Here is a 69332-nt window from a genome sequence, read left to right as displayed (position 1 = left end):
GCCAGGACTCCCTAGGGGAACTGTCCCAATAACTCCTGACATTAATATTACAATTATAGCTTTAAATTAATTATTAATAATTTACATTTACATTTCTTCAGAGTGATGTACAAAAGGTTATATGTAATAAATAAAATATAAATATATATACATATATATATATATATATATATATATATATATAATTCCAAAATAACCTTTATATTAATATAAAGGTTATTTTGGAACAGAATGATTTTGATTTAAGATGATATATATTTAGTACTGCCCCAGTGACTGCCTTTGATATCATACCATTCTTACTGCATTTCATTGGCTCTGTACATGTACTCTGCACAATGACAATAAAGTTGAATCTAAGCTAATCTAATCTTAGCCTCTGCTTAGTTACCACCTGAAATTCCACAGCAGCTGCCTAGTAACAATATGCCAAAGTCAACAGAAACCACTGAAACCACCTACAGACAACCAGATAACACCCTAGTGTCCTAGCAGTTTTATTTACTGTCCATTTGATTACACTCTATTTCAGATTTAAAAATGTTTCATATTGATATTTCAGTAATACAAAAATATTAAATTACTGTTTGATTAACTCTCAAAAACAGATTTGAATTACACATTTTACTAAAGACTCCTATACTAAAAGCATTTTAGTGGAACTTTAGTGTGTTATGTATGTTTGTGTGCGTTAGAATGAGACATTTTCAACAAATAAATAAATGCAATTTTACCTCAGATGAACGCAATTACCATCACCAACTACTGCTGAAAACTGGAATACAAAGTAACAGCTACACAACAGGAAAGACGCCAGAAAACAGTTGTGAATATTGTATGAAGAGCTGCAAGTATCTTATCTTGTGCTTCCAGCATGGGTGACAGCTCAGATGGAAATAACTGGGAAATAGAAACATATCAGTAATATGAAACTTAAGGAATTAAAAGGATTTGAAAGTAGGAAGTGGCACACATGACTGTAAAAATCAGGGAAGTAAGAAAAGTGTGTCAGCAAAATAATATTAAAGAACACAGAAATGCGTGCCGTAAGAAATAAAAATAATATTAGAGTTCGAGGAACGTTTAGGAAAACACTTACATGCATTAGGTCTGTCATATGCAATTAAACACCAGAAAAGGTAGCTAGATTTCATAACATAGAGACTGTGTCTGTTCCCTGAGCCAAACAAAAATGTTTTAACAATCAGAAAATTTGTTTTAGTAACCTGATTAACATAAAACTAAATCATAGTGAATTCACAGCCAGTGCACTTGATCTGAAGTCAAGCTTTATTGTCATCTCAACCATATACAGTGAAACCTTGACTTATGAGTGACTCAACTCACGAGTTTTCCGAGATACGAGCCGTCGCTCGGTCGATTTTTTGCTTTAAGATACGAGCCGAGATCTGAGTTACGAGCGCGCGAGCTTAACTCCACCCACCACTCGGTCACCCAGCAAGCAGTCAGTCCACGTGGTGATCTCTCCAGGTCGTGCGTTGGTGCTGTGTAAAGACACTTCATCACTCATTTTCCAAACATTTTGAAAGGGAGGAAGAAACAAACCTCCTTGGACAGGTTTTTATTGAAACGCTCTGCAAGTGAAAGCGAGGAAAGTGTGGAGAAAAAGGCAAAAGTCAGAGAAGAAGAAGATTAAGTGAAGTGAAATTTTTTTTTTAAAAAGTAGCAATTAAGTTTAGCGATAAAGTGTAGCATAGTGTGTAAGTTAAATTTAGCAATTAATTGTAGCATTAAGTGTGTAGCGAGTAAGTTAGGTTAAGCGATAGAGCACGAAATGAAAAACTCCGCCCCCCTCCTCCTCCAATCTCCTCCCCCTCCGCCAGCATCTTCGTCTGATCTTCAACATAAATACACTTAATAAAACCAGTTTATTTCTTTACATTCTCTTTTATTATGTATTATTATTATTTTATACATTATTTGTTATTTATAAAGTACATTTTTCTTATTTAAAAACATGTAACATAAAAAGATTGTTGTGGTTTTTGGGGGGCTGGAACGGATTAATAGCATTTCAGTTCATTTTAATGCAGAAATTTGATTTGATATACGAGCAAATTGATTTACGAGCTCGGACACAGAACCAATTACACTCGTAAGTCAAGGTATTACTGTATACCGTAGCTGATGCAGTACACAGTGAAGTGAAACAACGTTCCTCCTGGACCAGAGGTGCTACACAGAACACAGACAAAGTACAGAGACGCAGACAAACATAGAGCTATAACATAGAGATAAAAAAAAAATTAAACTATAATTTAAAAATTAAAATTAAACTAAAAAATTAAACTATACTTCAGGTGAAATTATTAAGAACTAGACAAAACAAGACAAACAACATATAGGCCGACTTTGTGCAATGAACAAGACATGAATGAAAGAATGGAAGAACAGTGTATACAGTGATTGCAGATATTAAACCGACACGTAAACAGGATTAATATAAATATATATAAATAAATGTAAAGTGACATGTGCGTGCAAACAGGACAATTTAGTGTGGGTGTGTGTGTGTTTGGGTGTGTGTCTGACTATGTCCAGCACAGTTCAGTTCTTTTTTTGTGCATGTGTGTTATGTATGTGTGTGTGAGTATGTGTCCAGCACATTTCAGTTCTCCTTTGAGATCAGATCTTGGTTGTACATGTGTGCATGTGTGTGTGTGTGTGTGTGATCAGTTCAGCTCAGTTCTCTGTTGAGATTCTTGATTGCCTGAAGGAAGAAACTGTTTAACAGTCTGGTTGTGTGGGTCTGAATGCTTCGGTACCTCTTTCTGGATGGTAGAAGGGTGAAGAGTGTGTGTGAGGTGTGTGGGGTCTGTAAGAGTGTGTGTGATGGGTGTGAGGGGTGTGTGGGGTGTGTAAGAGTGTGTGTGAGGGGTGTGTGGGGTGTGTAAGAGTGTGTGTGAGGGGTGTGTGGGGTGTGTAAGAGTGTGTGTGAGGGGTGTGTGGGGTGTGTAAGAGAGTGTGTGAGGGGTGTGTGGAGTGTGTAAGAGTGTGTGTGAGGGGTGTGTGGGGTGTGTAAGAGTGTGTGTGAGGGGTGTGTGGGGTGTGTAAGAGTGTGTGTGGGGGGTGTGTAAGACTGTGTGTGTGGGGTGTGTAAGAGTGTGTGTGAGGGGTGTGTGGTGTGTGTAAGAGTGTGTGTGAGGGGTGTGTAAGAGTGTGTGTGAGGGGTGTGTGTGGGGTGTGTAAGAGTGTGTGTGAGGGGTGTGTGGGGTGTGTAAGAGTGTGTGTGAGGGGTGTGTGGGGTGTGTAAGAGAGTGTGTGAGGGGTGTGTGGGGTGTGTAAGAGTGTGTGTGAGGGGTGTGTGGGGTGTGTGTGAGGGGTGTGTGGGGTGTGTAAGAGTGTGTGTGAGGGGTGTGTGGGGTGTGTAAGAGTGTGTGTGAGGGGTGTGTGGGGTGTGTGTGAGGGGTGTGTGGGGTGTGTAAGAGAGTGTGTGAGGGGTGTGTGGGGTGTGTAAGAGTGTGTGTGAGGGGTGTGTGGGGTGTGTGTGAGGGGTGTGTGGGGTGTGTAAGAGTGTGTGTGAGGGGTGTGTGGGGTGTGTAAGAGTGTGTGTGAGGGGTGTGTGGGGTGTGTGTGAGGGGTGTGTGGGGTGTGTAAGAGTGTGTGTGAGGGGTGTGTGGGGTGTGTAAGAGAGTGTGTGAGGGGTGTGTGGGGTGTGTAAGAGTGTGTGTGAGGGGTGTGTGGGGTGTGTGTGAGGGGTGTGTGGGGTGTGTAAGAGTGTGTGTGAGGGGTGTGTGGGGTGTGTAAGAGTGTGTGTGAGGGGTGTGTGGGGTGTGTAAGAGAGTGTGTGAGGGGTGTGTGGGGTGTGTAAGAGAGTGTGTGAGGGGTGTGTGGGGTGTGTAAGAGTGTGTGTGAGGGGTGTGTGGGGTGTGTAAGAGTGTGTGTGAGGGGTGTGTAAGAGTGTGTGTGAGGGGTGTGTGGTGTGTGTAAGGGTGTGTGTGAGGGGTGTGTAAGAGTGTGTGTGAGGGGTGTGTGTGGGGTGTGTAAGAGAGTGTGTGAGGGGTGTGTGGGGTGTGTAAGAGTGTGTGTGAGGGGTGTGTGGGGTGTGTAAGAGTGTGTGTGAGGGGTGTGTGGGGTGTGTAAGAGTGTGTGTGAGGGGTGTGTAAGAGTGTGTGTGAGGGGTGTGTGGTGTGTGTAAGGGTGTGTGTGAGGGGTGTGTAAGAGTGTGTGTGAGGGGTGTGTGTGGGGTGTGTAAGAGAGTGTGTGAGGGGTGTGTGGGGTGTGTAAGAGTGTGTGTGAGGGGTGTGTGGGGTGTGTAAGAGTGTGTGTGAGGGGTGTGTGGGGTGTGTAAGAGTGTGTGTGGGGGGTGTGTAAGACTGTGTGTGTGGGGTGTGTAAGAGTGTGTGTGAGGGGTGTGTGGTGTGTGTAAGAGTGTGTGTGAGGGGTGTGTGTGGGGTGTGTAAGAGTGTGTGTGAGGGGTGTGTGGGGTGTGTAAGAATGTGTGTGAGGGGTGTGCGGGGTGTGTAAGAGTGTGTGTGAGGGGTGTGCGGGGTGTGTAAGAGTGTGTGTGAGGGGTGTGTGGGGGATGTAGGAGTGTGTCTGAGGGGTGTGCGGGGTGTGTGTGAGGGGTGTGTGGAGTGTGTGTGAGGGGTGTGTGGGGTGTGTAAGAGTGTGTGTGAGGGGTGTGTGGGGTGTGTGTGAGGGGTGTGTGGGGTGTGTAAGAGTGTGTGTGAGGGGTGTGTGGGGTGTGTAAGAGTGTGTGTGAGGGTTGTGTGGGGTGTGTGTGAGGGGTGTGTGGGGTGTGTAAGAGTGTGTGTGAGGGGTGTGTGGGGTGTGTAAGAGAGTGTGTGAGGGGTGTGTGGGGTGTGTAAGAGTGTGTGTGAGGGGTGTGTGGGGTGTGTAAGAGTGTGTGTGAGGGGTGTGTAAGAGTGTGTGTGAGGGGTGTGTGGGGTGTGTAAGAGTGTGTGTGAGGGGTGTGTAAGAGTGTGTGTGAGGGGTGTGTGTGGGGTGTGTAAGAGAGTGTGTGAGGGGTGTGTGGGGTGTGTAAGAGAGTGTGTGAGGGGTGTGTGGGGTGTGTAAGAGTGTGTGTGAGGGGTGTGTGGGGTGTGTAAGAGTGTGTGTGAGGGGTGTGTAAGAGTGTGTGTGAGGGGTGTGTGGTGTGTGTAAGGGTGTGTGTGAGGGGTGTGTAAGAGTGTGTGTGAGGGGTGTGTGTGGGGTGTGTAAGAGAGTGTGTGAGGGGTGTGTGGGGTGTGTAAGAGTGTGTGTGAGGCGTGTGTGGGGTGTGTAAGAGTGTGTGTGAGGGGTGTGTGGGGTGGGTAAGAGAGTGTGTGAGGGGTCTGTGGGGAGTGTAAGAGTGTGTGTGAGGGGTGTGGGGTGTGTAAGAGTGTGTGTGATGGGTGTGAGGGGTGTGTGGGGTGTGTAGGGGGGTGTGGGGGGGGTGTGTGGGGTGTGTAAGGGTGTGTGTGAGGGGTGTGTGGGGTGTGTAAGAGTGTGTGTGAGGGGTGTGTGGGGTGTGTAAGAGTGTGTGTGAGGGGTGTGTGGGGTGTGTAAGAGTGTGTGTGAGGGGTGTGTGGGGTGTGTAAGAGTGTGTGTGAGGGGTGTGTGGGGTGTGTAAGAGTGTGTGTGAGGGGTGTGTGGGGTGTGTAAGACTGTGTGTGAGGGGTGTGTAAGAGTGTTTGTGAGGGATGTGTGGGGTGTGTAAGGGTGTGTGGGGTGTGTGTGTGGGGTGTGTAAGGGTGTGTGTGAGGGGTGTGTGGGGTGTGTAAGAGTGTGTGTGAGGGGTGTGTGGGGTGTGTAAGAGTGTGTGTGAGGGGTGTGTGGGGTGTGTAAGAGTGTGTGTGAGGGGTGTGTGGGGTGTGTGTGAGGGGTGTGTGGGGTGTGTAAGAGTGTGTGTGAGGGGTGTGTGGGGTGTGTAAGAGTGTGTGTAAGGGGTGTGTGGGGTGTGTGTGAGGGGTGTGTGGGGTGTGTAAGAGAGTGTGTGAGGGGTGTGTGGGGTGTGTAAGAGTGTGTGTGAGGGGTGTGTGGGGTGTGTGTGAGGGGTGTGTGGGGTGTGTAAGAGTGTGTGTGAGGGGTGTGTGGGGTGTGTAAGAGAGTGTGTGAGGGGTGTGTGGGGTGTGTAAGAGTGTGTGTGAGGGGTGTGTGGGGTGTGTAAGAGTGTGTGTGTGGGGTGTGTAAGAGTGTGTGTGAGGGGTGTGTGGGGTGTGTAAGAGTGTGTGTGAGGGGTGTGTGGGGTGTGTAAGAGAGTGTGTGAGGGGTGTGTGGGGTGTGTGAGAGTGTGTGTGTGGGGTGTGTGTGGTGTGTTGGGTGTGTGAGAGTGTGCGTGAGGGGTGTGTGGGGTGTGTGAGTGTGTGTGAGGGGTGTGTGAGTGTGTGTGAGGGGTGTGTGGTGTGTGTAAGGGTGTGTGTGAGGTGGGTGAGAGTGTGTGTAAGGGTGTGTGTGAGGTGGGTGAGAGTGTGTGGGGTGTGTGGGGTGTGTGAGTGTGTGTGAGGGGTGTGTGGGGTGTGTGTGAAGGGTGTGAAGGGTGTGTGGGGTGTGTGAGTGTGTGTGAGGGGTGTGTGGGGTGTGTAAGAGTGTGTGTGAGGGGTGTGTGGGGTGTGTAATATTGTGTGTGAGGGGTGTGTAAGAGTGTGTGTGAGGGGTGTGTGGTGTGTGTAAGGGTGTGTGTGAGGGGTGTGTAAGAGTGTGTGTGAGGGGTGTGTGTGGGGTGTGTAAGAGTGTGTGTGAGGGGTGTGTGGGGTGTGTAAGAGTGTGTGTGAGGGGTGTGTGGGGTGTGTAAGAGAGTGTGTGAGGGGTGTGTGGGGTGTGTAAGAGTGTGTGTGAGGGGTGTGTGGGGTGTGTAAGAGTGTGTGTGAGGGGTGTGTGGGGTGTGTAAGAGTGTGTGTGGGGGGTGTGTAAGAGTGTGTGTGGGGTATGTAAGAGTGTGTGTGAGGGGTGTGTGGTGTGTGTAAGAGTGTGTGTGAGGGGTGTGTAAGAGTGTGTGTGAGGGGTGTGTGTGGGGTGTGTAAGAGTGTGTGTGAGGGGTGTGTGGGGTGTGTAAGAGTGTGTGTGAGGGGTGTGTGGGGTGTGTAAGAGAGTGTGTGAGGGGTGTGTGGGGTGTGTAAGAGTGTGTGTGAGGGGTGTGTGGGGTGTGTGTGAGGGGTGTGTGGGGTGTGTAAGAGTGTGTGTGAGGGGTGTGTGGGGTGTGTAAGAGTGTGTGTGAGGGGTGTGTGGGGTGTGTGTGAGGGGTGTGTGGGGTGTGTAAGAGTGTGTGTGAGGGGTGTGTGGGGTGTGTGTGAGGGGTGTGTGGGGTGTGTAAGAGTGTGTGTGAGGGGTGTGTGGGGTGTGTGAGAGAGTGTGTGAGGGGTGTGTGGGGTGTGTAAGAGTGTGTGTGAGGAGTGTGTGGGGTGTGTAAGAGTGTGTGTGAGGGGTGTGTGGGGTGTGTGTGAGGGGTGTGTGGGGTGTGTAAGAGTGTGTGTGAGGGGTGTGTGGGGTGTGTAAGAGAGTGTGTGAGGGGTGTGTGGGGTGTGTAAGAGTGTGTGTGAGGGTGTGTGGGGTGTGTGTGAGGGGTGTGTGGGGTGTGTAAGAGTGTGTGTGAGGGGTGTGTGGGGTGTGTAAGAGTGTGTGTGAGGGGTGTGTGGGGTGTGTAAGAGTGTGTGTGAGGGGTGTGTGGGGTGTGTAAGAGAGTGTGTGAGGGGTGTGTGGGGTGTGTAAGAGAGTGTGTGAGGGGTGTGTGGGGTGTGTAAGAGTGTGTGTGAGGGGTGTGTGGGGTGTGTAAGAGTGTGTGTGAGGGGTGTGTAAGAGTGTGTGTGAGGGGTGTGTGGTGTGTGTAAGGGTGTGTGTGAGGGGTGTGTAAGAGTGTGTGTGAGGGGTGTGTGTGGGGTGTGTAAGAGAGTGTGTGAGGGGTGTGTGGGGTGTGTAAGAGTGTGTGTGAGGGGTGTGTGGGGTGTGTAAGAGTGTGTGTGAGGGGTGTGTGGGGTGTGTAAGAGAGTGTGTGAGGGGTGTGTGGGGTGTGTAAGAGTGTGTGTGAGGGGTGTGTGGGGTGTGTAAGAGTGTGTGTGAGGGGTGTGTAAGAGTGTGTGTGAGGGGTGTGTGGTGTGTGTAAGGGTGTGTGTGAGGGGTGTGTAAGAGTGTGTGTGAGGGGTGTGTGTGGGGTGTGTAAGAGTGTGTGTGAGGGGTGTGTGGGGTGTGTAAGAGTGTGTGTGAGGGGTGTGTGGGGTGTGTAAGAGTGTGTGTGAGGGGTGTGTGGGGTGTGTAAGAGTGTGTGTGAGGGGTGTGTGGGGTGTGTAAGAGTGTGTGTGAGGGGTGTGTGGGGTGTGTAAGAGTGTGTGTGAGGGGTGTGTAAGAGTGTGTGTGAGGGGTGTGTGGGGTGTGTAAGAGTGTGTGTGAGGGGTGTGTAAGAGTGTGTGAGAGGGGTGTGTGGGGTGTGTAAGAGTGTGTGTGAGGGGTGTGTGGGGTGTGTAAGAGTGTGTGTGAGGGGTGTGTAAGAGTGTGTGTGAGGGGTGTGTAAGAGTGTGTGTGTGGGGTGTGTAAGAGTGTGTGTGAGGGGTGTGTAAGAGTGTGTGTGAGGGGTGTGTGGGGTGTGTAAGAGTGTGTGAGGGGTGTGTGGGGTGTGTAAGAGTGTGTGTAAGGGGTGTGTGGGGTGTGTAAGAGTGTGTGTGAGGGGTGTGTAAGAGTGTGTGTGAGGGGTGTGAGGGGTGTGTAAGAGTGTGTGTGAGGGGTGTGTGGGGTGTGTAAGAGTGTGTGTGTGGGGTGTGTAAGAGTGTGTGTGTGGGGTGTGTAAGAGTGTGTGTGAGGGGTGTGTAAGAGTGTGTGTGAGGGGTGTGTGGGGTGTGTAAGAGTGTGTGTGTGGGGTGTGTAAGAGTGTGTGTGAGGGGTGTGTAAGAGTGTGTGTGAGGGGTGTGTAAGAGTGTGTGTGAGGGGTGTGTAAGAGTGTGTGTGAGGGGTGTGTGGGGTGTGTAAGAGTGTGTGTGTGGGGTGTGTAAGAGTGTGTGTGAGGGGTGTGTAAGAGTGTGTGTGAGGGGTGTGTAAGAGTGTGTGTGAGGGGTGTGTAAGAGTGTGTGTGTGGGGTGTGTAAGAGTGTGTGTGAGGGGTGTGTGGGGTGTGTAAGAGTGTGTGTGAGGGGTGTGTAAGAGTGTGTGTGAGGGGTGTGTAAGAGTGTGTGTGAGGGGTGTGTAAGAGTGTGTGTGTGGGGTGTGTAAGAGTGTGTGTGTGGGGTGTGTAAGAGTGTGTGTGAGGGGTGTGTGGGGTGTGTAAGAGTGTGTGTGAGGGGTGTGTGGGGTGTGTAAGAGTGTGTGTGAGGGGTGTGTAAGAGTGTCTGTGAGGGGTGTGTGGGGTGTGTAAGAGTGTGTGTGAGGGGTGTGTGGGTTGTGTAAGAGTGTGTGAGGGGTGCGTGGGGTGTGTAAGAGTGTGTGTGAGGGGTGTGTGGGGTCTGTAAGAGTGTGTGTGAGGGGTGTGTAAGAGTGTGTGTGAGGGGTGCGTGGGGTGTGTAAGAGTGTGTGTGAGGGGTGTGTGGGGTGTGTGAGGGGTGTGTAAGAGTGTGTGTGAGGGGTGTGTAAGAGTGTGTGTGTGGGGTGTGTGTGGGGTGTGTAAGAGTGTGTGTGAGGGGTGTGTGGGGTGTGTAAGAGTGTGTGTGAGGGGTGTGTGGGGTGTGTAAGAGTGTGTGTGAGGGGTGTGTGGGGTGTGTAAGAGTGTGTGTGAGGGGTGTGTGGGGTGTGTAAGAGTGTGTGTGAGGGGTGTGTTTGGTGTGTAAGAGTGTGTGTGAGGGGTGTGTAAGAGTGTGTGTGAGGGGTGTGTGGGGTGTGTAAGACTGTGTGTGAGGGGTGTGTGGGGTGTGTAAGAGTGTGTGTGAGGGGTGTGTAAGAGTGTGTGAGAGGGGTGTGTGGGGTGTGTAAGAGTGTGTGTGAGGGGTGTGTGGGGTGTGTAAGAGTGTGTGTGAGGGGTGTGTAGGAGGGTGGGTGGGGGGTGTGTAAGAGTGTGTGTGTGGGGTGTTTAAGAGTGTGTGTGAGGGGTGTGTAAGAGTGTGTGTGAGGGGTGTGTGGGGTGTGTAAGAGTGTGTGAGGGGTGTGTGGGGTGTGTAAGAGTGTGTGGAAGGGGTGTGTGGGGTGTGTGAGGGGTGTGTAAGGGTGTGTGTGAGGGGTGTGTGGGGTGTGTAAGAGTGTGTGTGAGGGGTGTGTGGGGTGTGTAAGAGTGTGTGTGTGGGGTGTGTAAGAGTGTGTGTGTGGGGTGTGTAAGAGTGTGTGTGAGGGGTGTGTAAGAGTGTGTGAGGGGTGTGTGGGGTGTGTAAGAGTGTGTGTGTGGGGTGTGTAAGAGTGTGTGTGTGGGGTGTGTAAGAGTGTGTGTGAGGGGTGTGTAAGAGTGTGTGTGAGGGGTGTGTAAGAGTGTGTGTGAGGGGTGTGTGGGGTGTGTAAGAGTGTGTGTGTGGGGTGTGTAAGAGTGTGTGTGAGGGGTGTGTAAGAGTGTGTGTGAGGGGTGTGTAAGAGTGTGTGTGAGGGGTGTGTAAGAGTGTGTGTGTGGGGTGTGTAAGAGTGTGTGTGAGGGGTGTGTGGGGTGTGTAAGAGTGTGTGTGTGGGGTGTGTAAGAGTGTGTGTGAGGGGTGTGTAAGAGTGTGTGTGAGGGGTGTGTAAGAGTGTGTGTGTGGGGTGTGTAAGAGTGTGTGTGTGGGGTGTGTAAGAGTGTGTGTGAGGGGTGTGTGGGGTGTGTAAGAGTGTGTGTGAGGGGTGTGTGGGGTGTGTAAGAGTGTGTGTGAGGGGTGTGTAAGAGTGTGTGTGAGGGGTGTGTGGGGTGTGTAAGAGTGTGTGTGAGGGGTGTGTGGGGTGTGTAAGAGTGTGTGAGGGGTGCGTGGGGTGTGTAAGAGTGTGTGTGAGGGGTGTGTGGGGTCTGTAAGAGTGTGTGTGAGGGCTGTGTAAGAGTGTGTGTGAGGGGTGTGTAAGAGTGTGTGTGAGGGGTGCGTGGGGTGTGTAAGAGTGTGTGTGAGGGGTGTGTGGGGTCTGTAAGAGTGTGTGTGAGGGGTGTGTAAGAGTGTGTGTGAGGGGTGTGTAAGAGTGTGTGTGAGGGGTGTGAGGGGTGTGTAAGAGTGTGTGTGAGGGGTGTGTAAGAGTGTGTGTGAGGGGTGTGTGGGGTGTGTAAGAGTGTGTGTGAGGGGTGTGTGGGGTGTGTAAGAGTGTGTGTGAGGGGTGTGTGGGGTGTGTAAGAGTGTGTGTGAGGGGTGTGTAAGAGTGTGTGTGAGGGGTGTGTGGGGTGTGTAAGAGTGTGTGTGAGGGGTTTGTGGGGTGTGTAAGAGTGTGTGTGAGGGGTGTGTGAGGTGTGTAAGTGTGTGTGTGAGGGGTGTGTAAGAGTGTGTGTGAGGGGTGTGTGGGGTGTGTAAGAGTGTGTGTGAGGGGTGTTTAAGAGTGTGTGTGAGGGGTGTGTAAGAGTGTGTGTGAGGGGTGTGTGGGGTGTGTAAGAGTGTGTGTGAGGGGTGTGTGGGGTGTGTAAGGGTGTGTATGAGGGGTGTGTAAGAGTGTGTAAGAGTGTGTGTGAGGGGTGTGTAAGAGTGTGTGTGAGGGGTGTGTAAGAGTGTGTGTGAGGGGTGTGTGGGGTGTGTAAGAGTGTGTGTGAGGGGTGTGTGGGGTGTGTAAGAGTGTGTGAGGGGTGTGTGGGGTGTGTAAGAGTGTGTGTGAGGGGTGTGTGGGGTGTGTAAGAGTGTGTGTGAGGGGTGTGTGGGGTCTGTAAGAGTGTGTGTGAGGGGTGTGTAAGAGTGTGTGTGAGGGGTGTGTAAGAGTGTGTGTGAGGGGTGTGTGGGTTGTGTAAGAGTGTGTGTGAGGGGTGTGTAAGGTGTGTAAGTGTGTGTGTGAGGGGTGTGTAAGAGTGTGTGTGAGGGGTGTGTGGGTTGTGTAAGAGTGTGTGTGAGGGGTGTTTAAGAGTGTGTGTGAGGGGTGTGTAAGAGTGTGTGTGAGGGGTGTGTGGGGTGTGTAAGAGTGTGTGTGAGGGGTGTGTGGGGTGTGTAAGAGTGTGTGTGAGGGGTGTGTAAGAGTGTGTGTGAGGGGTGTGTGGGGTGTGTAAGAGTGTGTGAGGGGTGTGTGGGGTGTGTAAGAGTGTGTGTGAGGGGTGTGTGGGGTGTGTAAGAGTGTGTGTGAGGGGTGTGTAAGAGTGTGTGTGAGGGGTGTGTAAGAGTGTGTGTGAGGGGTGTGTAAGAGTGTGTGTGAGGGGTGTGAGGGGTGTGTAAGAGTGTGTGTGAGGGGTGTGTAAGAGTGTGTGTGAGGGGTGTGTGGGGTGTGTAAGAGTGTGTGTGAGGGGTGTGTAAGAGTGTGTGTGAGGGGTGTGTAAGAGTGTGTGTGAGGGGTGTGAGGGGTGTGTAAGAGTGTGTGTGAGGGGTGTGTAAGAGTGTGTGTGAGGGGTGTGTAAGAGTGTGTGTGAGGGGTGTGTAAGAGTGTGTGTGAGGGGTGTGAGGGGTGTGTAAGAGTGTGTGTGAGGGGTGTGTAAGAGTGTGTGTGAGGGGTGTGTGGGGTGTGTAAGAGTGTGTGTGAGGGGTGTGTAAGAGTGTGTGTGAGGGGTGTGTAAGAGTGTGTGTGAGGGGTGTGTAAGAGTGTGTGTGAGGGGTGTGTGGGGTGTGTAAGAGTGTGTGTGAGGGGTGTGTAAGAGTGTGTGTGAGGGGTGTGTGGGGTGTGTAAGAGTGTGTGAGGGGTGTGTGGGGTGTGTAAGAGTGTGTGTGAGGGGTGTGTGGGGTGTGTAAGAGTGTGTGTGAGGGGTGTGTAAGAGTGTGTGTGAGGGGTGTGTGGGGTGTGTAAGAGTGTGTGTGAGGGGTGTGTGGGGTGTGTAAGAGTGTGTGTGAGGGGTGTGTGGGGTGTGTAAGAGTGTGTGTGAGGGGTGTGTAAGAGTGTGTGTGAGGGGTGTGTGGGGTGTGTAAGAGTGTGTGAGGGGTGTGTGGGGTGTGTAAGAGTGTGTGTGAGGGGTGTGTGGGGTGTGTAAGAGTGTGTGTGAGGGGTGTGTAAGAGTGTGTGTGAGGGGTGTGTAAGAGTGTGTGTGAGGGGTGTGTAAGAGTGTGTGTGAGGGGTGTGTAAGAGTGTGTGTGAGGGGTGTGAGGGGTGTGTAAGAGTGTGTGTGAGGGGTGTGTAAGAGTGTGTGTGAGGGGTGTGTGGGGTGTGTAAGAGTGTGTGTGAGGGGTGTGTAAGAGTGTGTGTGAGGGGTGTGTAAGAGTGTGTGTGAGGGGTGTGAGGGGTGTGTAAGAGTGTGTGTGAGGGGTGTGTAAGAGTGTGTGTGAGGGGTGTGTAAGAGTGTGTGTGAGGGGTGTGTAAGAGTGTGTGTGAGGGGTGTGTAAGAGTGTGTGTGAGGGGTGTGTGGGGTGTGTAAGAGTGTGTGTGAGGGGTGTGTAAGAGTGTGTGTGAGGGGTGTGAGGGGTTTGTAAGAGTGTGTGTGAGGGGTGTGTGGGGTGTGTAAGAGTGTGTGTGAGGGGTGTGTAAGAGTGTGTGTGAGGGGTCCTCCACCAGATGGACACCAAGGAATTTGGTGCTCTTGATGATCTCCACCGAGGATCCGTCGATGGACAGTGGAGAATGGTCACTCTGTGCTCTCCTGAAGTCAACAACCATCTCTTTGGTCTTGTCGACGTTCAGGGAGAGGTTGTTGGCTCTGCACCAGGCTGTTAGATGTTGCACCTCCTCTCTGTATGCTGACTCGTCGTTCTTGCTGATGAGACCCACCACGGTCGTGTCATCGGAGAACTTGATGTGGTTGGAGCTGTGCATTGCTGCACAGTCGTGAGTCAGCAGAGTGACCAGCAGTGGATTGAGCACACAGCCCTGAGGAGCTCCACACTGTAAAAAAAACTTGCAAAAAGTTTTAATAACTATTATCTATTAGTTAACTGGACAATAAACTTAAAAAAGTTGACTTAATAAATGGAAATACGTTGGTTGAAAAATTGTCTGACCAACTCAATTTGAACTGTTGACTGGATATGCACAGGCAAGTTTACAAGCACACATGGTGGTTTGGTGGTTGGAGCATGTGCGCTGTAACATGGAGCTCACATGAAAGGATAGCGCCATTTTGAACGTCAGTCAAACGTGCAGCATGAGATCACGACACACTTCATCGTTTAAAGTAAGTATCTTTATTCATTTTATTATATTTATTAGATTGTTAAAATGTTTGTAAAACATAAATGTGATCATTAAGCATTATTTGTGACATGCAAATATATCTAAGTTTTTAATGCTAGTAAAATGTATAATTGTGTGTGTTGACCTGGTTTTGAAACTAAAGTCATAATTAAGTAATGTAGTGTCACTGGGCAAGCTTATTATTTTAAAGCAAGTTTGCATGAACATTCACATCAAGGAGAAAATATGTCGCAATCCCGGTTTTATATCTTGCAAAGCAAGCTTCATGTTTTGCAATCCTGGCTATATTTATCACAGTTATCGGAAATAACGTGCAATTTAGGCATGCTCCTGACAGCACTTAACAGGGCGTTTTGCATTTTCATGTTGACAAAGATCATTTTTAACACGTAGGTCGTGTGGACGGAATTTTAAAAAAAAATCTCCGATTTTAAAAATACCCGGCTACGTGTGGACATGTCCTCAGATTACTGTCAAGAGCTGTTGCTGTTACACAGAATGGCCTGATGGTGGAAAACGAACTTCACTAGTGGCCATGTTTTTGTGTTTCAGGTTTCAGAGCTAAAATTTGCCCACTCTTCTCAAGATGTCCTTCTAAAACACACAAGACTGCGACATGGAGGAGGAGTAAATTGGAATTGTTTTTATGACAACTGTGTTTGCACCTTTAAAACCCAAAGTTCACTCAAATCACATTTTACAAGAATACACAACAGAAGCAGAAAACATCAAGAAAACTTGACATTTTTTTGTGACTTGTGTGATTTTAACGAGATTTGTACTGAAACCCAAGTCTTTGCTCACCTTGGAAGACATTTACAAAATAAAGAAACTGTCCTGTGCCCCTTCCAGAGATGCACATTTAAAACCAACAATCGTTCTACCTTTAGCAGTCACAGAACAAGAAAACATAAAAATCACACCATACAAGATTTCAGATTAGTAAATAAGGACTCAGGAGAACACTCGGATGACACAGAGACAGGGTTAAACAATGATCTGCTAGTTTCCTGATGAATCCCACAACCGCTTCCGTAAACATGTTGACATCATCAGAGCTGCGCCGGAACATATCCCAGTCTGGGTCCTCCAGAGCGTCCTGTTGTTAAAGTGGTTGAGACAGGTTCATGAGATACAACACTGAGGGCAGCAGTCAAAAAAAGTATCCTCAACAGAAAACAGTTTCTTTAAGCTCTGAAATGTGCTTACAAGGTGTCCGATATGTCAAGGACATGGTCATTTCTGCTGGGCAGTGCAGTGGTTTGCCAGAATTTTATAGGATTGTTAGCATTATGGTTGTTGATAACAATGTATCATTTATCTCTGACAAACTTTCATCTTGGTATTTGGAACATTACAGGTCCTTCGAGCTTGTTGAAAACATACATGCAGACATAGGGATTCTGGATCCTGAATCTTTGAATAATCTCAGTCCACTGCAAGCATATAAAGTAGCAGGAAAGCTCCTGGTATCTCTGAAAGTCTTTCTTCTACACTAAAAGTTAAGCACGTTTTGTAAAGAATTCAAAAATTACTTGGATGTGGTAATTTTTTGTTGTTGTTTTGGCATAGCTTGCAAAGTGTGGCATGTAAAGTTATTATTATGCCATGCACACATAGGAAAAACTTGTTTACAGTTTCTTGTCCCCTCAGATAATGTGGCTTCAGGTCTTCATCTCATCCCAAAACATTCGGAAGGTCCAACTTCCACAACTGCCTGACTCAGTGGATAATTTAATGCAGAACTTAAATCAAAGTTGGAGATTCAGGAAGACTTTCTGATCCAATATGAGGATCTTGACTTTGGAAATCAACTGTGCAATTTAACAGACATTTCTGAGCTGCCTGCTGAAAGGGCTGTGTTGAAAATTGTGTGGGTCAAAGATTTATCTGTGCTTGAACAGTCTGATACACAATCTGTTTCCTCTCTTGATACTGCCAGTGTGTCAACGTCTTCCTCCCAGAGCCCTTCATCCAGCGTTCAGAGCTATATGAGAAGTACATTGCAGTGGCCATCACCTTTTCCAATTCCTACTTTCTCATATGATGTTGAGTTGAGGGTTCACAAAGTAAGTGAGGTTTATGAACAAACAAACAAGACTTTAGGTTTACCAAGAGAAATGAAGTCACACATCTTGGAGAAAATAGCAGAGGCAATATTTGCTCTTAAAGCATACCCACACCAAAAGGAAATTGAAGCTGTTGCTTCTGCACTTGTTTTGAAGCATCCCTGCCTTACAGAGAAAGGAACGGGCAAAGGATTTGATGGTTGGAAAATGAGCATAAAATACAAACTTGGCAATTACAGGTCAAAATTGTGATCAACTGGTTGCCATGAAGTTCAACAGGAAAAGAGGAGGGGGAGATGGTGAAGACAAGAGAAATTCTCTGAAAAGGGCCAAATGAGGAGAGGTTAATTACTTACCAGATCATCCTGTAGGCCAGTCTGATGATACTCTGGAGAAGGAAAGGCTCATATTGGTAGAGGAACTAAAAAAGAGGACTAAAAATGAGATCCTCATCAGTCAGAAAATGAACCTGACATTTTCACTTAGACGAAAAGAGATTGTGGAAATGGTGCTGATGGTGTCTGAGGTGCTGGAACGATGGCCTGCCCTGTTTCTTCCCAATGAGGTAAAAGTAATAGCCTTAACAGGAAGTATTTAGCTGTAGTAGTCTTTATAATTGAGGTTAATTTTGTGATGTTTTATGTTTGTTAAACAATTTTATAGCTGAAACCTGTGTTTTCTCTCGTCAGATAGGTAATGAGTTCAAATGCATTACCAATGTGGACCTCCTCAATACATTCAGATCATCGTTACACCAACATACACCACAACTTCTGAAGTTGTACAGAGGAAGACAGGGGGCTTTTGGAAAAGAGCTGGAAGATATTCTTAACAAGCTTGATCAACAGGTAACATGTTACTGACAACCATGTGTAACCTCTAAACTATATGATTTATCAGAGCCCTTTTGTGTTTTATTTGCAGAAAATAGCATTGTTTACTGTTTTCAGGAGGAAACTCATTGTGTATTTCTCAATTGAACATGGGATGAAACTAAATGCTGAATTTAGTATAACACATTGCTATAACAGGGTTTCCACGGGGTCTTAAATAGACTGAAATTTGGCTTGGTGAAACCTGCAGAAACCCTGTACAAAAATAGAAAGAATTTACTAAATGCCTTTTTAAAGGAGTCAGTTCATTTGCTCATTAGTAGATGTTCTATTATTTTACAAATTAAGCATACATGTAAACTCATATGGTCCTGTGCTTTGGAACACAATGTGACACTACATGACATCCCTTAATCAATAGTTTTTATTTGGTACCCATTTTTCAGACCTCAAATATTGTGACTCACAGAAAGCAAGCTGTTCTGGAAGGTCTCCCTTTGTTTCTCCATGAAGATCATTCTGCACTGTTCAGAAAATGTCTGGTGAGTATGTTTCATTAATTCTTCTGCAGATATAAAGTCTTGACAACGTCTTGCCACATAACCTTAGGAGAAATAAAGGGTAGTAAATCCTTGCATTGTGAGCATATTGATTCTGATTTGATTTGATTTTTGATTTTAGGATGATTGAATTTAGCATTAATCAGTATAATACAATACACAGTTCATGATCATTATGATTAATGACAGCCTCACTGACAGTCATCATTCACTTGCATTCTGTAAATGATAAATTATGCAATTAAATGTAAATTAGCATTATTAAAAGAATATGCAACCTTTTATCATATATATTATCTCAAACTCATGTTACAGTCCAACCACTATAGAATACAAAGATATGACGTATGTTTTAGGTGTTTTGTTCATACAGTGTAGGTCAATAGGATTCAAAACTTTTATTAACAGACAAAAGAACAGTTGAGTATGTACAGTACATTGAATTTGAATCCACATCTTATCCACATGCAGGATAAGCAAAATGTTTTCCATGAAATTATAAAAAGAAAACTTCATAAACCATCCACACTAAAACCATTATATTTGGTTGTTTCATATAATTAGTTGTGTTTTTCAGGAAAAAAAAAAGATACAAAACTGAAATCAGCTGATAATGATGTATTTGTTGTTTCATTAGGACACATCTCCAGCAGACAGTTGTTTTGGAGGAGGCAGTTGTTCTGAAAGACATTTCAGACCCACAGTCTGCTGTTTCTTACCTGTTTGGCCTTATCTTCACCTTGGATTTTGAATAACCCAAAAGAACTCAGATATACTTTTGAGGTAATTGAGAAGGTGTTTATGTAAATGGGCACTCACTGCTCTGCAAGAGTACAGTCCCTGTGAACGCTGAAATATTGTGCGAGCATCTTTGAAGTTAAACAGATTAGCATCTTAATGTTAAAAGTTAATTTAATCAAAAGAATTTTTCAACTAAGTTGTTGAAAATTTGTTTTGTTGTTGATTGTGTGTTTATTTTTCATCTTTTCACATTCTTTATTGTTCCATTTTATTTGTTATTCAATTTGAATTTCATATGTATTTGTACTATTTTTTTTTAATTTATTGTTTGTTTGAACATTGTAATGCTGATTGCAGTGTATTTTGTAAGGAACATTCTTGGCGATGTTACATTGCAGGTGGGCAGACCATCCAGGGTTGAACTGCTGTGTTTTAAAGTTGCAGTTCTAAAAACTGTTTATTTTATGTTTATTGGTGTTTCAGTTTTTTTTTATTGATTTTGACATTTTTCCAGGATTTGTTTTATTTTTATTTTACTGACGGAAGTATGGCTATTATTTTACTTTGTTTGTATTTCTTTCAACATTCAATAAACAAAACTTGAAGCCTGCGGTTATAGTTTTATTTTATAACATTGTGTAAACTACAATAAAACATCTTTTGTTCATAAAACTCACAGAAAAAAGTTCACATAACATCATTTATTGAGACACATTAGAAAATAATTACAAGTATTTTTAACTAACTAAACTGTTAGCTGAACAAAAAAGAGACATGACTTTACTCAGTGATGTGGGTTGAGTGAACAACTTGGTCCAAAGTTGAGTAAACTCAAAAAAGCTATGCAGCAAGTTGCCTTGAAATTTTAAGTTAAGTCAACTTTTCATTTTTTACAGTGCAGTGTTCAGTGTGGTGGTGCTGGAGATGCTGTTCCCGATCCGGACTGACTGAGGTCTCCCAGTCAGGAAATCCAGGATCCAGTTGCAGAGGCAGGTGTTGATGCCCAGCAGACTCAGCTTCTCCATCAGGTGCTGAGGAATGATCGTGTTGAATGCTGAACTGAAGTCAGTGAACATCATTCGTAGGTAAGTGTCTTTATTGTCCAGGTGTGTGAGGGCCAGATGGAGGGTTGTGCTGATGGCATCGTCTGTGGAGCAATTTGGACGATACGCAAACTGCATGGGGTCGAGTGAAGGTGGCAGCAGGCTCTTAATGTGTCTCATGACGAGCCTCTCGAAGCGCTTCATGATGATGGGTGTGAGTGCAACGGGAAGGTAGTCATTGAGACAGGACACTGGAGACTTCTTCGGCACGGGGATGATAGTGGTGGACTTTAGGCACGTTGGGACGACTGCGCTGCTCAGGGAGATGTTGAAGATGTAAACAGTAAACAGTATACAAATATAAAGTGTAAAGTATAATGTGACATATGCATGCAAACAGGTCAATTTTGTGTGTGTGTGTGTGTATGTGTGTGTCCGTGTCCAGCACAGTTCAGTTTCTCTGTTGAGATACCTGATTGCCCGAGGGAAGAAGTTGTTATTCGTATTGAATGCTGAACTGAAGTCAATGAACAGCATTCGTAGGTAAGTGTCTTCACACACAAGATGGCGCCGGTGAGGTCGGCTGCCATCACAACTGCTCCTACCACTTTTTCTTTGTTTTTGTTTTTTAAGTTAACTTTCAGTACAATAAAACCGGCAAATTCTTCTACGTGGAATACATTCGTTACAATAGAGATACTCTTATTTCTATTGGTATATAATGTACTCACAATTCGACATCAGGCCAGCATCAGGAACAGGCTGAGAGCACGTGCACACCGCACACCTCTGCCTAGCATCCTGCTCGCCAATGTCCAGTCGCTGGAGAACAAGCTCGATAACCTCAGGGCCAGGGTAAAGTTCCAGAGAGACATTCGGGAGTGCGATCTCCTCTGCTTCACCGAAACATGGCTGAACCCAGCGGGGACCACGCCATCCAGCCAGCCGAGTTCTTCACGGTTCACCGCATGGACAGAACACTGGACACTGAACAGTAGCTGGTGCAACAGCGCGAGCATTGTTCCTCTCACACGCTCCTGCACACCCAACCTGGAACTACTGACCATCAAATGTCTTCCTTTTTATCTTCCTCGGGAGTTTACATTGGTCAGCGCCGTTTATATTCCACCTCAGACGGACACGGACACTGCTTTATGCGAGCTGCATGAAGCTCTCCAACAGCACCAGACTCAGCACTGGGACGCTAACAGTGCCAACCTCAAACGCGCAGTGCCAAACTTTTATCAGCACATCAGTTGCCCCACCAGGGGTGAAAGGACACTGGACCACTGCTACACAACAGTCAGAGATGGCTACAAGGCACCACCTCACCCCCCGTTTGGGAAATCCGACCACACTGCCATCTTGCCATCATGCCAAAATATAAACAAAGGCTCAAGAAGCAAGGGGGGAGGTCTCATGCTGGACCGCTCTAGCTTGCTCCAGTGTTCACTGAGATATTCAACCTCTCCCTGGATCAGTCTATAATCCCGACATGCTTCAAATGGTCCACCACTGTTCTGGTCCCCAAGAAACCCCAGCCTGCCTGCCTGAACGACTACCACCCAGTGGCCCTTACCTCAGTAGTGATGAAGTGCTTTGAAGGACTAATCAGAGACTTCATCACTTCTTCCCTACCTGACACCCTGGACCCGCTACAGTTCATGTGCCGTCCCAACCATTGATAGCATCCTGACGGGAAGTATCACAGCCTGGTTTGGGAACAGCACCAAACAGGACAGGCAAGCTCTCCAGAGGGTGGTGCGATCTGCCCAGCGTACCATCCGCACCGAGCTTCCTGACCTGGACACTATATACAGCAAGCGGTGCTTGACCAAGGCCAGGAAGATAATGAAGGACCTCAGCCATCCCAACAATGGAATGATTAGGAGCTTCTTCCCGCAGGCCATTCGGGCCCTCAGCCAGAACACCCAGTACCTGGACTTTCTAGACTTACCCCTCACATGAACATTACATTCTACCTCAGCTGATTGTTGCACACACAAATTGCACTACTTGTATACCCTGCACTACTCTGCACACACAATAACCACACTCACTATACAGCTTTGTGTGCATACTGCACCGACATTTTACATACCGTATTATTTATTGTCATTACATTTATATTTGACTTTTTCTATCTACATACATATATATATATACTATATATTATAGATGTTTATACATCCGTGAAAACAAAAACGCAGCAGTCTCTGTACTCACACCATGTAGTTCGCTGGAGTTGGATGTCATCCAGTTTATTATCCAGGGAGCAGACATTTGATAGCAGTATGGAGGGGAGTGCTGGCTGGCTAGGGTTTGTTTTTAGCCTAACGCGGACACCCACCCTATTGCCGCGCTTCCGCTTTCTCACGCACCGCTTCCGTTAACTCTTCTCCCGTCCACCAGCATCAGGCGACGCTGAGGGCTTGGGGCCTGGTCCCTGTAGCAAGCTGAGATCACGAAGCTTTCTCCGTAGGTCATCGTGCACATTGGCTGGTGCACGATTCCCATAAGCTGAAGCTAGAACTGTTAAATATAAGATCTCTTTCATCTAAAACATTATTAATGAACTGATTACTGATCAGGAGTTTAGTGTTCTTTGTTTAACAGAAACATGGATTAAACAAAAACGAGTACGTAGCATTAAATGAAGCTTGTCCGTCTGGTTATAGTTATATACATAAACCTCATCTAACAGGTAGAGGAGGAGGTGTCGCAGTTATTCATGATAATAAGATAGGTGCCATGTGGAAATATAGCAATAAATTCAACACATTTGAAATTCTTTATGCTAACTTAACATATGTAGCCACAAAAAATAAGTCTACCGAAGCAATTCCACTAATTGTTATTTATAGACCCCCAGGACCATATTCTGAATTCCTCAAAGACTTTAATATTCATTTTGATACGACCCTCTGAGAACCTCAGTTATGCTCATCCTAGATGCAGTTGGGGTTAATCAAAACATAATAGGAGCTAAGCCTGTTTTTTGATCTTGTCCTTGTTTTGGATTTGTCTGCCTATTATTAAAGTTAAGCAAAACCAACAATTATTGCTAAATACTTTTCACTATTCACTGTTCACACAGTGCCCAATTATGCATTTTAATAAGAAAGAAGATAAAAACAAACATGCCGTTTGGTATGTTATATTGCATAATAATAATTTTAAGAAATAATAGATTTTTCATGTATTGTGATTTTAGATTTAAATTTCACACACAGTCAAACCATTTAAAAAACCGATGTAATTATAACTATAATTTATAACTATCACTTTAATCATTTATACCCTTAATAATTATATACAAAAGGGTGGAATAATATATATCCAATACTGACACATATATTAATTTCAAGGCATTTAATGATACATTTTGTACACAAAGCAAATGATTTAAATAAACTCCAGTCAGCAACAAACTCCAGTCAGGTTCACAGTAGCACCACATCATTGCACATATCATTTTCAAGCACCAGGTGAAAAAAATTGTCCCCCAGGTCAAATTCCCTCAGAGGAAAAGAACTCCTTTGTTTTTGGCAAAACAGAATCTGAAAGTTCTCAACCAGGATTCAAGATGCAAGTGGAATGGCAATACAATCAGGCCTGAGAGAATCCTGACTTGTTCTCTATTATCTCTACTTCATCTCCTAATATTGGAAAATCTAAAACAATTACCTAAACAATAACAAAAGACAGCAACAGACTTACATTCTGAATGTCTTTTAAACGTCAGTAAACAGCAATGATCATTTGTAATAACAAACACAATGTAACAAAGGACTCTCAGGCAGGTTATATGTCCACATTCAAGTCATTTATTGGTACAAAATCAAATTTGTAAAAATGTTCCACATAAATACCTGCAAACACAATTCACCAGACAATCCAAAATATATGGTCAACTAGGCAGACAAGGTCAATAATCCAAACACTGGGGGTTAAATAAATTCAGAGATAAAGCAAGGAAGGGCAGGGTTATACACAGATAAAATTAAGAGAAATAAATTATATATTTAAATAATGAGAAAGGGAAACTATGGTCCATGTAGGACAAATGAAGACATCTTTCAATATTTGCAGAAGGACACCCTCTGGCAGTCTGGCAGGGTATTGTCTGGGGTGCATGTCATGCACAAAAAATATAAACATTTACAGCAATTAAACAATAAATAGACCAACAAATGAGCATGTATCTAGGTATCTGCCGCTTTTTAGACTATATTCTCCTGTAGTCTCATTTCTGAAACACAAAAGACATTTTATAATAAGTCATTTCTGACGTTCCATGCAGGTTAATTAAATAACGATGACCAGTGTCAATGAATGATGTGACATCACCTCTGTGAGTCGGCAAAATCTCATATGTGTTTGGAGCAGAAGGCTGAAGAGAAGTATAAATATTCCCACTTTTAAGAACCTTAAATAACAAACAGAACAATATCTTTTCATTATCATGTGGAACATCAACATCATACCTATTGTGCATATCACATATATCTATACCATGTAGGAATTTACTTCTATTTTAAACTCACCTTTATTTTTCCAAATAATCTGTAAAAGACATGTGTATTAAATATGTAATACAACAATATAATGTAGCTAACTTGACTGAATATAACTGAACCATCATATTTAGATCAGGTTTCAGTGCTAGAAATATTCCTAAAAATGATCACATGTGACTTACTGCTTTAATTTGTAGATGAGCAAACTAATAATGCCAATACACAGGAGGAGAACCACAGAAAGAGATAGAACCAGATAAGCTAATGTGGTATATCTGCATTCTGGGAGAAAACAACACATTTTAATAGATTTTGATTTATATTTTTAGAAAAAAAGTCATTTTTACAATATTTTTTGATATAGCTGCCTACCTGATTTGTTGGGATTAAACAGGTGAGTGTCGACGCCCAGCTTATTGATGCCAATACACTGCAGAGTGGGTGTGTCTATAAATGACTCATGCATGGTAATAAAACTTTTTAAACCTGTGTCAGTCACAGCCTCCTCTCGGATGGATGCACTCTCAGATGGCAGGACAGTTTGACCAGAGAGATGCCACACCAATTGAGGAGATGGATTCCCATGAGCCTCACAGGAACACATGATCAAACTGTGGGCGCTATTACAGCTGGAGGAGGGAGAGACCTGGGGAGCATCTGAGAGAGAGAGAGAGAGAGAGAGAGAGAGAGAGAGAGAAACACATTAAGAAACATCTACAGCAGAAACTGTTCATTTATGCATTAGCATCACAGGGCACCATTGTTCCATCAAGTCTGGCGATCAAAATGCAGGGCTTCTACAGCTGCCCTTCTCAGTTGTATGTTATGTTAGATTATATATATATTGTTAGAAGTCCTTTTAGCAGCTGGTATCGGCCCACCTCAAATAATCACAGGACAGTTTCTGAATCACCTGCAGTTTGCTTACCAAGCAAACAGGTCAGTGGATGCTGTGGTCAGCATGGGGCTGCACTACATCCTGCAACACCTTGACTGCCAAGGGGAAATATGCACGGATATTGTTTGTGGACTTCAGTTTAGCTTTTATTAAAATAATTCTGGAAATCCTCTCCTCCAAACTCCTACAGCTAACAGTATCCTCTGCAATATTTAAGTGGATCACTAGCTTCCTGAAAGGCAGGAAACAGCAGGTGGATGTGTCATCTCCTCACTGCTATTTTGCCTTTATACTAATGAATGCACCTCCAAGGGCCAGGCTGTTAAACTCCTAAAGTTTGCAGATGACACTATGCTCGTTGGACTCCAAGATTGCAATGAGTCTGTCTATCTGCAGAAGGTCGATCAGCTGGTACTATGTTGCAGTCAGAACAATCTGAAGCTGAACACTCTCACTATGGAAATAACAGTGGACTTTAAAAGAGACCCATCATTGTCATATGTAGAGACCTTTACGTTTTTGGAAACTATTTCCCAAAGCCTGAAGTGGGAGTCCAACATAAACCCCATCCTCAAAAAGGTTCGGCAAAGGATGTACTTTCTGTGCCAATTGAGGAGATATGGTCTGCCACAGTATCTGTTGGTACAGTTCTACAATGCAGCCACTGAATGTGTCCCATCCATCACTGTCTGGTTTGGTGCAGCCACAAAACAGGACAGGTACAGACTGCAGCAAACAGTAAAAACAGCTCTCCATGACTTGAACTCCACAAGAACAAGGAAATGGGCAGAAAAAATCAACTACTCTCATCTGGTAGGTGCTACAGAACATCATACCCCCAAATCACCCTCATAAACAGCTGACCAACATGTTCTTTTGTCAGCACATTTGCAACGCACACTTCAACTTTCGGCTACGTCACTTCTGTGTCGGTGGCCATCTTGGGGTTTCACTTCTGGGGTGTTGGCCATTATGTGGGCCTGCGCTATTTAAGTATGCCTCCAATGCATTGTTCTTTGCCAGATGGTCTTCTCAGTTAGCTTTGTGCTTCTGTGTTGTCATCTCACATTTCTTGCTGTTCCTGCTCCTGCACTGTCCAGCTTGACTGGTGCTTGTTGTTCCTGGTTCCTGATTCTGCCTGCTCTGTGACATTTCTGCCAGTTCCCTTTTTGCTGTTTTCTGCCTGCCCTGCATTACTCTGTCTGCTTGTGTACAGATTATTGGACTGTGTATTACCTAGATTTCTGCCTGCCTCACATTGCACTGTCAGATGGCATTAGGTTATGTAGATTGTGTATGATGTAGTTTCCACCGATTCTGTATTCTGCTGTCTTGCTCACTCATTGAGTATGTCCAGGAGATGCAGGACTGGAAAAAGAGTGAAAACATATGGAGGCCACCCTAAGGGAACATCAGCGGACTTACAACAGACCAGCCCATCCCTGAGAGTTTCAACTGGATGATAAGGTTCTACCATCTGGGGGAGGCCCTGTAGGAGCTCTAGAAGGCCAGGCTTATGGCTAATCTATGCAAGTGCCACCTGGGACTGATCGAGGAACAGTACCTGGAGTACCACATTGGCCGTGGCCTATTAAAACTACAAGAAAAAAAAGTGGCAGTCAAGTAGGTCAGTGAGTACCCATATCCCACAATGGAAAACAGGTATATGCCATTCTGCAATTTGCAATTTGTGTCTAACTTCTCCTCTCTAGCTTCTAGATCTCACAGGGCCCGCTGGACTAGGAGTGAAGGACCAGCAAAATGGAAAGAAAAAGGCAGAGATAAATTAATATAATGTACATCTATTGAAGAGATGTTAACTGACAAAACCTCAAACTTACTTAAGTACACTTTTTGAGTATCTGTACTTTACTTGAGTATCATTTTTTCTGGAAACTTGTTACTTTAACTTCACTACATTTGAAAGACAAATATTGTACTTTTTACTCCACTACATTTCTGTCAAGTTCATTGAGTAGAAAGTAGTTACGTTAATCAAAGGATGATTTTTTTAAGTTTGACCAGTACAATTTATAGATTAATAGTATGATTTCTCTCTACTAGTGATCTGTTAGACATAGTATCATTGTCACAAGTAATGGCTTGAAATATTTTGTTTTGATGGCAAATAAGCAGTGTTGCTGTTGGGCAGTTATACAGATACAGTTATACAGCTACAGTTATACAGATACAGTTATACAGCTACAGTTATACAGATACAGTTATACAGATACAGTTATACAGATACAGTTGTGTAGCTGGGTTTTAAAGCAGGTTGGATTTTTTTTTCTAATCAGTCTTGCATTTAGGTTTTGTAACATTCTAAAAGCTCTTAAGTATCTGTGATACTACAAACTGGTCAGTATATTCACAAGGTTGCTACAAAAGGTACAGTAAGTATTGCATACAACAATGCAACAATAATAAAACAATGTGTTGACATTTACTTTTTACTTTTGATACTTAAGTACTTTTAAAAACAAGTACTTTTGTACTTTTACTTAAGTAAAAATCTGTCTTTACAACTTTTGACCAGTTTTATCTGTACTTTTACTCAAGTAAGTAAGTTGTGTACTTTGTCCACCTCTGGGATCCATTGAATTTTTGGACTAAGCTGTATGTACAAAAAGATCAGAGTGGACTGAACAAGTAATGTCTTTATGCAGCAATAAATCAATATATTTTGAGGCACATTAATTCCTTCATTAATTCATTGATCAACTTCCCTTATGATTTTCCTGTTTAGGGTTGTGGAGACAACAGGCTGCAGAGGTTAGCTCAGACTTCTCTATTCCCAACTACAGTTTCCAGCGCTTCCTGTAGTATCCCCAAATATTTCCAACACTACTGTGAGATAAAGTATCTCTCGAATGTCCAGAGACTGCCCCCAGGAGCTCTGTCCATTGGAAAGTACCTGATACAGCTCTTGTGGAGAAAATCAGAGAAAATGGCTTTGATTTAACACAGAGAATCCACACACAACTCTCACTGTGTTCATAGAAATGATTAATTTTATGAAGTGACCAAGTTACCCTGGTTATCTTGTAGTACCTCCCACAACAGATGTCAAAGTATACAAACACAGGCCTTCTACAAATTCACAAAAGATTACCTTACTCCTGTGACCCCTCACACAAAGCTATACAGGTACACCTACATTCAACTAGTAGTTTTCACTACAGAACCCTGGCATAGACTTTTCCTGAAGACCAAAACCACTGCACGAGATCTGCTTGAACCATTGAAGACGCATGTGACTGCAACCTTGTACAGTGACTTCAACATTTCTGGCTGAATCTATTTCATCCCTGTTACTTTGTTATTATGAAAGTTTCTAAACACTATGCAACCTCGGCAACAGAGATGGACTCTAAAACACTAGATATTTCACACAGGGTCTTCTGAAGGGCAAATAGGTCCAGTGGTTTACACACCTAAACTGAGCTCCTAAAAGTGCATTTACAAATATTCAATACTATTCCCAGTGGAGGCTAACACTTCTCCTACACTAGCTTAGCAAAGCTTGTGCATGGTCCAGGAATCCTCTCTAGAGGCAATGAACTCAATCTTCCCAGCACCCTGTGATGCACTGCAATTATGCTCCATCTATACCCATGCTTGTTCCTATATTGCTTGTACTGTAGTTGCATCAGATAAATGTCAGTTATGTATGAAAACCTTATTTTGTTGTATTATTACTATTATTTTTTTGTCAGTAACTTTTTATGAATGTTGTTTTCCTTGCCTTATATTACCTTACTTCCTGAAAAATTATTTCACACACACCCCAACACCCCCTTTGTCTGTCCCCTCCTCTTAGATCTAATGTCCATGGGTGGCCATAACTATCTGGATGATATTGCGATGAGGTTCACCAAGGTACCATAAATGACTTCAACATGAGAAGCATTTGATGCATGAAAATGGTCTGGGACACTGAGTGCAGAATAAAATGCACCTTTACAAGCAAGTTAAACCAGTTAAAAGGCAAGCGCCATGTATCCACCCTTTGACCAGCTTACAAGAACACAGATCTGTACTCACACTGAACATCCAGGAATACAGATGACTTCTGATCTCCATGGGGATTTTGAGCTCTACAGTAGTACACACCACTCTGTGTAGAAACAATCTTGCTGATTGTAAGTTGGTTTCCGGTTCCTATCTGCTCTCCGTTCTCTCTGTACCAGATGTAGTCCAGCACTGCTGGGTTTGCATCACTGCTGCAACTCAGAGACACTGAACTGCCCAAAAGCACTGAAGCAGATGGAGACACTGATACTGATGTGTTTCTAGGACCATCTGAAGGAGGAGGAACAGGATTTAGAAGTTTCCATATTTCCATCATTAAAGATTACTTAATATGCACTTACACAGAACATGTAGAGTGCGAGAGCTCTGTGCTGATTTGTTCTGGTTCTGGAGCTGGTAGGTGGTGGTGCAGGTGAAAGTGAGTCCATGATGCAGGTGAGTAGCTTTGAAGTTCAGCTGAGAGGAGCTGAATTTGTTGTTGTGTTTCTGCATTTGTCTCCGCTCCTCAGGCAGGAAGTTCCATGTAAAAATAGGGGGGTTGAAGGGACACGGAGAACGAGCAGAGCAAACAAGACTCACTGAAGTTCCCTCCACCACCTCATTCTGTTCCTCCACCTCCCCCTGATCCTCCTTATACAGTGTTATTGAGGGGCTGATTGGAGATGCTGGGATAAACACACAGTATCACATTAGAAATGAGTTTTAAATGTGTTCCAGTGCATCATTAGTGTAATTACAAACTTGATGTACTGTGCTGCAGCTCTCACCTCTGACATTTAAATAAAAAGAAGAAGGATAAATATATTTTAGATTTCCAGACACTATTCTAAAGTAATATTCTCCACTGTCACTTTCACTGATGTTGTAGAAGATGGTGGTGCAGTTTTTCCTCTGGAGGTCTCCTATAATTTTGCCATCAATCTTGTTGTCTTCTGTAGTTTTGGAAGAAAAGACTTTGTGTTTTGCCAAACTGTCACCTTTATACCAGACTCCTCTAGGACTGTATTGAAGTTCTTCATCATATTGTTCTTTAAAATCAAAATTGCAGGGGATGAGAACACAGAGGCCTTTCAGGGCTTCTATACTTTCTGGAAGATTGATGAAGAATTCTCTACACAAAACAGCTGCAAACACACACACATCGCAAAGTATTATTATAACAAATAATCTTTTATTCTAAAAATGCACACATAAATCATTCACAAACCTTGAAACAGAAAACAGGCAAATGCAAATTTCTCTGAAGATTTCATATCTTGGGTCAGAAACGATCACCTAAAATAAAAAGTAATGCACACACACACACACACACACACAAAGAGGGGTAAAATAACACAGCTTTCAAGTTAAACAGTCGACTGATAAGAACAGAAAGGATTTTTAATGATGCTACTTAACAGCTACTAATCTGCTGCAGTGCATCCATACATTCTTTTCCACTTTGTGGATTGATGCCTTGAAAAGGCTTGTGCACTTACAGCCAGTGTATGTCACCAGAACCATAATGCTCCCAGTATATCAGATGATCATACAAACAGCAAACCTAATAACCCCCACGAAGTTACAAAACAGATTAATGCTGAGTTCACACTACACAATTTTAGCCCTGATTTTCAGCTGCTGATAAGTTTTGCAAAATCACAGACAAATACCCAAAATCAAGGACAATCGGAGATGAGTGATTGCGCAGTGTGAATTACCAAAGCCGCAATCTGACTGAGTCGCAGATGAGTCGCCGATGCCTGTTAAATATCTGCCATGCTAAATATCTGGACCTGTCGGCGGCTCAAAATCCTGCATTGTTAAAGGAGTTCTGACTGAAAAATACCTCAGCCATGACCTACAGCCAATGAGAGAGCAGGTGTAATGACCAGTCTTTCCACCCAAAGCGGGGCTCGAACCCAGAGCTCCATGGTCACCAGATGCACCTACACACCATGGAGTCAGACCCATACATGGGATTCAAATAAAGCACTGCTTTAATAACATAAAACTACAACAGGTTACATATGTAACCTGGTTCCCTGAGAAGGGAATGTTGCGTCATGACTGACGCTATGGGAACACTTTGTCGAAGAAGTGTATCTGAAGCTCCATGTCCACACATGCCAATTCATTGGATTGGATAGGACACGTGATGGGCATTAGAGAATTTATGTCACATCCATTCAGCTTGCCTTTTGTCTAAATGAAGCGCGAGAGGATGCTTGGGGTGTGGCCAGCGATGCAGCGTCTCGTTTATAACCAGCGTCCAGGTTATAAAACCTGATGTGTGCAGATAGGACCAGCCTGCCGCAGCACAAATCTTCTGGAGGTTAACATCCCTAGCCAAGGCACTGGATGAGGTGATACCCCTAGTGGAGTGAGCCCTAACCCTTAGAGGTGAAGCAATACCATGCGCCTCATAGGCCTGGGTAATGGCCTCTACCACCCAGTGTGCCAAGCACTGCTTGGAGACCGGATTAGCCTTTTTCTGGCTTCCTAAGCAAACAAACATGGAGAGGGACTTACCCCACGAGCTGGAGTGGTGGACATAAGTCTTAAGGGCTCTGACTGGGCAGAGCAAGTGCAAACTCTCCTGTTTGGCCGAGTCAAGACAAAAGGCCTGCAGCATGACTGGACGACCGGCCATCATGGGCACCGTCAGGACATATCCAGCCCTGGGGTGCAAGATAGCCTTGGACATGCCGGGGCAAACTCCAGGCAGGCGGTGGCAACCGATAAACCATGCAGATCCCCTACCCTAAGGGAGGCTAAGGCTAAAAGCAGAGCCATCTTAAGGGACAGAAACTTCTCTGAGGCTGACTCCATGGAACTCCAGGAACTTCTTGTGTTCTGGCTGAATACCTATATGAAAATAGGCATCCTTGAGGTCTACCGTCACAAACCAGTCCTTTGACCTGATCTATGATGTGATCAGTTTTATAGTGAACATCTTGAACCTGAATGTCATTAGGGCAGAGTTCAGAGCCCGCAGGTCCAAAATTGGACGCAGCCCCCCGTCTCTCTTGGGAATGACAAATACTGGCTGTAAAAGCCCGAGTCTCAATCTGGAAGGGGAACATCTTCTATGGCCACTTTTCTCAGAAAAGAGAGAAGTTCCTCTTGGAGGAACGTAGTTTGGTGTGTGCCAATGATTGTGGGCAACACTGCCTGAAATGGAAGAAGACGGGTGGCGAACTGGATCCTGTACCCTTTCCCTACGTTATCTAGGACCCACTGAGAGACAACTGGCAGTCGTTTCCATGCTGCCAGGCTGTCTGAAAGAGGTGTCATGTTGTCCCCCCCCGGTATCCCAAAACAGTCAGGTCAGGTCTCGCCTAATGGGCCTGGGCCTGCAAAACCACCAGGGTGTGCAGGGATGCACCAGCTTGGACCACTGCCATGTAGGCCTTCCCCCCAAGGGAATGCCAGTGATGTAGGGGAGAGATAGCTCGCAAGCGTCTCTTCCACCTTGTGCATAACCATGTTCATCCAGCCCCATAATGGCTGAATAATTAGAGGAGGCTGGGGAAAAAATTGAGGAGCTCCTCAAATGCCACTGATTGTGGTGGCAAATCGACAGAGGAATTCCTCAGGAGTTTCCAAGATGGCGGCGCGGCAGTAGCACGCAGCGGCCACTCCGGAACCAAAATGGTGCTTTCTTTTTGTTTTAGCACTAAACTTAAAGTGCATGGACGCCAAAGACAGTGGTGTTCATGTATACGACCGCCAGACGATATTACGGTACAGAAATCATGCAGTTACTAACTTGCATGATGAACTACTCTGCAAACTTCGCGAACTCGGCTTGCTGCGAAGTCCAGGCCTTCAATCCTCGGCGTCGCCTGATGCCGGTGGCCGGGAGAGAGGACGTCGCAAGCGTTGTTCGAGGAAGCGGAAGCGCGGTAAAAGAGTGGGTGTCCGTGCTAGGCTAACAACCAACCCTAGCCGGCCGGCACTCCCTTCCATCATCTTGTCCAACGTCTGCTCACTGGATAATAAACTGGACTACATCCGACTCCAGCAAACTACACGGTGTGAGTTCAGAGACTGCTGCGTCTTTGTTTTCACGGAGACGTGGCTCAGCGACAGAGTTCCGGACGCCGCCATTCAGCTAGCCGGACTAACCGTGTTTCGTGCCGACAGGAATGCAGCTCTGTGCAGTAAGACTCGCGGTGGTGGCGTGTGTGTTTACATCAACACGGAATGGTGTAAGGACTCTGTGTCTAACTACTGCTCATCGGTAGTGGAGTTTGTAACTGTTAGATGCAGACCTTTTTATTTACCCCAGGAATTCACCACTACTCTCATTATCGGAGTGTACATTCCACCCAGCGCTAATGCTAAGGAGGCTCTGTGTGAGCTGTACGGAGCTATTAGCGAGCTGCAGAATGTTCACCCCGACTGACTGTTTATCATCGCCGGAGATTTCAATCATGCAAATCTCAGAACAGTGCTCCCTAAATTCCATCAGCATGTGGACTTTCCTACGAGAGGGGCGAACACGCTGGATGTTGTTTATTCAAACATTCCCGGCGCGTATCGTGCGGAGCCCCGCCCCCACCTCGGCTACTCAGACCACATCTCTGTTATGTTGATTCCAGCATACAGACCACTCGTCAGACCGCTCTAAACCGGTTCTGAAACAGGTTAAAACCTGGCCAGCAGGAGCCATCTCTGCTCTTCAGGACTGTTTTGAGTGCACTGACTGGGACATGTTTAGGGAGGCTGCAACCAACGGCGACTCTATTGACTTGGAGGAATACACGGCATCAGTGACCGGCTACATCGGGAAATGCATCAATGACGTGACCGTCTCCAAGACCATCACAACACGCTCCAACCAGAAGCCGTGGATGACTGCGAAAGTGCGTGCTCTCCTGAAATCGAGAGACTCTGCCTTCAGATCGGGGGACAGGGCGGCCTTAAAAACAGCAAGGGCCAAACTGTCCCGAGCCATCAGAGAGGCGAAGTGTGCACACGCCCAGAGAATCCACGGCCACTTCCAGAACAGCAGAGACTCCCGGCGCATGTGGCAGGGCATTCAGGCGATCACCAACTACAGGACAACTTCACCTGCCTGTGACAGTGACGCCTCCCTTCCAGATGCGCTGAACGACTTCTACGCTCGGTTTGAGGCACAGAACAACACAACAGCGAGGAAGACCATCCCTCCTCCTAATGACCCAGTGCTCTGTCTCACCACGGCTGATGTGAGGAGAACTCTATACAGAGTTAACCCATGGAAGTCCGCTGGACCAGACAACATTCCTGGCAGAGTTCTCAGGGAGTGTGCGGAGCAGCTAGCAGATGTCTTCACTGACATCTTCAACATCTCGCTGAGCAGCTCCTTCATCCCTACGTGCCTCAAGACAACGACCATCGTCCCTGTGCCAAAGAAGTCCACGGTTTCCTGCCTCAATGACTACCGTCCCGTTGCACTCACACCAATCGTGATGAAATGCTTCGAGAGGCTCGTCATGAGGCACATCAAGTCACAGCTACCACCCTCGCTGGACCCTTTGCAGTTTGCGTATCGTCCTAACCGCTCCACGGAAGACGCCATCACCACAACCCTCCATCTGGCCCTCACACACCTGGACTGCAAAGACTCCTACGTTCGAATGCTGTTCATAGATTTCAGTTCAGCATTCAACGCAATCATCCCTCAGCAGCTGGTTAAGAAGCTGAGTCTCCTGGGCCTGAACACCTCTCTCTGCAACTGGATCCTGGATTTCCTGACTGGGAGACCTCAGTCAGTCCGGATCGGGAGCAGTATCTCCAGCACCACCACACTGAGCACTGGAGCACCTCAGGGCTGTGTGCTCAGTCCATTGCTGTTCACTCTGCTGACTCACGACTGTGCAGCAATGCACAGATCCAACCACATCGTCAAGTTCTCCGATGACACGACCGTGGTGGGTCTCATCAGTAAGAACGACGAGTCAGCATACAGAGAGGAGGTGCAACATCTAACAGCATAGTGTAGAGCCAACAACCTCTCCCTGAACGTCGACAAGACCAAAGAGATGGTTGTTGACTTCAGGAGAGCACAGAGTGACCATTCTCCGCTGTCCATCGACGGATCCTCGGTGGAGATCGTCAAGAGCATCAAATTCCTTGGTGTCCATCTGGCGGAGAACTTCACCTGGTCACTCAACACCAGCTCCATCACCAAGAAAGCCCAGCAGTGCTTCTACTTCCTGAGGAGGCTAAGGAAAGCCCATCTCCCTTCCCCCATCCTGACTGTGTTCTACAGAGGGACCATCGAGAGCATCCTGAGCAGCTGCATCACTGCCTGGTTTGGGAACTGCACCGTCTCAGATCACAAGACCCTTCAGAGGATAGTGAGGACAGCTGAGAAGATCATCAGAGTCTCTCTCCCCTCTATCACAGACATTTACACCGCACGCTGCATCCGCAAAGCCATCAGCATTGTGGCTGACCCCACACACCCCTCACACACACTCTTACACACCCCACACACCCCTCACACACACTCTTACACACCCCACACACCCCTCACACACACTCTTACACACCCCACACACCCCTCACACACACTCTTACACACCCCACACACCCCTCACACACACTCTTACACACCCCACACACCCCTCACACACACTCTTACACACCCCACACACCCCTCACACACTCTTACACACCCCTCACACACACTCTTCACCCTCCTGCCATCTGGAAAGAGGTACCGGGCCCTCACAACCAGACTGTGTAACAGTTTCTTTCCTCAAGCCATTAGGCTCCTCAACACCCGGGACTGAACTGTTCTACACTCTCTCTCACACACACACACACACACACACACACATTCTCACTCAGGACTGAACTGTATATTAACTCTCTGTCTCTCTCACACACAGATACACACACTCTCTCTTGACTGTGTGGACACAAACACACACACACATAATTTATACTGTTCATTACTTACTGCACTCCCTCTACCTGTCATCCGCTGCTATAGTTATATTTATGTTTATTCTATTTGCACTACCTCAACCGCTGCTGTGTATTTTTGCACAATATTTTTGCACAATACTTTTCTTTCTACATCATTTCACTTTATCTATTTTATTTCACTTACATTCCAGTACACGTTCTTTTATTTCCTTTCAGCGCTAAGTGTCCTGTGTTCTTTTGTGTTGTCTTTATTGTATTTATTGTCTTTTTTGCACTGTCTTGTCTATGCTCTGTTTGCACCTAGCTGCACACTGTGCACTTTACGTGGCTAAGACAAACTTCTGTCCTAGCTCTGTGGTGTTGTTTGTTGTTTTGTATTGTACTAGTAGTTGTATGTTTATGTAGCACCAGGTCCTGGAGAAACGTTGTTTCATTTCACTCTGTACTGCGCCAGCTGTATGTGGTTGAAATGACAATAAAAGCTTCTTGAATCTTGAATCTCTCACTGCCGATGTCGAGCTCCTCAGAGCTCAATGAGGATAAAGACATATTCGCTTCCGGGTCGGCAGAAATCACATTGTGAGCTCCTGGAGCCAAAATGTGGACATTGGAGTCAGGAAATGAAATGAAACAGCCTTTATTTGTCACATATACATTACAGCACAGTGAAATTCTTTCTTCGCATATCCCATCCTTGGAGGTTGGGGTCAGAGCGCAGGGTCAGCCATGATACAGCGCCCCTGGAGCAGAGAGGGTTAAGGGCCTTGCTCAAGGGCCCAACAGTGGCAACTTGGCGGTGCTGGGGCTTGAACCCCTGATCTTCCGGTCAACGACCCAGAGCCTTAACCACTTGAGCCACCACTGCCCAAGAGAGAGGACAAGAGGAAGGGAAAGACCCGCCTCTTGTTCCAATTTCACTAAATCAACCTACAAAGTGCAGAAGCATGGCCAGTAAATAATGCCAAATGGGATCTGAGTTTTCGAGGAGGAAATCTCCCACAATGCACTCAGCCATATCACTCGAGAGCAAAACCACACAAAAAGAAAAAAAAATATTTCACACCTATTAAAAATTCTTAAACACCATACCTGCAGACAGACAATTGACACATACAGTGTTGCGCTTCCTAAAAACAAAAAAAGCTGAATGGATGTGACGTAGATGCCCTTACCTTAAAACTGGACTTTAAAACAAACGGACAGTTCGGGGAGGAGTTATAGACCACAATATCAGCAAGCATGGCTTCAGTTAAAGCACAATATTTTAGTTTGATAGAGTTTAGAGGTTTTTATCAGAAAAAAATGTCTTGGTTATATCAGAATAAATAAATTTTGCAGTGTCCTTGTTTGATTTTATAGAATGCACAATCCTTGTTCCCCACGTCTTCTTAACAATTACCTGCCCCATAATCTTTTTTTCTTTATTTTCTTCCTATTGCTGCAAATCAGTGCACTGATCATTTGGCTCGCAAACTTTTTGCGGGGTTCAATTATCAGTCTCGCGCAAGAACTCTGATCTCACGTGTGATCTTGCGTTATTTCCTTATTATTTCTGGCGTACATTCGGTTGTGAAACACAGTTTGCGGACCAGACAGAGTTGTGGGCGATTCTTCCTATTGTGAAGTCATGCAGTGTGAAACCTCCTGTCTCCGATCCACCTTACAGTGTGAACACAGAGACTGAATGCTAACACAGATAGCGGTGCAGTGTGAACACAGAGACTGAATGCTAACACAGATAGCGGTGCAGTGTGAACACAGAGACTGAATGCTAACACAGATAGCGGTGCAGTGTGAACACAGAGACTGAATGCTAACACAGATAGCGGTGCAGTGTGAACACAGAGACTGAATGCTAACACAGATAGCGGTGCAGTGTGAACACAGAGACTGAATGCTAACACAGATAGCGGTGCAGTGTGAACACAGAGACTGAATGCTAACACAGATAGCGGTGCAGTGTGAACACAGAGACTGAATGCTAACACAGATAGTGGTGCAGTGTGAACACAGAGACTGAATGCTAACACAGATAGCGGTGCAGTGTGAACACAGAGACTGAATGCTAACACAGATAGTGGTGCAGTGTGAACACAGAGACTGAATGCTAACACAGATAGCGGTGCAGTGTGAACACAGAGACTGAATGCTAACACAGATAGTGGTGCAGTGTGAACACAGAGACTGAATGCTAACACAGATAGCGGTGCAGTGTGAACACAGACTGAATGCTAACACAGATAGCGGTGCAGTGTGAACACAGAGACTGAATGCTAACACAGATAGCGGTGCAGTGTGAACACAGACTGAATGCTAACACAGATAGCGGTGCAGTGTGAACACAGAGACTGAATGCTAACACAGATAGCGGTGCAGTGTGAACACAGAGACTGAATGCTAACACAGATAGTGGTGCAGTGTGAACACAGACTGAATGCTAACACAGATAGCGGTGCAGTGTGAACACAACAGTGATCCAGTAACTCTGAAAATGCAGTGTGAACTCGGCATAAATAAACCCTACAGATTTTAGGGTTACTGGAGTCCTGGTTGTGATGCCTGCAATCAAGCATTAGATGACACCACTTGCAGGTGCAACGCTAGTTTGATGGCCAGCATGTGAAGGACACTCTTGCAATCCACTTACCAGCATCTGTCTGAACACTGGGGTGAAATCAGAACTTTGGATCTTGGGCCTTTAAGGTGGCAGAGCACCAAAAGTGTGCCCAAGGTTGCTACTGAATACTTAAAAATAAGGCCTGGATTGTGTTAGTAAAAAGATTATATTGTGCTTGCTAATTCTGAAGGGAATCAGAATGTTCTAGAGTGCACAGACCTGATCATAAAAACCCATTTGACTGAGAGCACTGAATAATATGAAAACTAGTGTTGCTAAATAGTTTGAGGGCGGTTTAAGAGACACAAGATTTCCAATGAAACATATTTTATATTCATATTTTAATAGTGTATCTCCTACATTGGTTACTGAAATACACCGTTAACCAAATGAAGTACCTTATTTCTATTGATACACACTTCACCTGTTATATTTCTAGACTTTGATCAGAAATATATTCATATTTTATAAACTTGGATGAACTTTGCATTGAAATTTACTTTGCACAGCGATTATATGATTATTAATAAATCAACAACAACCTATAATTTAAAAGTAACTCTAAGTCAAAGGTGAAGACACATTCTGAGAAAAATGAACACACACCTGGATAAAATCTCACACATTCACTTACATTTAAGAGAATAATTCTTACTTACTCAGTCGAGGAAACCCTTTGGTACTTTACTAATATACTGTACACATGCGATGTTGTAATTTCTGTACTGTATCACTTGTAGAAATCTGTATTCTGGTAACGTTTCACGCTCTCCGTTAGCCACGTCCCCCTGACTGTTAATCACACCAGTGTCTAGTGTGACTCTGTGCTTTGTTTTGTAAGTCTGTGAATGAATACGTCTTTGTTAGTGTGTCCTGTGTGTTTGTGAGGTCTTTGTTGCTGCATCTTTGCTTTTCCCCTACATTCCCTATACATATACATATATTTATTCACCTGGGTTACTGACATAATAATATATTATATAATTATATAACACAGGTAATCTACAGTAGATTATAGATGTCACACACTGTATGGTTATCTCTGTGACAAAAAGATGTCCATTTAAACATAAATATGAATTTGAGTCAACTCTGAAAATCATCACCCACTCATACTGTAATTTTTTTAATTAATTTTAAAGCAGAAATTATTATATATTATAATATACATCACAGCCGCAATTCTCTACACCATAGTCTGCTGGGTGGGAGGCAGTACAGATCAGGACAGGAAGAGACTGAACTGACTGGTTAGGAGAGCCAGCTCTGTCCTGGGCTGCCCACTGGACCTGGTGGAGGAGGTGGGTGAGAGGAGGATGTTAGCCAAGCTGAGATCTATTATGAACAACACCTCTCACCCCCTGTATGGGACTGTGGAGCTCCTGTGTAGCTCCTTCAGCAGCAGACTGCTACACCCCCAGTGTAGGAAGGAGCGCTACCTCAGGTCATTCATACCAGCGGCGGTCAGACTTTACAACACCACATTACAGTGATGTTCCAATGTGCAATATTTTATAATTTTATATAATTTTACTTTCTTTTACTATTTGTATTGCTATTAGTGTATTACTATTTGTCTTTTTTAAATTTCTTTCTTTCCTTCACATTCTTTCTTTCTATTTTTAGGCTAAATAATTGCATGTTAACTGTCTGTTGAACTGCTGTGATCTATCTATCTATCTATCTATCTATCTATCTATCTATCTATCTATCTATCTATCTATCTATCTATCTATCTTAATGTGTCTGAAAAAACATTCCAATTTTAACAAAATGATTCATTTAATTAATAATTGATTACATTTTATGTTTTTATTATGTGTTGGTGATTAGTGTGTGTTTTGTTTGTGTTTATGTGTGTGTGTTCTGTGTGAGTGTGTGTGTGATGATCAGCGTGTTTTGTTTGTGTTTATGTGTGTGTGTTCTGTGTGAGTGTGTGTGTGATGATCAGCGTGTTTTGTTTGTGTTTATGTGTGTGTGTTTTGAGTGTGTGTGTGTGTGTGATGATCAGCGTGTTTTGTTTGTGTTTATGTGTGTGTGTTCTGTGTGAGTGTGTGTGTGATGATCAGCGTGTTTTGTTTGTGTTTATGTGTGTGTGTTCTGTGTGAGTGTGTGTGTGATGATCAGCGTGTTTTGTTTGTGTTTATGTGTGTGTGTTCTGTGTGAGTGTGTGTGTGATGATCAGCGTGTTTTGTTTGTGTTTATATGTGTGTGTTTTGAGTGTGTGTGTGTGTGTGATGATCAGCGTGTTTTGTTTGTGTTTATGTGTGTGTGTTTTGAGTGTGTGTGTGTGTGTGATGATCAGCGTGTTTTGTTTGTGTTTATGTGTGTGTGTTCTGTGTGAGTGTGTGTGTGATGATCAGCGTGTTTTGTTTGTGTTTATGTGTGTGTGTTCTGTGTGAGTGTGTGTGTGATGATCAGCGTGTTTTGTTTGTGTTTATGTGTGTGTGTTCTGTGTGAGTGTGTGTGTGATGATCAGCGTGTTTTGTTTGTGTTTATGTGTGTGTGTTCTGTGTGAGTGTGTGTGTGATGATCAGCGTGTTTTGTTTGTGTTTATGTGTGTGTGTTTTGAGTGTGTGTGTGTGTGATGATCAGCGTGTTTTGTTTGTGTTTATGTGTGTGTGTTCTGTGTGAGTGTGTGTGTGATGATCAGCGTGTTTTGTTTGTGTTTATGTGTGTGTGTTTTGAGTGTGTGTGTGTGTGTGATGATCAGCGTGTTTTGTTTGTGTTTATGTGTGTGTGTTCTGTGTGAGTGTGTGTGTGATGATCAGCGTGTTTTGTTTGTGTTTATGTGTGTGTGTTCTGTGTGAGTGTGTGTGTGATGATCAGCGTGTTTTGTTTGTGTTTATGTGTGTGTGTTTTGAGTGTGTGTGTGTGTGATGATCAGCGTGTTTTGTTTGTGTTTATGTGTGTGTGTGTTTTGAGTGTGTGTGTGTGATGATCAGCGTGTTTTGTTTGTGTTTATGTGTGTGTGTGTTTTGAGTGTGTGTGTGTGATGATCAGCGTGTTTTGTTTGTGTTTATGTGTGTGTGTTCTGTGTGAGTGTGTGTGTGATGATCAGCGTGTTTTGTTTGTGTTTATGTGTGTGTGTTCTGTGTGAGTGTGTGTGTGATGATCAGCGTGTTTTGTTTGTGTTTATGTGTGTGTGTTCTGTGTGAGTGTGTGTGTGATGATCAGCGTGTTTTGTTTGTGTTTATGTGTGTGTGTTTTGAGTGTGTGTGTGTGTGATGATCAGCGTGTTTTGTTTGTGTTTATGTGTGTGTGTTCTGTGTGAGTGTGTGTGTGATGATCAGCGTGTTTTGTTTGTGTTTATGTGTGTGTGTTTTGAGTGTGTGTGTGTGTGTGATGATCAGCGTGTTTTGTTTGTGTTTATGTGTGTGTGTTCTGTGTGAGTGTGTGTGTGATGATCAGCGTGTTTTGTTTGTGTTTATGTGTGTGTGTTCTGTGTGAGTGTGTGTGTGATGATCAGCGTGTTTTGTTTGTGTTTATGTGTGTGTGTTTTGAGTGTGTGTGTGTGTGATGATCAGCGTGTTTTGTTTGTGTTTATGTGTGTGTGTTCTGTGTGAGTGTGTGTGTGATGATCAGCGTGTTTTGTTTGTGTTTATGTGTGTGTGTTTTGAGTGTGTGTGTGTGTGTGATGATCAGCGTGTTTTGTTTGTGTTTATGTGTGTGTGTTCTGTGTGAGTGTGTGTGTGATGATCAGCGTGTTTTGTTTGTGTTTATGTGTGTGTGTTCTGTGTGAGTGTGTGTGTGATGATCAGCGTGTTTTGTTTGTGTTTATGTGTGTGTGTTTTGAGTGTGTGTGTGTGTGTGATGATCAGCGTGTTTTGTTTGTGTTTATGTGTGTGTGTTCTGTGTGAGTGTGTGTGTGATGATCAGCGTGTTTTGTTTGTGTTTATGTGTGTGTGTTTTGAGTGTGTGTGTGTGTGTGATGATCAGCGTGTTTTGTTTGTGTTTATGTGTGTGTGTTTTGAGTGTGTGTGTGATGATCAGCGTGTTTTGTTTGTGTTTATGTGTGTGTGTTTTGAGTGTGTGTGTGTGATGATCAGCGTGTTTTGTTTGTGTTTATGTGTGTGTGTTCTGTGTGAGTGTGTGTGTGATGATCAGCGTGTTTTGTTTGTGTTTATATGTGTGTGTTCTGTGTGAGTGTGTGTGTGATGATCAGCGTGTTTTGTTTGTGTTTGTGTGTGTGTTTTGAGTGTGTGTGTGTGTGATGATCAGCGTGTTTTGTTTGTGTTTATGTGTGTGTGTTCTGTGTGAGTGTGTGTGTGATGATCAGCGTGTTTTGTTTGTGTTTATGTGTGTGTGTTCTGTGTGAGTGTGTGTGTGATGATCAGCGTGTTTTGTTTGTGTTTATGTGTGTGTGTTCTGTGTGTGTGTGTGTGTGTGTGATGATCAGCGTGTTTTGTTTGTGTTTATGTGTGTGTGTTTTGAGTGTGTGTGTGTGTGATGATCAGCGTGTTTTGTTTGTGTTTATGTGTGTGTGTTCTGTGTGAGTGTGTGTGTGATGATCAGCGTGTTTTGTTTGTGTTTATGTGTGTGTGTTCTGTGTGAGTGTGTGTGTGATGATCAGCGTGTTTTGTTTGTGTTTATATGTGTGTGTTCTGTGTGAGTGTGTGTGTGATGATCAGCGTGTTTTGTTTGTGTTTATGTGTGTGTGTTCTGTGTGTGTGTGTGTGTGATGATCAGCGTGTTTTGTTTGTGTTTATGTGTGTGTGTTCTGTGTGAGTGTGTGTGTGATGATCAGCGTGTTTTGTTTGTGTTTATGTGTGTGTGTTCTGTGTGAGTGTGTGTGTGATGATCAGCGTGTTTTGTTTGTGTTTATGTGTGTGTTTTGAGTGTGTGTGTGTGTGATGATCAGCGTGTTTTGTTTGTGTTTATGTGTGTGTGTTTTGAGTGTGTGTGTGTGTGTGATGATCAGCGTGTTTTGTTTGTGTTTATGTGTGTGTGTTTTGAGTGTGTGTGTGTGTGATGATCAGCGTGTTTTGTTTGTGTTTATGTGTGTGTGTTTTGAGTGTGTGTGTGTGTGATGATCAGCGTGTTTTGTTTGTGTTTGTGTGTGTGTTCTGTGTGAGTGTGTGTGTGATGATCAGCGTGTTTTGTTTGTGTTTATGTGTGTGTGTTCTGTGTGAGTGTGTGTGTGATGATCAGCGTGTTTTGTTTGTGTTTATATGTGTGTGTTCTGTGTGAGTGTGTGTGTGATGATCAGCGTGTTTTGTTTGTGTTTATGTGTGTGTGTTCTGTGTGTGTGTGTGTGATGATCAGCGTGTTTTGTTTGTGTTTATATGTGTGTGTTCTGTGTGAGTGTGTGTGTGATGATCAGCGTGTTTTGTTTGTGTTTATGTGTGTGTGTTCTGTGTGTGTGTGTGTGATGATCAGCGTGTTTTGTTTGTGTTTATGTGTGTGTGTTCTGTGTGTGTGTGTGTGATGATCAGCGTGTTTTGTTTGTGTTTATATGTGTGTGTTCTGTGTGAGTGTGTGTGTGATGATCAGCGTGTTTTGTTTGTGTTTATGTGTGTGTGTTCTGTGTGTGTGTGTGTGATGATCAGCGTGTTTTGTTTGTGTTTATGTGTGTGTGTTTTGAGTGTGTGTGTGTGTGATGATCAGCGTGTTTTGTTTGTGTTTATGTGTGTGTGTTCTGTGTGAGTGTGTGTGTGATGATCAGCGTGTTTTGTTTGTGTTTATATGTGTGTGTTCTGTGTGAGTGTGTGTGTGATGATCAGCGTGTTTTGTTTGTGTTTATGTGTGTGTGTTCTGTGTGTGTGTGTGTGATGATCAGCGTGTTTTGTTTGTGTTTATGTGTGTGTGTTCTGTGTGAGTGTGTGTGATGATCAGCGTGTTTTGTTTGTGTTTATGTGTGTGTGTTCTGTGTGAGTGTGTGTGTGATGATCAGCGTGTTTTGTTTGTGTTTATGTGTGTGTGTTCTGTGTGAGTGTGTGTGTGATGATCAGCGTGTTTTGTTTGTGTTTATGTGTGTGTGTTTTGAGTGTGTGTGTGTGTGTGATGATCAGCGTGTTTTGTTTGTGTTTATGTGTGTGTGTTTTGAGTGTGTGTGTGTGTGTGATGATCAGCGTGTTTTGTTTGTGTTTATGTGTGTGTGTTCTGTGTGAGTGTGTGTGTGATGATCAGCGTGTTTTGTTTGTGTTTATGTGTGTGTGTTCTGTGTGAGTGTGTGTGTGATGATCAGCGTGTTTTGTTTGTGTTTATGTGTGTGTGTGTTTTGAGTGTGTGTGTGTGTGATGATCAGCGTGTTTTGTTTGTGTTTATGTGTGTGTGTTTTGAGTGTGTGTGTGTGTGTGATGATCAGCGTGTTTTGTTTGTGTTTATGTGTGTGTGTTCTGTGTGAGTGTGTGTGTGATGATCAGCGTGTTTTGTTTGTGTTTATGTGTGTGTGTTCTGTGTGAGTGTGTGTGTGATGATCAGCGTGTTTTGTTTGTGTTTATGTGTGTGTGTTTTGAGTGTGTGTGTGATGATCAGCGTGTTTTGTTTGTGTTTATGTGTGTGTGTTTTGAGTGTGTGTGTGTGTGATGATCAGCGTGTTTTGTTTGTGTTTATGTGTGTGTGTTTTGAGTGTGTGTGTGTGTGATGATCAGCGTGTTTTGTTTGTGTTTGTGTGTGTGTTTTGAGTGTGTGTGTGATGATCAGCGTGTTTTGTTTGTGTTTATGTGTGTGTGTTCTGTGTGAGTGTGTGTGTGATGATCAGCGTGTTTTGTTTGTGTTTATGTGTGTGTGTTTTGAGTGTGTGTGTGTGTGATGATCAGCGTGTTTTGTTTGTGTTTATGTGTGTGTGTTCTGTGTGAGTGTGTGTGTGATGATCAGCGTGTTTTGTTTGTGTTTATGTGTGTGTGTTTTGAGTGTGTGTGTGATGATCAGCGTGTTTTGTTTGTGTTTATGTGTGTGTGTTTTGAGTGTGTGTGTGATGATCAGCGTGTTTTGTTTGTGTTTATGTGTGTGTGTTTTGAGTGTGTGTGTGATGATCAGCGTGTTTTGTTTGTGTTTATGTGTGTGTGTTCTGTGTGAGTGTGTGTGTGATGATCAGCGTGTTTTGTTTGTGTTTATGTGTGTGTGTTCTGTGTGAGTGTGTGTGTGATGATCAGCGTGTTTTGTTTGTGTTTATGTGTGTGTGTTTTGAGTGTGTGTGTGTGTGATGATCAGCGTGTTTTGTTTGTGTTTATGTGTGTGTGTTTTGAGTGTGTGTGTGTGTGATGATCAGCGTGTTTTGTTTGTGTTTATGTGTGTGTGTTTTGAGTGTGTGTGTGTGTGATGATCAGCGTGTTTTGTTTGTGTTTATGTGTGTGTGTTTTGAGTGTGTGTGTGTGTGATGATCAGCGTGTTTTGTTTGTGTTTATGTGTGTGTGTTCTGTGTGAGTGTGTGTGTGATGATCAGCGTGTTTTGTTTGTGTTTATGTGTGTGTGTTCTGTGTGAGTGTGTGTGTGATGATCAGCGTGTTTTGTTTGTGTTTATGTGTGTGTGTTTTGAGTGTGTGTGTGTGTGATGATCAGCGTGTTTTGTTTGTGTTTATGTGTGTGTGTTCTGTGTGAGTGTGTGTGTGATGATCAGCGTGTTTTGTTTGTGTTTATGTGTGTGTGTTCTGTGTGTGTGTGTGTGATGATCAGCGTGTTTTGTTTGTGTTTATGTGTGTGTGTTCTGTGTGAGTGTGTGTGATGATCAGCGTGTTTTGTTTGTGTTTATGTGTGTGTGTTCTGTGTGAGTGTGTGTGTGATGATCAGCGTGTTTTGTTTGTGTTTGTGTGTGTGTTCTGTGTGTGTGTGTGTGTGTGTGTGATGATCAGCGTGTTTTGTTTGTGTTTATGTGTGTGTGTTCTGTGTGTGTGTGTGTGTGTGTGTGATGATCAGCGTGTTTTGTTTGTGTTTATGTGTGTGTGTTTTGAGTGTGTGTGTGTGTGATGATCAGCGTGTTTTGTTTGTGTTTATGTGTGTGTGTTTTGAGTGTGTGTGTGTGATGATCAGTGTGTTTTGTTTGTGTTTATGTGTGTGTGTTCTGTGTGAGTGTGTGTGTGATGATCAGCGTGTTTTGTTTGTGTTTGTGTGTGTGTTCTGTGTGAGTGTGTGTGTGATGATCAGCGTGTTTTGTTTGTGTTTATGTGTGTGTGTTTTGAGTGTGTGTGTGTGTGTGATGATCAGCGTGTTTTGTTTGTGTTTGTGTGTGTGTTTTGAGTGTGTGTGTGTGTGTGATGATCAGCGTGTTTTGTTTGTGTTTATGTGTGTGTGTTTTGAGTGTGTGTGTGTGTGTGTGATGATCAGCGTGTTTTGTTTGTGTTTATGTGTGTGTGTTCTGTGTGAGTGTGTGTGTGATGATCAGCGTGTTTTGTTTGTGTTTATGTGTGTGTGTTTTGAGTGTGTGTGTGTGTGTGTGATGATCAGCGTGTTTTGTTTGTGTTTATGTGTGTGTGTTTTGAGTGTGTGTGTGTGTGTGATGATCAGCGTGTTTTGTTTGTGTTTATGTGTGTGTGTTTTGAGTGTGTGTGTGTGTGTGTGATGATCAGTGTGTTTTGTTTGTGTTTGTGTGTGTGTTTTGAGTGTGTGTGTGTGTGTGATGATCAGCGTGTTTTGTTTGTGTTTATGTGTGTGTGTTTTGAGTGTGTGTGTGTGTGTGTGATGATCAGCGTGTTTTGTTTGTGTTTATGTGTGTGTGTTTTGAGTGTGTGTGTGTGTGTGATGATCAGCGTGTTTTGTTTGTGTTTGTGTGTGTGTTTTGAGTGTGTGTGTGTGTGATGATCAGCGTGTTTTGTTTGTGTTTATGTGTGTGTGTTTTGAGTGTGTGTGTGTGTGTGATGATCAGCGTGTTTTGTTTGTGTTTGTGTGTGTGTTTTGAGTGTGTGTGTGTGTGTGATGATCAGCGTGTTTTGTTTGTGTTTATGTGTGTGTGTTTTGAGTGTGTGTGTGTGTGTGATGATCAGCGTGTTTTGTTTGTGTTTATGTGTGTGTGTTCTGTGTGAGTGTGTGTGTGATGATCAGCGTGTTTTGTTTGTGTTTATGTGTGTGTGTTTTGAGTGTGTGTGTGTGTGATGATCAGCGTGTTTTGTTTGTGTTTGTGTGTGTGTTTTGAGTGTGTGTGTGTGTGATGATCAGCGTGTTTTGTTTGTGTTTATGTGTGTGTGTTCTGTGTGAGTGTGTGTGTGATGATCAGCGTGTTTTGTTTGTGTTTATGTGTGTGTGTTTTGAGTGTGTGTGTGTGTGTGATGATCAGCGTGTTTTGTTTGTGTTTATGTGTGTGTGTTCTGTGTGAGTGTGTGTGTGATGATCAGCGTGTTTTGTTTGTGTTTATGTGTGTGTGTTCTGTGTGAGTGTGTGTGATGATCAGCGTGTTTTGTTTGTGTTTATGTGTGTGTGTGTTTTGAGTGTGTGTGTGTGTGTGTGATGATCAGCGTGTTTTGTTTGTGTTTATGTGTGTGTGTTCTGTGTGAGTGTGTGTGTGATGATCAGCGTGTTTTGTTTGTGTTTATGTGTGTGTGTTTTGAGTGTGTGTGTGTGTGTGATGATCAGCGTGTTTTGTTTGTGTTTATGTGTGTGTGTTTTGAGTGTGTGTGTGTGTGATGATCAGCGTGTTTTGTTTGTGTTTATGTGTGTGTGTTCTGTGTGAGTGTGTGTGTGATGATCAGCGTGTTTTGTTTGTGTTTATGTGTGTGTGTTTTGAGTGTGTGTGTGTGTGATGATCAGCGTGTTTTGTTTGTGTTTATGTGTGTGTGTTCTGTGTGAGTGTGTGTGTGATCAGCGTGTTTTGTTTGTGTTTATGTGTGTGTGTTTTGAGTGTGTGTGTGTGTGTGATGATCAGCGTGTTTTGTTTGTGTTTATGTGTGTGTGTTTTGAGTGTGTGTGTGTGTGATGATCAGTGTGTTTTGTTTGTGTTTGTGTGTGTGTTTTGAGTGTGTGTGTGTGTGTGATGATCAGCGTGTTTTGTTTGTGTTTATGTGTGTGTGTTTTGAGTGTGTGTGTGTGTGTGTGATGATCAGCGTGTTTTGTTTGTGTTTATGTGTGTGTGTTCTGTGTGAGTGTGTGTGTGATGATCAGCGTGTTTTGTTTGTGTTTATGTGTGTGTGTTTTGAGTGTGTGTGTGTGTGATGATCAGCGTGTTTTGTTTGTGTTTATGTGTGTGTGTTTTGAGTGTGTGTGTGTGTGTGATGATCAGCGTGTTTTGTTTGTGTTTATGTGTGTGTGTTTTGAGTGTGTGTGTGTGTGATGATCAGCGTGTTTTGTTTGTGTTTATGTGTGTGTGTTTTGAGTGTGTGTGTGTGTGTGATGATCAGCGTGTTTTGTTTGTGTTTGTGTGTGTGTTTTGAGTGTGTGTGTGTGATGATCAGCGTGTTTTGTTTGTGTTTATATGTGTGTGTTTTGAGTGTGTGTGTGTGTGATGATCAGCGTGTTTTGTTTGTGTTTATGTGTGTGTGTTTTGAGTGTGTGTGTGTGTGATGATCAGCGTGTTTTGTTTGTGTTTATGTGTGTGTGTTTTGAGTGTGTGTGTGTGTGTGATGATCAGCGTGTTTTGTTTGTGTTTATGTGTGTGTGTTCTGTGTGAGTGTGTGTGTGATGATCAGCGTGTTTTGTTTGTGTTTATGTGTGTGTGTTTTGAGTGTGTGTGTGTGTGATGATCAGCGTGTTTTGTTTGTGTTTATGTGTGTGTGTTTTGAGTGTGTGTGTGTGTGATGATCAGCGTGTTTTGTTTGTGTTTATGTGTGTGTGTTCTGTGTGAGTGTGTGTGTGATGATCAGCGTGTTTTGTTTGTGTTTATGTGTGTGTGTTCTGTGTGAGTGTGTGTGTGATGATCAGCGTGTTTTGTTTGTGTTTATGTGTGTGTGTTTTGAGTGTGTGTGTGTGTGTGATGATCAGCGTGTTTTGTTTGTGTTTATGTGTGTGTGTTCTGTGTGAGTGTGTGTGTGATGATCAGCGTGTTTTGTTTGTGTTTATGTGTGTGTGTTTTGAGTGTGTGTGTGATGATCAGCGTGTTTTGTTTGTGTTTATGTGTGTGTGTTCTGTGTGAGTGTGTGTGTGATGATCAGCGTGTTTTGTTTGTGTTTATGTGTGTGTGTTTTGAGTGTGTGTGTGTGTGATGATCAGCGTGTTTTGTTTGTGTTTATGTGTGTGTGTTTTGAGTGTGTGTGTGTGTGTGATGATCAGCGTGTTTTGTTTGTGTTTATGTGTGTGTGTTTTGAGTGTGTGTGTGTGTGATGATCAGCGTGTTTTGTTTGTGTTTGTGTGTGTGTTTTGAGTGTGTGTGTGTGTGTGATGATCAGCGTGTTTTGTTTGTGTTTATGTGTGTGTGTTTTGAGTGTGTGTGTGTGTGTGATGATCAGCGTGTTTTGTTTGTGTTTATGTGTGTGTGTTTTGAGTGTGTGTGTGTGTGTGATGATCAGCGTGTTTTGTTTGTGTTTATGTGTGTGTGTTTTGAGTGTGTGTGTGTGTGTGATGATCAGCGTGTTTTGTTTGTGTTTATGTGTGTGTGTTCTGTGTGTGTGTGTGTGTGATGATCAGCGTGTTTTGTTTGTGTTTGTGTGTGTGTTTTGAGTGTGTGTGTGTGTGTGATGATCAGCGTGTTTTGTTTGTGTTTGTGTGTGTGTTTTGAGTGTGTGTGTGTGTGTGATGATCAGCGTGTTTTGTTTGTGTTTATGTGTGTGTGTTCTGTGTGAGTGTGTGTGTGATGATCAGCGTGTTTTGTTTGTGTTTATGTGTGTGTGTTTTGAGTGTGTGTGTGTGTGATGATCAGCGTGTTTTGTTTGTGTTTATGTGTGTGTGTTCTGTGTGAGTGTGTGTGTGATGATCAGCGTGTTTTGTTTGTGTTTATGTGTGTGTGTTTTGAGTGTGTGTGTGTGTGATGATCAGCGTGTTTTGTTTGTGTTTATGTGTGTGTGTTCTGTGTGAGTGTGTGTGTGATGATCAGCGTGTTTTGTTTGTGTTTATGTGTGTGTGTTTTGAGTGTGTGTGTGATGATCAGCGTGTTTTGTTTGTGTTTATGTGTGTGTGTTTTGAGTGTGTGTGTGATGATCAGCATGTTTTGTTTGTGTTTATGTGTGTGTGTTCTGTGTGAGTGTGTGTGATGATCAGCGTGTTTTGTTTGTGTTTATGTGTGTGTGTTCTGTGTGAGTGTGTGTGTGATGATCAGCGTGTTTTGTTTGTGTTTATGTGTGTGTGTTCTGTGTGAGTGTGTGTGTGATGATCAGCGTGTTTTGTTTGTGTTTATGTGTGTGTGTTTTGAGTGAGTGTGTGTGTGATGATCAGCATGTTTTGTTTGTGTTTATGTGTGTGTGTTCTGTGTGAGTGTGTGTGATGATCAGCGTGTTTTGTTTGTGTTTATGTGTGTGTGTTCTGTGTGAGTGTGTGTGTGATGATCAGCGTGTTTTGTTTGTGTTTATGTGTGTGTGTTCTGTGTGAGTGTGTGTGTGATGATCAGCGTGTTTTGTTTGTGTTTATGTGTGTGTGTTTTGAGTGAGTGTGTGTGTGATGATCAGCATGTTTTGTTTGTGTTTATGTGTGTGTGTTCTGTGTGAGTGTGTGTGATGATCAGCGTGTTTTGTTTGTGTTTATGTGTGTGTGTTCTGTGTGAGTGTGTGTGTGATGATCAGCGTGTTTTGTTTGTGTTTATGTGTGTGTGTTCTGTGTGAGTGTGTGTGTGATGATCAGCGTGTTTTGTTTGTGTTTATGTGTGTGTGTTTTGAGTGAGTGTGTGTGTGATGATCAGCGTGTTTTGTTTGTGTTTATGTGTGTGTGTTCTGTGTGAGTGTGTGTGATGATCAGCGTGTTTTGTTTGTGTTTATGTGTGTGTGTTCTGTGTGAGTGTGTGTGTGATGATCAGCGTGTTTTGTTTGTGTTTATGTGTGTGTGTTCTGTGTGAGTGTGTGTGTGATGATCAGCGTGTTTTGTTTGTGTTTATGTGTGTGTGTTCTGTGTGAGTGTGTGTGTGATGATCAGCGTGTTTTGTTTGTGTTTATGTGTGTGTGTTTTGAGTGAGTGTGTGTGTGATGATCAGCGTGTTTTGTTTGTGTTTATGTGTGTGTGTTCTGTGTGAGTGTGTGTGTGATGATCAGCGTGTTTTGTTTGTGTTTATGTGTGTGTGTTCTGTGTGAGTGTGTGTGTGATGATCAGCATGTTTTGTTTGTGTTTATGTGTGTGTGTTCTGTGTGAGTGTGTGTGATGATCAGCGTGTTTTGTTTGTGTTTATGTGTGTGTGTTCTGTGTGAGTGTGTGTGTGATGATCAGCGTGTTTTGTTTGTGTTTATGTGTGTGTGTTCTGTGTGAGTGTGTGTGTGATGATCAGCGTGTTTTGTTTGTGTTTATGTGTGTGTGTTTTGAGTGTGTGTGTGTGTGATGATCAGCGTGTTTTGTTTGTGTTTATGTGTGTGTGTGTTTTGAGTGTGTGTGTGATGATCAGCGTGTTTTGTTTGTGTTTATGTGTGTGTGTTCTGTGTGAGTGTATGTGTGATGATCAGCGTGTTTTGTTTGTGTTTATGTGTGTGTGTTTTGAGTGTGTGTGTGTGTGTGATGATCAGCGTGTTTTGTTTGTGTTTATGTGTGTGTGTGTTTTGAGTGTGTGTGTGTGTGATGATCAGCGTGTTTTGTTTGTGTTTATGTGTGTGTGTTCTGTGTGAGTGTGTGTGTGATGATCAGCGTGTTTTGTTTGTGTTTATGTGTGTGTGTTTTGAGTGTGTGTGTGATGATCAGCGTGTTTTGTTTGTGTTTATGTGTGTGTGTTTTGAGTGTGTGTGTGATGATCAGCATGTTTTGTTTGTGTTTATGTGTGTGTGTGTTTGAGTGTGTGTGTGTGTGATGATCAGCGTGTTTTGTTTGTGTTTATGTGTGTGTGTTCTGTGTGAGTGTGTGTGTGATGATCAGCGTGTTTTGTTTGTGTTTATGTGTGTGTGTTTTGAGTGTGTGTGTGATGATCAGCATGTTTTGTTTGTGTTTATGTGTGTGTGTTCTGTGTGAGTGTGTGTGATGATCAGCGTGTTTTGTTTGTGTTTATGTGTGTGTGTTCTGTGTGAGTGTGTGTGTGATGATCAGCGTGTTTTGTTTGTGTTTATGTGTGTGTGTTCTGTGTGAGTGTGTGTGTGATGATCAGCGTGTTTTGTTTGTGTTTATGTGTGTGTGTTTTGAGTGTGTGTGTGTGTGATGATCAGCGTGTTTTGTTTGTGTTTATGTGTGTGTGTGTTTTGAGTGTGTGTGTGATGATCAGCGTGTTTTGTTTGTGTTTATGTGTGTGTGTTCTGTGTGAGTGTATGTGTGATGATCAGCGTGTTTTGTTTGTGTTTATGTGTGTGTGTTTTGAGTGTGTGTGTGTGTGTGATGATCAGCGTGTTTTGTTTGTGTTTGTGTGTGTGTTCTGTGTGAGTGTGTGTGTGATGATCAGCGTGTTTTGTTTGTGTTTATGTGTGTGTGTTTATGTGTGTGTGTTCTGTGTGAGTGTGTGTGTGATGATCAGCGTGTTTTGTTTGTGTTTATGTGTGTGTGTTTTGAGTGTGTGTGTGTGTGATGATCAGCGTGTTTTGTTTGTGTTTATGTGTGTGTGTTTTGAGTGAGTGTGTGTGTGATGATCAGCGTGTTTTGTTTGTGTTTATGTGTGTGTGTTTTGAGTGTGTGTGTGTGTGATGATCAGCGTGTTTTGTTTGTGTTCATGTGTGTGTGTTCTGTGTGAGTGTGTGTGTGATGATCAGTGTGTTTTGTTTGTGTTTATGTGTGTGTGTTTTGAGTGTGTGTGTGATGATCAGCGTGTTTTGTTTGTGTTTATGTGTGTGTGTTCTGTGTGAGTGTGTGTGTGATGATCAGCGTGTTTTGTTTGTGTTTATGTGTGTGTGTTTTGAGTGTGTGTGTGTGTGATGATCAGCGTGTTTTGTTTGTGTTTATGTGTGTGTGTTCTGTGTGAGTGTGTGTGTGATGATCAGCGTGTTTTGTTTGTGTTTATGTGTGTGTGTTCTGTGTGAGTGTGTGTGTGATGATCAGCGTGTTTTGTTTGTGTTTATGTGTGTGTGTTCTGTGTGAGTGTGTGTGTGATGATCAGCGTGTTTTGTTTGTGTTTATGTGTGTGTGTTTTGAGTGTGTGTGTGTGTGATGATCAGCGTGTTTTGTTTGTGTTTATGTGTGTGTGTTCTGTGTGAGTGTGTGTGTGATGATCAGCGTGTTTTGTTTGTGTTTATGTGTGTGTGTTTTGAGTGTGTGTGTGTGTGATGATCAGCGTGTTTTGTTTGTGTTTATGTGTGTGTGTTCTGTGTGAGTGTGTGTGTGATGATCAGCGTGTTTTGTTTGTGTTTATGTGTGTGTGTTTTGAGTGTGTGTGTGATGATCAGCGTGTTTTGTTTGTGTTTATGTGTGTGTGTTTTGAGTGTGTGTGTGATGATCAGCATGTTTTGTTTGTGTTTATGTGTGTGTGTTCTGTGTGAGTGTGTGTGATGATCAGCGTGTTTTGTTTGTGTTTATGTGTGTGTGTTCTGTGTGAGTGTGTGTGTGATGATCAGCGTGTTTTGTTTGTGTTTATGTGTGTGTGTTCTGTGTGAGTGTGTGTGTGATGATCAGCGTGTTTTGTTTGTGTTTATGTGTGTGTGTTTTGAGTGAGTGTGTGTGTGATGATCAGCATGTTTTGTTTGTGTTTATGTGTGTGTGTTCTGTGTGAGTGTGTGTGATGATCAGCGTGTTTTGTTTGTGTTTATGTGTGTGTGTTCTGTGTGAGTGTGTGTGTGATGATCAGCGTGTTTTGTTTGTGTTTATGTGTGTGTGTTCTGTGTGAGTGTGTGTGTGATGATCAGCGTGTTTTGTTTGTGTTTATGTGTGTGTGTTTTGAGTGAGTGTGTGTGTGATGATCAGCATGTTTTGTTTGTGTTTATGTGTGTGTGTTCTGTGTGAGTGTGTGTGATGATCAGCGTGTTTTGTTTGTGTTTATGTGTGTGTGTTCTGTGTGAGTGTGTGTGTGATGATCAGCGTGTTTTGTTTGTGTTTATGTGTGTGTGTTCTGTGTGAGTGTGTGTGTGATGATCAGCGTGTTTTGTTTGTGTTTATGTGTGTGTGTTTTGAGTGAGTGTGTGTGTGATGATCAGCGTGTTTTGTTTGTGTTTATGTGTGTGTGTTCTGTGTGAGTGTGTGTGATGATCAGCGTGTTTTGTTTGTGTTTATGTGTGTGTGTTCTGTGTGAGTGTGTGTGTGATGATCAGCGTGTTTTGTTTGTGTTTATGTGTGTGTGTTCTGTGTGAGTGTGTGTGTGATGATCAGCGTGTTTTGTTTGTGTTTATGTGTGTGTGTTCTGTGTGAGTGTGTGTGTGATGATCAGCGTGTTTTGTTTGTGTTTATGTGTGTGTGTTTTGAGTGAGTGTGTGTGTGATGATCAGCGTGTTTTGTTTGTGTTTATGTGTGTGTGTTCTGTGTGAGTGTGTGTGTGATGATCAGCGTGTTTTGTTTGTGTTTATGTGTGTGTGTTCTGTGTGAGTGTGTGTGTGATGATCAGCATGTTTTGTTTGTGTTTATGTGTGTGTGTTCTGTGTGAGTGTGTGTGATGATCAGCGTGTTTTGTTTGTGTTTATGTGTGTGTGTTCTGTGTGAGTGTGTGTGTGATGATCAGCGTGTTTTGTTTGTGTTTATGTGTGTGTGTTCTGTGTGAGTGTGTGTGTGATGATCAGCGTGTTTTGTTTGTGTTTATGTGTGTGTGTTTTGAGTGTGTGTGTGTGTGATGATCAGCGTGTTTTGTTTGTGTTTATGTGTGTGTGTGTTTTGAGTGTGTGTGTGATGATCAGCGTGTTTTGTTTGTGTTTATGTGTGTGTGTTCTGTGTGAGTGTATGTGTGATGATCAGCGTGTTTTGTTTGTGTTTATGTGTGTGTGTTTTGAGTGTGTGTGTGTGTGTGATGATCAGCGTGTTTTGTTTGTGTTTATGTGTGTGTGTGTTTTGAGTGTGTGTGTGTGTGATGATCAGCGTGTTTTGTTTGTGTTTATGTGTGTGTGTTCTGTGTGAGTGTGTGTGTGATGATCAGCGTGTTTTGTTTGTGTTTGTGTGTGTGTTTTGAGTGTGTGTGTGATGATCAGCGTGTTTTGTTTGTGTTTATGTGTGTGTGTTTTGAGTGTGTGTGTGATGATCAGCATGTTTTGTTTGTGTTTATGTGTGTGTGTTTTGAGTGTGTGTGTGTGTGATGATCAGCGTGTTTTGTTTGTGTTTATGTGTGTGTGTTCTGTGTGAGTGTGTGTGTGATGATCAGCGTGTTTTGTTTGTGTTTATGTGTGTGTGTTTTGAGTGTGTGTGTGATGATCAGCATGTTTTGTTTGTGTTTATGTGTGTGTGTTCTGTGTGAGTGTGTGTGATGATCAGCGTGTTTTGTTTGTGTTTATGTGTGTGTGTTCTGTGTGAGTGTGTGTGTGATGATCAGCGTGTTTTGTTTGTGTTTATGTGTGTGTGTTCTGTGTGAGTGTGTGTGTGATGATCAGCGTGTTTTGTTTGTGTTTATGTGTGTGTGTTTTGAGTGTGTGTGTGTGTGATGATCAGCGTGTTTTGTTTGTGTTTATGTGTGTGTGTGTTTTGAGTGTGTGTGTGATGATCAGCGTGTTTTGTTTGTGTTTATGTGTGTGTGTTCTGTGTGAGTGTATGTGTGATGATCAGCGTGTTTTGTTTGTGTTTATGTGTGTGTGTTTTGAGTGTGTGTGTGTGTGTGATGATCAGCGTGTTTTGTTTGTGTTTGTGTGTGTGTTCTGTGTGAGTGTGTGTGTGATGATCAGCGTGTTTTGTTTGTGTTTATGTGTGTGTGTTTATGTGTGTGTGTTCTGTGTGAGTGTGTGTGTGATGATCAGCGTGTTTTGTTTGTGTTTATGTGTGTGTGTTTTGAGTGTGTGTGTGTGTGATGATCAGCGTGTTTTGTTTGTGTTTATGTGTGTGTGTTTTGAGTGTGTGTGTGTGTGATGATCAGCGTGTTTTGTTTGTGTTTATGTGTGTGTGTTTTGAGTGAGTGTGTGTGTGATGATCAGCGTGTTTTGTTTGTGTTTATGTGTGTGTGTTTTGAGTGTGTGTGTGTGTGATGATCAGCGTGTTTTGTTTGTGTTCATGTGTGTGTGTTCTGTGTGAGTGTGTGTGTGATGATCAGCGTGTTTTGTTTGTGTTTATGTGTGTGTGTTTTGAGTGTGTGTGTGTGTGATGATCAGTGTGTTTTGTTTGTGTTTATGTGTGTGTGTTTTGAGTGTGTGTGTGATGATCAGCGTGTTTTGTTTGTGTTTATGTGTGTGTGTTCTGTGTGAGTGTGTGTGTGATGATCAGCGTGTTTTGTTTGTGTTTATGTGTGTGTGTTCTGTGTGAGTGTGTGTGTGATGATCAGCGTGTTTTGTTTGTTTATGTGTGTGTGTTTTGAGTGTGTGTGTGTGTGATGATCAGCGTGTTTTGTTTGTGTTTATGTGTGTGTGTTTTGAGTGTGTGTGTGTGTGATGATCAGCGTGTTTTGTTTGTGTTTATGTGTGTGTGTTTTGAGTGTGTGTGTGTGATGATCAGCGTGTTTTGTTTGTGTTTGTGTGTGTGTTTTGAGTGTGTGTGTGTGTGTGATGATCAGCGTGTTTTGTTTGTGTTTATGTGTGTGTGTTTTGAGTGTGTGTGTGTGTGATGATCAGCGTGTTTTGTTTGTGTTTATGTGTGTGTGTTTTGAGTGTGTGTGTGTGTGATGATCAGCGTGTTTTGTTTGTGTTTATGTGTGTGTGTTTTGAGTGTGTGTGTGTGTGATGATCAGCGTGTTTTGTTTGTGTTTATGTGTGTGTGTTTTGAGTGTGTGTGTGTGTGATGATCAGCGTGTTTTGTTTGTGTTTATGTGTGTGTGTTCTGTGTGAGTGTGTGTGTGATGATCAGCGTGTTTTGTTTGTGTTTATGTGTGTGTGTTCTGTGTGAGTGTGTGTGTGATGATCAGCGTGTTTTGTTTGTGTTTGTGTGTGTGTGTTTTGAGTGTGTGTGTGTGTGATGATCAGCGTGTTTTGTTTGTGTTTATGTGTGTGTGTTTTGAGTGTGTGTGTGTGTGATGATCAGCGTGTTTTGTTTGTGTTTATGTGTGTGTGTTTTGAGTGTGTGTGTGTGTGATGATCAGCGTGTTTTGTTTGTGTTTATGTGTGTGTGTTTTGAGTGTGTGTGTGTGTGATGATCAGCGTGTTTTGTTTGTGTTTATGTGTGTGTGTTCTGTGTGAGTGTGTGTGTGATGATCAGCGTGTTTTGTTTGTGTTTGTGTGTGTGTTTTGAGTGTGTGTGTGTGTGATGATCAGCGTGTTTTGTTTGTGTTTATGTGTGTGTGTTTTGAGTGTGTGTGTGATGATCAGCGTGTTTTGTTTGTGTTTATGTGTGTGTGTTCTGTGTGAGTGTGTGTGTGATGATCAGCGTGTTTTGTTTGTGTTTATGTGTGTGTGTTTTGAGTGTGTGTGTGTGTGATGATCAGCGTGTTTTGTTTGTGTTTATGTGTGTGTGTTCTGTGTGAGTGTGTGTGTGATGATCAGCGTGTTTTGTTTGTGTTTATGTGTGTGTGTTCTGTGTGAGTGTGTGTGTGATGATCAGCGTGTTTTGTTTGTTTATGTGTGTGTGTTTTGAGTGTGTGTGTGTGTGATGATCAGCGTGTTTTGTTTGTGTTTATGTGTGTGTGTTTTGAGTGTGTGTGTGTGTGATGATCAGCGTGTTTTGTTTGTGTTTATGTGTGTGTGTTTTGAGTGTGTGTGTGTGATGATCAGCGTGTTTTGTTTGTGTTTGTGTGTGTGTTTTGAGTGTGTGTGTGTGTGTGATGATCAGCGTGTTTTGTTTGTGTTTATGTGTGTGTGTTTTGAGTGTGTGTGTGTGTGATGATCAGCGTGTTTTGTTTGTGTTTATGTGTGTGTGTTTTGAGTGTGTGTGTGTGTGATGATCAGCGTGTTTTGTTTGTGTTTATGTGTGTGTGTTTTGAGTGTGTGTGTGTGTGATGATCAGCGTGTTTTGTTTGTGTTTATGTGTGTGTGTTTTGAGTGTGTGTGTGTGTGATGATCAGCGTGTTTTGTTTGTGTTTATGTGTGTGTGTTCTGTGTGAGTGTGTGTGTGATGATCAGCGTGTTTTGTTTGTGTTTATGTGTGTGTGTTCTGTGTGAGTGTGTGTGTGATGATCAGCGTGTTTTGTTTGTGTTTGTGTGTGTGTGTTTTGAGTGTGTGTGTGTGTGATGATCAGCGTGTTTTGTTTGTGTTTATGTGTGTGTGTTTTGAGTGTGTGTGTGTGTGATGATCAGCGTGTTTTGTTTGTGTTTATGTGTGTGTGTTTTGAGTGTGTGTGTGTGTGATGATCAGCGTGTTTTGTTTGTGTTTATGTGTGTGTGTTTTGAGTGTGTGTGTGTGTGATGATCAGCGTGTTTTGTTTGTGTTTATGTGTGTGTGTTCTGTGTGAGTGTGTGTGTGATGATCAGCGTGTTTTGTTTGTGTTTGTGTGTGTGTTTTGAGTGTGTGTGTGTGTGATGATCAGCGTGTTTTGTTTGTGTTTATGTGTGTGTGTTTTGAGTGTGTGTGTGATGATCAGCGTGTTTTGTTTGTGTTTATGTGTGTGTGTTCTGTGTGAGTGTGTGTGTGATGATCAGCGTGTTTTGTTTGTGTTTATGTGTGTGTGTTCTGTGTGAGTGTGTGTGTGATGATCAGCGTGTTTTGTTTGTGTTTATGTGTGTGTGTTTTGAGTGTGTGTGTGATGATCAGCGTGTTTTGTTTGTGTTTATGTGTGTGTGTTTTGAGTGTGTGTGTGATGATCAGCATGTTTTGTTTGTGTTTATGTGTGTGTGTTTTGAGTGTGTGTGTGTGTGATGATCAGCGTGTTTTGTTTGTGTTTATGTGTGTGTGTTCTGTGTGAGTGTGTGTGTGATGATCAGCGTGTTTTGTTTGTGTTTATGTGTGTGTGTTTTGAGTGTGTGTGTGATGATCAGCATGTTTTGTTTGTGTTTATGTGTGTGTGTTCTGTGTGAGTGTGTGTGTGATGATCAGCGTGTTTTGTTTGTGTTTATGTGTGTGTGTTCTGTGTGAGTGTGTGTGTGATGATCAGCGTGTTTTGTTTGTGTTTATGTGTGTGTGTTTTGAGTGAGTGTGTGTGTGATGATCAGCGTGTTTTGTTTGTGTTTATGTGTGTGTGTTCTGTGTGAGTGTGTGTGTGATGATCAGCGTGTTTTGTTTGTGTTTATGTGTGTGTGTTCTGTGTGAGTGTGTGTGTGATGATCAGCATGTTTTGTTTGTGTTTATGTGTGTGTGTTCTGTGTGAGTGTGTGTGATGATCAGCGTGTTTTGTTTGTGTTTATGTGTGTGTGTTCTGTGTGAGTGTGTGTGTGATGATCAGCGTGTTTTGTTTGTGTTTATGTGTGTGTGTTCTGTGTGAGTGTGTGTGTGATGATCAGCGTGTTTTGTTTGTGTTTATGTGTGTGTGTTTTGAGTGTGTGTGTGTGTGATGATCAGCGTGTTTTGTTTGTGTTTATGTGTGTGTGTGTTTTGAGTGTGTGTGTGATGATCAGCGTGTTTTGTTTGTGTTTATGTGTGTGTGTTCTGTGTGAGTGTATGTGTGATGATCAGCGTGTTTTGTTTGTGTTTATGTGTGTGTGTTTTGAGTGTGTGTGTGTGTGTGATGATCAGCGTGTTTTGTTTGTGTTTATGTGTGTGTGTGTTTTGAGTGTGTGTGTGTGTGATGATCAGCGTGTTTTGTTTGTGTTTATGTGTGTGTGTTCTGTGTGAGTGTGTGTGTGATGATCAGCGTGTTTTGTTTGTGTTTATGTGTGTGTGTTTTGAGTGTGTGTGTGATGATCAGCGTGTTTTGTTTGTGTTTATGTGTGTGTGTTTTGAGTGTGTGTGTGATGATCAGCATGTTTTGTTTGTGTTTATGTGTGTGTGTTTTGAGTGTGTGTGTGTGTGATGATCAGCGTGTTTTGTTTGTGTTTATGTGTGTGTGTTCTGTGTGAGTGTGTGTGTGATGATCAGCGTGTTTTGTTTGTGTTTATGTGTGTGTGTTTTGAGTGTGTGTGTGATGATCAGCATGTTTTGTTTGTGTTTATGTGTGTGTGTTCTGTGTGAGTGTGTGTGATGATCAGCGTGTTTTGTTTGTGTTTATGTGTGTGTGTTCTGTGTGAGTGTGTGTGTGATGATCAGCGTGTTTTGTTTGTGTTTATGTGTGTGTGTTCTGTGTGAGTGTGTGTGTGATGATCAGCGTGTTTTGTTTGTGTTTATGTGTGTGTGTTTTGAGTGTGTGTGTGTGTGATGATCAGCGTGTTTTGTTTGTGTTTATGTGTGTGTGTGTTTTGAGTGTGTGTGTGATGATCAGCGTGTTTTGTTTGTGTTTATGTGTGTGTGTTCTGTGTGAGTGTATGTGTGATGATCAGCGTGTTTTGTTTGTGTTTATGTGTGTGTGTTTTGAGTGAGTGTGTGTGTGATGATCAGCGTGTTTTGTTTGTGTTTGTGTGTGTGTTCTGTGTGAGTGTGTGTGTGATGATCAGCGTGTTTTGTTTGTGTTTATGTGTGTGTGTTTATGTGTGTGTGTTCTGTGTGAGTGTGTGTGTGATGATCAGCGTGTTTTGTTTGTGTTTATGTGTGTGTGTTTTGAGTGTGTGTGTGTGTGATGATCAGCGTGTTTTGTTTGTGTTTATGTGTGTGTGTTTTGAGTGTGTGTGTGTGTGATGATCAGCGTGTTTTGTTTGTGTTTATGTGTGTGTGTTTTGAGTGAGTGTGTGTGTGATGATCAGCGTGTTTTGTTTGTGTTTATGTGTGTGTGTTTTGAGTGTGTGTGTGTGTGATGATCAGCGTGTTTTGTTTGTGTTCATGTGTGTGTGTTCTGTGTGAGTGTGTGTGTGATGATCAGTGTGTTTTGTTTGTGTTTATGTGTGTGTGTTTTGAGTGTGTGTGTGATGATCAGCGTGTTTTGTTTGTGTTTATGTGTGTGTGTTCTGTGTGAGTGTGTGTGTGATGATCAGCGTGTTTTGTTTGTGTTTATGTGTGTGTGTTTTGAGTGTGTGTGTGTGTGATGATCAGCGTGTTTTGTTTGTGTTTATGTGTGTGTGTTCTGTGTGAGTGTGTGTGTGATGATCAGCGTGTTTTGTTTGTGTTTATGTGTGTGTGTTCTGTGTGAGTGTGTGTGTGATGATCAGCGTGTTTTGTTTGTTTATGTGTGTGTGTTTTGAGTGTGTGTGTGTGTGATGATCAGCGTGTTTTGTTTGTGTTTATGTGTGTGTGTTTTGAGTGTGTGTGTGTGTGATGATCAGCGTGTTTTGTTTGTGTTTATGTGTGTGTGTTTTGAGTGTGTGTGTGTGATGATCAGCGTGTTTTGTTTGTGTTTGTGTGTGTGTTTTGAGTGTGTGTGTGTGTGTGATGATCAGCGTGTTTTGTTTGTGTTTATGTGTGTGTGTTTTGAGTGTGTGTGTGTGTGATGATCAGCGTGTTTTGTTTGTGTTTATGTGTGTGTGTTTTGAGTGTGTGTGTGTGTGATGATCAGCGTGTTTTGTTTGTGTTTATGTGTGTGTGTTTTGAGTGTGTGTGTGTGTGATGATCAGCGTGTTTTGTTTGTGTTTATGTGTGTGTGTTTTGAGTGTGTGTGTGTGTGATGATCAGCGTGTTTTGTTTGTGTTTATGTGTGTGTGTTCTGTGTGAGTGTGTGTGTGATGATCAGCGTGTTTTGTTTGTGTTTATGTGTGTGTGTTCTGTGTGAGTGTGTGTGTGATGATCAGCGAGTTTTGTTTGTGTTTGTGTGTGTGTGTTTTGAGTGTGTGTGTGTGTGATGATCAGCGTGTTTTGTTTGTGTTTATGTGTGTGTGTTTTGAGTGTGTGTGTGTGTGATGATCAGCGTGTTTTGTTTGTGTTTATGTGTGTGTGTTTTGAGTGTGTGTGTGTGTGATGATCAGCGTGTTTTGTTTGTGTTTATGTGTGTGTGTTTTGAGTGTGTGTGTGTGTGATGATCAGCGTGTTTTGTTTGTGTTTATGTGTGTGTGTTCTGTGTGAGTGTGTGTGTGATGATCAGCGTGTTTTGTTTGTGTTTGTGTGTGTGTTTTGAGTGTGTGTGTGTGTGATGATCAGCGTGTTTTGTTTGTGTTTATGTGTGTGTGTTTTGAGTGTGTGTGTGATGATCAGCGTGTTTTGTTTGTGTTTATGTGTGTGTGTTCTGTGTGAGTGTGTGTGTGATGATCAGCGTGTTTTGTTTGTGTTTATGTGTGTGTGTTCTGTGTGAGTGTGTGTGTGATGATCAGCGTGTTTTGTTTGTGTTTATGTGTGTGTGTTTTGAGTGTGTGTGTGATGATCAGCGTGTTTTGTTTGTGTTTATGTGTGTGTGTTTTGAGTGTGTGTGTGATGATCAGCATGTTTTGTTTGTGTTTATGTGTGTGTGTTTTGAGTGTGTGTGTGTGTGATGATCAGCGTGTTTTGTTTGTGTTTATGTGTGTGTGTTCTGTGTGAGTGTGTGTGTGATGATCAGCGTGTTTTGTTTGTGTTTATGTGTGTGTGTTTTGAGTGTGTGTGTGATGATCAGCATGTTTTGTTTGTGTTTATGTGTGTGTGTTCTGTGTGAGTGTGTGTGTGATGATCAGCGTGTTTTGTTTGTGTTTATGTGTGTGTGTTCTGTGTGAGTGTGTGTGATGATCAGCGTGTTTTGTTTGTGTTTATGTGTGTGTGTTCTGTGTGAGTGTGTGTGTGATGATCAGCGTGTTTTGTTTGTGTTTATGTGTGTGTGTTCTGTGTGAGTGTGTGTGTGATGATCAGCGTGTTTTGTTTGTGTTTATGTGTGTGTGTTTTGAGTGTGTGTGTGTGTGATGATCAGCGTGTTTTGTTTGTGTTTATGTGTGTGTGTGTTTTGAGTGTGTGTGTGATGATCAGCGTGTTTTGTTTGTGTTTATGTGTGTGTGTTCTGTGTGAGTGTATGTGTGATGATCAGCGTGTTTTGTTTGTGTTTATGTGTGTGTGTTTTGAGTGTGTGTGTGTGTGTGATGATCAGCGTGTTTTGTTTGTGTTTGTGTGTGTGTTCTGTGTGAGTGTGTGTTTGATGATCAGCGTGTTTTGTTTGTGTTTATGTGTGTGTGTTTATGTGTGTGTGTTCTGTGTGAGTGTGTGTGTGATGATCAGCGTGTTTTGTTTGTGTTTATGTGTGTGTGTTTTGAGTGTGTGTGTGTGTGATGATCAGCGTGTTTTGTTTGTGTTTATGTGTGTGTGTTTTGAGTGTGTGTGTGTGTGATGATCAGCGTGTTTTGTTTGTGTTTATGTGTGTGTGTTTTGAGTGAGTGTGTGTGTGATGATCAGCGTGTTTTGTTTGTGTTTATGTGTGTGTGTTTTGAGTGTGTGTGTGTGTGATGATCAGCGTGTTTTGTTTGTGTTTATGTGTGTGTGTTCTGTGTGAGTGTGTGTGTGATGATCAGCGTGTTTTGTTTGTGTTTATGTGTGTGTGTTTTGAGTGTGTGTGTGATGATCAGCATGTTTTGTTTGTGTTTATGTGTGTGTGTTTTGAGTGTGTGTGTGTGTGATGATCAGCGTGTTTTGTTTGTGTTTATGTGTGTGTGTTCTGTGTGAGTGTGTGTGTGATGATCAGCGTGTTTTGTTTGTGTTTATGTGTGTGTGTTTTGAGTGTGTGTGTGATGATCAGCATGTTTTGTTTGTGTTTATGTGTGTGTGTTCTGTGTGAGTGTGTGTGTGATGATCAGCGTGTTTTGTTTGTGTTTATGTGTGTGTGTTCTGTGTGAGTGTGTGTGATGATCAGCGTGTTTTGTTTGTGTTTATGTGTGTGTGTTCTGTGTGAGTGTGTGTGTGATGATCAGCGTGTTTTGTTTGTGTTTATGTGTGTGTGTTCTGTGTGAGTGTGTGTGTGATGATCAGCGTGTTTTGTTTGTGTTTATGTGTGTGTGTTTTGAGTGTGTGTGTGTGTGATGATCAGCGTGTTTTGTTTGTGTTTATGTGTGTGTGTGTTTTGAGTGTGTGTGTGATGATCAGCGTGTTTTGTTTGTGTTTATGTGTGTGTGTTCTGTGTGAGTGTATGTGTGATGATCAGCGTGTTTTGTTTGTGTTTATGTGTGTGTGTTTTGAGTGTGTGTGTGTGTGTGATGATCAGCGTGTTTTGTTTGTGTTTGTGTGTGTGTTCTGTGTGAGTGTGTGTTTGATGATCAGCGTGTTTTGTTTGTGTTTATGTGTGTGTGTTTATGTGTGTGTGTTCTGTGTGAGTGTGTGTGTGATGATCAGCGTGTTTTGTTTGTGTTTATGTGTGTGTGTTTTGAGTGTGTGTGTGTGTGATGATCAGCGTGTTTTGTTTGTGTTTATGTGTGTGTGTTTTGAGTGTGTGTGTGTGTGATGATCAGCGTGTTTTGTTTGTGTTTATGTGTGTGTGTTTTGAGTGAGTGTGTGTGTGATGATCAGCGTGTTTTGTTTGTGTTTATGTGTGTGTGTTTTGAGTGTGTGTGTGTGTGATGATCAGCGTGTTTTGTTTGTGTTCATGTGTGTGTGTTCTGTGTGAGTGTGTGTGTGATGCTCAGTGTGTTTTGTTTGTGTTTATGTGTGTGTGTTTTGAGTGTGTGTGTGATGATCAGCGTGTTTTGTTTGTGTTTATGTGTGTGTGTTCTGTGTGTGTGTGTGTGATGATCAGCGTGTTTTGTTTGTGTTTATGTGTGTGTGTTCTGTGTGAGTGTGTGTGTGATGATCAGCGTGTTTTGTTTGTGTTTATGTGTGTGTGTTTTGAGTGTGTGTGTGTGTGATGATCAGCGTGTTTTGTTTGTGTTTATGTGCGTGTGTTTTGAGTGAGTGTGTGTGTGTGATGATCAGCGTGTTTTGTTTGTGTTTATGTGTGTGTGTTCTGTGTGAGTGTGTGTGTGATGATCAGCGTGTTTTGTTTGTGTTTGTGTGTGTGTTTTGAGTGTGTGTGTGTGTGTGATGATCAGCGTGTTTTGTTCGTGTTTATGTGTGTGTGTTTTGAGTGTGTGTGTGTGTGATGATCAGCGTGTTTTGTTTGTGTTTATGTGTGTGTGTTTTGAGTGTGTGTGTGATGATCAGCGTGTTTTGTTTGTGTTTATGTGTGTGTGTTTTGAGTGTGTGTGTGATGATCAGCGTGTTTTGTTTGTGTTTATGTGTGTGTGTTCTGTGTGAGTGTGTGTGTGATGATCAGCGTGTTTTGTTTGTGTTTATGTGTGTGTGTTCTGTGTGAGTGTGTGTGTGATGATCAGCGTGTTTTGTTTGTGTTTATGTGTGTGTGTTTTGAGTGTGTGTGTGTGTGATGATCAGCGTGTTTTGTTTGTGTTTATGTGTGTGTGTTTTGAGTGTGTGTGTGATGATCAGCATGTTTTGTTTGTGTTTATGTGTGTGTGTTTTGAGTGTGTGTGTGTGTGATGATCAGCGTGTTTTGTTTGTGTTTATGTGTGTGTGTTCTGTGTGAGTGTGTGTGTGATGATCAGCGTGTTTTGTTTGTGTTTATGTGTGTGTGTTTTGAGTGTGTGTGTGATGATCAGCATGTTTTGTTTGTGTTTATGTGTGTGTGTTCTGTGTGAGTGTGTGTGATGATCAGCGTGTTTTGTTTGTGTTTATGTGTGTGTGTTCTGTGTGAGTGTGTGTGTGATGATCAGCGTGTTTTGTTTGTGTTTATGTGTGTGTGTTCTGTGTGAGTGTGTGTGTGATGATCAGCGTGTTTTGTTTGTGTTTATGTGTGTGTGTTTTGAGTGTGTGTGTGTGTGATGATCAGCGTGTTTTGTTTGTGTTTATGTGTGTGTGTGTTTTGAGTGTGTGTGTGATGATCAGCGTGTTTTGTTTGTGTTTATGTGTGTGTGTTCTGTGTGAGTGTATGTGTGATGATCAGCGTGTTTTGTTTGTGTTTATGTGTGTGTTCTGTGTGAGTGTGTGTGTGATGATCAGCGTGTTTTGTTTGTGTTTATGTGTGTGTGTTCTGTGTGAGTGTGTGTGTGATGATCAGCGTGTTTTGTTTGTGTTTATGTGTGTGTGTTCTGTGTGAGTGTGTGTGTGATGATCAGCGTGTTTTGTTTGTGTTTATGTGTGTGTGTTTTGAGTGTGTGTGTGTGTGATGATCAGCGTGTTTTGTTTGTGTTTATGTGTGTGTGTTTTGAGTGTGTGTGTGTGTGATGATCAGCGTGTTTTGTTTGTGTTTATGTGTGTGTGTTTTGAGTGAGTGTGTGTGTGATGATCAGCGTGTTTTGTTTGTGTTTATGTGTGTGTGTTTTGAGTGTGTGTGTGTGTGATGATCAGCGTGTTTTGTTTGTGTTCATGTGTGTGTGTTCTGTGTGAGTGTGTGTGTGATGATCAGTGTGTTTTGTTTGTGTTTATGTGTGTGTGTTTTGAGTGTGTGTGTGATGATCAGCGTGTTTTGTTTGTGTTTATGTGTGTGTGTTCTGTGTGAGTGTGTGTGTGATGATCAGCGTGTTTTGTTTGTGTTTATGTGTGTGTGTTTTGAGTGTGTGTGTGTGTGATGATCAGCGTGTTTTGTTTGTGTTTATGTGTGTGTGTTCTGTGTGAGTGTGTGTGTGATGATCAGCGTGTTTTGTTTGTGTTTATGTGTGTGTGTTCTGTGTGAGTGTGTGTGTGATGATCAGCGTGTTTTGTTTGTTTATGTGTGTGTGTTTTGAGTGTGTGTGTGTGTGATGATCAGCGTGTTTTGTTTGTGTTTATGTGTGTGTGTTTTGAGTGTGTGTGTGTGTGATGATCAGCGTGTTTTGTTTGTGTTTATGTGTGTGTGTTTTGAGTGTGTGTGTGTGATGATCAGCGTGTTTTGTTTGTGTTTGTGTGTGTGTTTTGAGTGTGTGTGTGTGTGTGATGATCAGCGTGTTTTGTTTGTGTTTATGTGTGTGTGTTCTGTGTGAGTGTGTGTGTGTGATGATCAGCGTGTTTTGTTTGTGTTTATGTGTGTGTGTTTTGAGTGTGTGTGTGTGTGATGATCAGCGTGTTTTGTTTGTGTTTATGTGTGTGTGTTTTGAGTGTGTGTGTGTGATGATCAGCGTGTTTTGTTTGTGTTTGTGTGTGTGTTTTGAGTGTGTGTGTGTGTGTGATGATCAGCGTGTTTTGTTTGTGTTTATGTGTGTGTGTTTTGAGTGTGTGTGTGTGTGATGATCAGCGTGTTTTGTTTGTGTTTATGTGTGTGTGTTTTGAGTGTGTGTGTGTGTGATGATCAGCGTGTTTTGTTTGTGTTTATGTGTGTGTGTTTTGAGTGTGTGTGTGTGTGATGATCAGCGTGTTTTGTTTGTGTTTATGTGTGTGTGTTTTGAGTGTGTGTGTGTGTGATGATCAGCGTGTTTTGTTTGTGTTTATGTGTGTGTGTTCTGTGTGAGTGTGTGTGTGATGATCAGCGTGTTTTGTTTGTGTTTATGTGTGTGTGTTCTGTGTGAGTGTGTGTGTGATGATCAGCGTGTTTTGTTTGTGTTTGTGTGTGTGTGTTTTGAGTGTGTGTGTGTGTGATGATCAGCGTGTTTTGTTTGTGTTTATGTGTGTGTGTTTTGAGTGTGTGTGTGTGTGATGATCAGCGTGTTTTGTTTGTGTTTATGTGTGTGTGTTTTGAGTGTGTGTGTGTGTGATGATCAGCGTGTTTTGTTTGTGTTTATGTGTGTGTGTTTTGAGTGTGTGTGTGTGTGATGATCAGCGTGTTTTGTTTGTGTTTATGTGTGTGTGTTCTGTGTGAGTGTGTGTGTGATGATCAGCGTGTTTTGTTTGTGTTTGTGTGTGTGTTTTGAGTGTGTGTGTGTGTGATGATCAGCGTGTTTTGTTTGTGTTTATGTGTGTGTGTTTTGAGTGTGTGTGTGATGATCAGCGTGTTTTGTTTGTGTTTATGTGTGTGTGTTCTGTGTGAGTGTGTGTGTGATGATCAGCGTGTTTTGTTTGTGTTTATGTGTGTGTGTTTTGAGTGTGTGTGTGTGTGATGATCAGCGTGTTTTGTTTGTGTTTATGTGTGTGTGTTTTGAGTGTGTGTGTGATGATCAGCGTGTTTTGTTTGTGTTTATGTGTGTGTGTTCTGTGTGAGTGTGTGTGTGATGATCAGCGTGTTTTGTTTGTGTTTATGTGTGTGTGTTTTGAGTGTGTGTGTGATGATCAGCGTGTTTTGTTTGTGTTTATGTGTGTGTGTGTTTTGAGTGTGTGTGTGTGTGATGATCAGCGTGTTTTGTTTGTGTTTATGTGTGTGTGTGTTTTGAGTGTGTGTGTGTGTGATGATCAGCGTGTTTTGTTTGTGTTTATGTGTGTGTGTGTTTTGAGTGTGTGTGTGTGTGATGATCAGCGTGTTTTGTTTGTGTTTATGTGTGTGTGTTTTGAGTGTGTGTGTGTGTGATGATCAGCGTGTTTTGTTTGTGTTTATGTGTGTGTGTTTTGAGTGTGTGTGTGTGTGATGATCAGCGTGTTTTGTTTGTGTTTATGTGTGTGTGTTTTGAGTGTGTGTGTGATGATCAGCGTGTTTTGTTTGTGTTTATGTGTGTGTGTTCTGTGTGAGTGTGTGTGTGATGATCAGCGTGTTTTGTTTGTGTTTATGTGTGTGTGTTTTGAGTGTGTGTGATGATCAGCGTGTTTTGTTTGTGTTTGTGTGTGTGTTTTGAGTGTGTGTGTGATGATCAGCGTGTTTTGTTTGTGTTTATGTGTGTGTGTTCTGTGTGAGTGTGTGTGTGATGATCAGCGTGTTTTGTTTGTGTTTATGTGTGTGTGTTCTGTGTGAGTGTGTGTGTGATGATCAGCGTGTTTTGTTTGTGTTTATGTGTGTGTGTTTTGAGTGTGTGTGTGTGTGATGATCAGCGTGTTTTGTTTGTGTTTATGTGTGTGTGTTCTGTGTGAGTGTGTGTGTGATGATCAGCGTGTTTTGTTTGTGTTTATGTGTGTGTGTTTTGAGTGTGTGTGTGTGTGATGATCAGCGTGTTTTGTTTGTGTTTATGTGTGTGTGTTTTGAATGTGTGTGTGTGTGATGATCAGCGTGTTTTGTTTGTGTTTATGTGTGTGTGTTTTGAGTGTGTGTGTGTGTGATGATCAGCGTGTTTTGTTTGTGTTTATGTGTGTGTGTTCTGTGTGAGTGTGTGTGATGATCAGCGTGTTTTGTTTGTGTTTATGTGTGTGTGTTTTGAGTGTGTGTGTGTGTGATGATCAGCGTGTTTTGTTTGTGTTTATGTGTGTGTGTTTTGAGTGTGTGTGTGTGATGATCAGCGTGTTTTGTTCGTGTTTATG

General features: G+C 43.1%; 2 protein-coding genes across 3 annotated transcripts in view; both read right to left on the bottom strand.

Moving 5' to 3' along the window:
* The window catches only part of LOC131370104 (myelin-associated glycoprotein-like), an 11104-nt gene extending 10192 nt beyond the window's left edge, over positions 1 to 912 (bottom strand). For both annotated transcript variants that reach the window (XR_009207381.1, XM_058417195.1), the window contains exon 1: positions 735 to 912. The gene's annotated coding sequence lies outside the window, so the exon portion shown is untranslated. The remainder of the gene's footprint in view (positions 1 to 734) is intronic.
* A 21959-nt stretch (positions 913 to 22871) lies between these two features.
* On the bottom strand, positions 22872 to 39053 carry LOC131370108 (sialic acid-binding Ig-like lectin 14). Its single transcript, XM_058417199.1, has 10 exons — positions 38918 to 39053; positions 29943 to 30010; positions 29503 to 29859; positions 29077 to 29400; positions 28748 to 29005; positions 24178 to 24462; positions 23988 to 24087; positions 23833 to 23851; positions 23636 to 23714; positions 22872 to 23537 (listed from the first exon to the last, which is right to left on the bottom strand). The coding sequence occupies exons 2-10, from the start codon at positions 29986 to 29988 to the stop codon at positions 23509 to 23511; spliced, it is 1497 nt and encodes a 498-aa protein (XP_058273182.1). The 5' UTR covers positions 29989 to 30010; positions 38918 to 39053; the 3' UTR covers positions 22872 to 23508.
* Between the last annotated feature and the right edge of the window lie 30279 nt (positions 39054 to 69332).

The sequence above is a fragment of the Hemibagrus wyckioides genome, linkage group LG19 (assembly GCF_019097595.1).
Source record: "Hemibagrus wyckioides isolate EC202008001 linkage group LG19, SWU_Hwy_1.0, whole genome shotgun sequence".
NCBI lineage: Eukaryota > Metazoa > Chordata > Actinopteri > Siluriformes > Bagridae > Hemibagrus > Hemibagrus wyckioides.
The sequence above is the reverse complement of the archived record's forward strand: the minus strand, read 5'-3'. Positions and strand labels throughout refer to the sequence as shown.

Coding starts and splice junctions, on each gene's coding strand:
- LOC131370108 (XM_058417199.1), bottom strand. CDS start 29,988: ATGAAATCTTCAGAGAAATTTGCATTTGCCTGTTTTCTGTTTCAAG. Junction 24,463..28,747: donor TGTATTCCTGGATGTTCAGT/GTGAGTACAGAT, acceptor TCTCTCTCTCAG/ATGCTCCCCAGGTCTCTCCC. Junction 23,538..23,635: donor GATTTTGCCGACTCACAGAG/GTGATGTCACAT, acceptor TTTGTGTTTCAG/AAATGAGACTACAGGAGAAT.